The sequence below is a fragment of the Thalassophryne amazonica genome, chromosome 20 (genome assembly GCF_902500255.1).
Source record: "Thalassophryne amazonica chromosome 20, fThaAma1.1, whole genome shotgun sequence".
Lineage (NCBI taxonomy): Eukaryota > Metazoa > Chordata > Actinopteri > Batrachoidiformes > Batrachoididae > Thalassophryne > Thalassophryne amazonica.
Window position 1 is genome coordinate 45830917 of NC_047122.1, and position 72089 is coordinate 45903005.

At 41.4% G+C, this 72089-nt stretch overlaps 1 protein-coding gene across 2 annotated transcripts; it reads right to left on the reverse strand.

Annotated features, from left to right (window-relative positions):
• Positions 1–32781: 32781 nt before the first annotated feature.
• Positions 32782–47511, reverse strand: cibar1 (CBY1 interacting BAR domain containing 1). 2 transcript variants are annotated; one of them, XM_034161204.1, is made up of 9 exons: positions 47359–47510; positions 42667–42901; positions 42504–42572; positions 42216–42317; positions 41071–41076; positions 38713–38817; positions 36839–36952; positions 34343–34462; positions 32782–33769 (listed from the first exon to the last, which is right to left on the reverse strand). In XM_034161204.1, the coding sequence occupies exons 1-9, from the start codon at positions 47391–47393 to the stop codon at positions 33650–33652; spliced, it is 906 nt and encodes a 301-aa protein (XP_034017095.1). In that variant the 5' UTR covers positions 47394–47510; the 3' UTR covers positions 32782–33649. The 2 variants fall into 2 exon arrangements, with proteins under 2 accessions (XP_034017095.1, XP_034017096.1); XM_034161205.1 differs by lacking the exon at positions 41071–41076 and having other exon boundaries at positions 38713–38824; positions 42217–42317; positions 47359–47511.
• Positions 47512–72089: the final 24578 nt, after the last annotated feature.

Below are 72089 nucleotides of genomic sequence, written 5' to 3' on the forward strand. Positions count from 1 at the left end.
TAGCAGGTGCTAACATGCGCGCTAATGCCCACTAACTCTAAGCTAACTTGCGATGGGTTCAATTTATCTTATTAATACCTGCAGATGCACAGAGGGTGATCTACAAATATTCTTTGATTTACACAACTTCCGCTCTTGTCAAAAGCTCATGGAAACACGTAAATATTGTCTGACTGATAGAGAGGCTTTACTGATCATGTACAAAATGTACGTAAGACAATAAGATCTTAATAATTAATTAAACTGCAAATTATGAAGAACACAATGCTCATACGGCCGAGGGTATTTTAGCATTGTGTTATTTTATATCCTTTATTCTTGTAGCTAAAGAGGCAAACAAAATGGGAGTAAAAAAGTGAGAGACAGGCAATGAAGATGAATAAGACCCGGATTTGAACTTCAGGATGTGTCTTAACCCTCTCACCAACCACTATACCAAATAATTTCAGCAATCTATAATCTATGGGTGATTCTTTAACTATGGGCACTATTGGCCTTGTAAATGTAATTTCCACCACAACCATTGCCTTACAATATAAAGCGCCTTGGGGCAACTGTTGTGATTTGGCGCTATATACATGTGCTGTGATGTCACTGTTTATCTCCATAGAAACTATCCAAACAATCTTACAAACTGTTTAAAGGGACATTACAGTGTTGTGGTGGAAATTACGGCAATAGTGTGGGACAACTACATTTTGTTTAAAAAAAAATCACAACAGTTGTATGACATTGAATACCCCAATTATGTTTTGATTATTTTACTGATATTTTATTTAGAGATATTTTAAAACATTAGAAAAAACATTTCTTTACCATTCATTTTTATCATTGAAGATCAAAAGTCTGGGTGTGGGACAAGCACAAAACGGCAATATTTGCATATAATGATGCTGAAAAAAGGTGAAAAAGTTATCATAGACTACTAGAACAAATTTCTTAACACACTTTCATTGTAAAGATAACTATAAAAGTGTGAAATTTCCCCTCTTTTCTGTTTTTCGTACAATATGATCAAAGGACATAAGTGCCCGTAGTCTAAGAATCACCCCTATATACTGTATGCTGATTTTTAAAAATATGACGTAATCTAAGCGTAAAAGTCCACAGATTCAGTGAGTTACTAGCTCCTAGTAGTCGTAGTGTTCTAGATCTGTGTTGACATTGTAGTTGAGGCAAATGCCGTCCCTGGAGAAAAAGCCTTCTTGTCCCCACTCACCACAGGAAGACGGATCTGTCCAGATGTTACTCAGTGTATCCTGTCCAGCATGAACAAATCTTCTCTCACAGAATACAGGAGACACAGTACATCTCTGTATACTTCTCTCAGACTCATTCTTCCTCCTGCTCTCTCTCTGGTTATTATCTGTCTTCTTTTCCTTGTGCATTTAATTGTTTCTTTCTCCTTGTGTCACATCCTTCCATGACCTCTTTCTTTAAAACTTTGTGTGCTCGTGTATACATTGCTTGGTGATTGATGGGCTCTAATGAAATGTTCCAAGATGAGGTAACATCCGCGCACATCAAACACACCTCCCTCACCGGGAAAATATTAATGAGCTACAGTTTAGCTGCAGAGTGTAGGTGGTGCCGGAGGTCTGAAAGGACGAGCTGCACAGTTCCACAACAACTGAAGAACATCTATTCCAAGCCCCGCCTTGTAAAGACCGCAACATCTTTATGTGGGTGCATGATAAACATTAAAAAAGTCATTAAAAATTATTATAGCAGGGACGTGTCAAACAATTCTGGGGGGACTCCCCCCCACACACACACACAAAAAGGGGGGGCTACAAGATACAGAATCACCTGTCCACAGAGCAGATACTGCAAATCATTCTTGTCTAAAACCAAAGAAACATGCTTGCACATTTCATACTGTAAGAACGTCATGGAATCAAGATCTGTTTCAAATCCTGCACCCACAGGCATCGGCAACATCCAGCTTTTGTATACTGCAAGACTGGTGTAACCAAATTCAAAAAAGATGGCATATTTTCTAGAGTACAACTTGCTGGGTTAAAAAAAAAAAGAATCCAACTAGTTAGTTTTGTTAAAAAAAAACTTGTGGGTTAGAATAAACCTTGAGTCTTGAGTATTTAATTTTAGTAGAAATGTTTAAAAACAGCCCAAGCTCATGAAGAGTCAAAAGAACCGGTGTCGCAGGCTGAACGGTCCGTCCCTAAAAATCGGTCTGCCTTTTGCATCTGCGTATGTCGGACCAATAGCACGTCTAAGACAGTCTCTTCACCCAAAGCAATCAAATGGATTAATGGAATTATTAACCATCAGATGATAAAGGTAAAACCTCTTAAATAATTCTAAAGTCAGTTGTAAGCAGAAACGAGGCCGTTTTAAGCAGAAACTCGATGAAATTCTGTGACCTTAGTGAATGCATCAGCTAGCAGCTTGTTTAGCTGCGGCACTCCGTTTGCTTCCGCCACATTTTATGATGAAATAATGCTGAATTTATGTGGAAATGATTGTTGTACAAAACCTTCAGATATTTGTCACTGAGATAGATGATAACTGGAGTACAGTTTGAAGTAGAAACCAGGTGAACCGTATCATCAGGGGGACCGATTTTTAGGGGGACTGTTCGGTCAGCGAAAAATATTAAGTAAAATCTTGCAATATCAACATCGCCGCCTGCTGTGCAAATTTGTCTAAGTGCCCCCATGAGTGGGGTGTTGCAAAAAGCAACACATGTGGTGTGCCAGAGTGTCAGCTCCCCCACAACATATGTGCCGTGTGTGTGAATTGCGCATGTGTTGCGCTCCCCACATCCACAACACATGTGGCATGAGGGGGAGTACACTTGCATGAACTGCTGATATGGATGTACAGATGGAGCCGCCAGCCACGTCTGAACACACACAGCACAGCGAGCCACCTCCCAGCTGCTGACCAGAAACTCACTGACGGCTACAAATGGCGGCTCAGTGCACACGACGTGTCACATTAAAAACAGAGACGACAGCCAGGACAGGTATATAAATAAGTACTACACTACCTACATACACAATTACATAAGAAATAACAACAACAACAAAAAAGATTGCATAACACAAAAACAGAGTGAAACATTGGTGTGTGCACTGGATGAACGGGAAGTGGCCGCCAACAGCAGCAGCTGTGGTGATCTCTGGTTCTGGATGTCACAGCTGGGGAACACTTACCATGTTTTGACAGACATAACCTAACAACTGCCCACTGTGATACGCATTTGTCTTCTTGCTGTCCTTATGTGGACATATTTAAAAACATATCGCTGTTGTGACGGGCTGCAGCGAGTGAGTGCACGGCGCTCACATTGACAGGCTGTCCCAGGTGAAATGGACCGTCAGATCATAACACGCAGTGGACGATCTGAATGTCACGTCACCCACGTGAGCTCTGTTCCACATTACGCAGTGTCTGTCCTGCAGCGTGCCATCCACAGGACGTGTGGTGGACTAGACACGTACACGGGGCATTTAGCACTAATTACTGGAACACAAAATTGGTTTGGTTAGCTAATTGACCCTTGACCTCCTTACGCAGGTGAAAATAATCATGGGAAAGGGTATTTATGGTGACCATTTGTAAATGTTTCTCCTCTTTGCATCTCTTCTAATGAGTGGCAATGTGGGAGCCTCTAAACAACTCTCTAATGACCTGAAAACAAAAATTGTTCATCATGGTTTAGGGGAAGGATACAAAAAGCTGTCTCAGAGATTTCAGCTGTCAGTTTTCACTGTGAGGACCATAGTGAGGAAATGGAAGACCACAGGCACAGTACTAATTAAGTCCAGAAGTGGCAGGCCAAGAAAAATCTCAGGTAAGCTGAAGCGAAGGATGGTGAGAACAGTCATAGTCAACCCAAAGACCTACAACATGATCTTGCTGCAGATAGTGTCTCTGTGCATCGTTCAACTATTCAGTGCACTTTGCACAAAGAGATGCTTTATGATGCTGTAATGCAGAGGAAGCCTTTTCTGTGTACACACCACACAGAGTCACTTGAGATATGTTAAAGCACATTTGGACAAGCCAGTTTCATTTTGGAATAAGGTGCTGTGGACTGATGAAACTAAAACTGAGTTATTTGGACATAACAAGGGGCGGTATCCATGGCAGAAAAAGAACACAGCATTCCAAGAAAAACACTTGCAAAAACACTTACTACAGTAAAATTTGGAGGTGGTTCCATCATGCTGTGTGGCCAGTGCAGGTACTGGGAATCTTGTTGAAGTTGAGGGTCACATGGATTCCAGTCAATATCAGCAGATTCTTGAGACCAATGTTCATGAATCAGTGACAAAGTTGAAGTTGTGCCAGGGCTGGATCTTTCAACAAGACAACGACCCTAAACACTGCTCAAAATCTACTGAGGCATTCATGCAGAGGAACAAGTACAATGTTCTGGAATGGCCATCTCAGTCCCCAGACCTGAATATTATTGAAAATCTGTGGTGTAATTTTAAGCGGGCTGTCCATGCTCAGAAACCAACAAACCTGACATGTTTTGTAAAGAATGGTCCAAAATACCTTCAACCAGAATCCAGAGTATCATTGGAAGCAACAGGAACCGTTTAGTGGCTGTTATTTCTGTAAAAAGAGGATCTACTAAATATTGATGTATTTTTTCTGTTGGGGTGCCCAAATTTATGCACTTGCCTAATTTTGTTTAAAGAATTATTGCACACTTTCTGTAAATCCTATAAACATCATTTCACTTCTCAAATATCACTGTTTGTCTGCTATATGATGTATTTAACTGAAATTTCTGATCCAGACAACCAATGATTTATAAAGAAAAATCATGGAAATCATCAGAGGGGCCCAAAGTTTACATACAACTGTATGTGTGAAGGGGCCCTAATACAGGCTTCAGTTGTCAGAAATTTTTGTAGTGGCACATTTGTCAAGATAACGTATCTTAAAGTGGAGAGTATAATTTAAGGATGAGTGTACTTTCCCGTATTAGCTCTTCTCTGGACAGATGCTTCTTTGTCTGAGTATGTCAGTTTTGCATTTAATCTTAACAGATGTGTTCTAAAAACACCTATCTGCACACTGCATAGAGTTTTTATTGATGCGGTGGCTGTACAGTTGAATCCATTAGCATTTGGACAGTAACGTGGTTTGAATGCTACAACGAAGGAGCTTAAATCAAATGATTAAGAAGTTGGTCGTGTTAACTTTAAGCTTTCATCTGATTCAACAAATATTACAACAACAAAAAACAAAACAACAAACCTCAACAAAAAAAACCTCCTGTAACAGTGGAATGTGCCGTTCATTTCCAAAGTAAATCCTTTGTTGATCCGGGACGTCGTCTGACTACCAGAGAAATGGCAGAAGAGTTTGACATCAGCACTTTTTCGTCATGAAAAGACGTGCGGAGGAATTCGCGCGTCAGGACGGAGGCGCAGGGCACAGAACAAAAAGCAACGCCGTGATGAAGCCTCACAGGACATGTTGTGGCATGTCCAGCTCGTCCACAATTTCTCGGACAGTCACACGACTGAAAAGCCACCGAAAGCCGTCAGAATCTTTCGAATGGTGCAAGAGCTGGGCATGTTAGAACATGTCCTGTGAGACCAACACGGAGGTGCTTTCGTCCCGCACCATGAGCGGCTCCGTAGTGAATTTCTCCGCTCCTCTTTCCATGACAAAAACTCCTGTAACAGTGGAATGTGCTGAAAAAGTGCTATGTCCAGCTGTCTTGCCATTTCTCCGGTAGTCAGACGACGTTCCGGATCAACAAAGCGTTCACTTTGGAAATGATCTGGTCGTTTGAGCCTGTCGATCGCTGCTCGGTGCGCGACGTGCCATCCGCCGCTGTGGGCCGTCTTTAATCCAGTTGTAATTGTCCTTAATCTCTGTGATCCCCATAAGATCTTCACTGAAAACCATCTGAATTTTCCAAATGGTTTCCACTTGGCTGTCTCTCACACTTTCTGAAAAAATTTTGATGAAGCAAAGTGGCAGTCGATCAGCCAATTTCCTGACAATGAAAAGCTGACGAGGGGGCTGGACCACTCCTCCCACAAGGCGTGCTCACAGGCGAATGACGCAACCGACAGGCGTGAAAAAACTCACGCATGCACACGAAGGTTCAAGCTTGGCTGATGCAATCACACATGATTCAAATCCATATAGTTTTTGCAAAAAATAAAAAGGTCAGTTGCTTTTCTAACAGACCTCGTAGTTTTGAGTTTGTAGCGTCAACAGCAGATGCTACTATTATTGTGAACACCCCCTTTTCTACTTTTTTTTTTTTTTTACTAATAGCCCAATTTCATAGCCTTAAGAGTGTGCATATTATGAATGCTTGGTCTTGTTGGATTCGTGAGAATCTACTGAATCTACTGGTACCTTGTTTCCCATGTAACAATAAGAAATATACTCAAAACCTGGATTAATCTTTTTACTCACATAGCACTACTATTATTCTGAACACTACTGTACAACTCCTGGCAAAAATTATGGAATCACCGGCCTCAGAGGATGTTCATTCAGTTGTTTAATTTTGTAGAAAAAAGGCAGATCACAGACATGACACAAAACTAAAGTCATTTCAAATGGCAACTTTCTGGCTTTAAGAAACACTATAAGAAATCAGGAAAAAAAAATTGTGGCTGTCAGTAACGGTCACTTTTTTAGACCAAGCAGAGGGAAACAATATGCAATCACTCAATTCTGAGGGATAAATTATGGAATCATGAAAAACAAAAGAACACTCCAACACATCACTAGTATTTTGTTGCACCACCTCTGGCTTTTATAACAGCTTGCAGTCTCTGAGGCATGGACTTAATGAGTGACAAACAGTACTCTTCATCAATCTGGCTCCAACTTTCTCTGACTGCTGTTTCCAGATCAGCTATGCAGGTTGGAGCCTTGTCATGGACCATTTTCTTCAACTTCCACCAAAGATTTTCAATTGGATTAAGATCCAGACTATTTGCAGGCCATGACATTGACCCTATGTTGCTTTTTTGAAAGGAATGTTTTCACAGTTTTTGTTCTATGTCAAGATGCATTATCATCTTGAAAAATGATTTCATCATCCCCAAACATCCTTTCAATTGATGGGATAAGAAAAGTGTCCAAAATATCAACGTAAACTTGTGCATTTATTGATGATGTAATGACAGCCATCTCCCCTGTTGTGTGGGCCGCCAGAAGAGGAGGTACTGCTGGCCCACCACCAGAGGGCGCCCTGTCTGGAGTGCGGGCTCCAGGCACCAGAGGGCGCAGCCGCCTCACAGGAGCAGCCAGGGTGACAGCTGTCACACATCGCCGGCAACAGCTGTTACCAATCACCTGATTGGCAGGAGTATATCAGCAGGACGACGTCTCCACCTCTTTGCCGAGATATCGTTCTACTGGAAGGTAATAATCTCAGCTGACTGCTTGACAGTAACTTTTGTGATTTTTGTGAGTGATTGCAGACTTTTTCTCCAACGAGAGGTGGAGGTAGCTTCCCTGCCGTGCAGGTTGCTGGGTGCAGACGCGCCCACGTTTAATTGTGTTCTTGTTCCTCGCCAGCAGTACCAGGTCCGACACGCGGAGGCAGTGGCCACCTGGGAGTTCGGAACTTGGCGGCTCCAGTATTCCCGGGGTCCTGTGGCGGAGGAAACCATATGGTTCCGGTTCTACTTTGGAGAGGTGTCTCCTATCTTCGAGCCTGCCCACACGACACCATTGTGAATTGGATTTTGTCCATTGTTGTAATTTGTTGTGTTTGTTGTGCACGTTCGCACAGTAAAGTGTTGTTATTTGACCTATTCCATTGTCCGTTCATTTGCGCCCCCTGTTGTGGGTCCGTGTACTTACACTTTCCCAAACATCCCCAGTGCCTTTACCTGACATGCAGCCCATATCATCAATGACTGTGGAAATTTACATGTTCTCTTCAGGCAGTCATCTTTATAAATCTCATTGGAACGGCACCAAACAAAGGTTCCAGCATCATCACCTTGCCCAATGCAGATTCGAGATTCATCACTGAATATGACTTTCATCCAGTCATCCACAGTCCACGATTGCTTTTCCTTAGCCCATTATAACCTTGTTTTTTTTCTGTTTAGGTGTTAATGATGGCTTTCGTTTAGCTTTTCTGTATGTAAATCCCATTTCCTTTAGGCGGGTTTCTTACAGTTCGGTCACAGACGTTGACTCCAGTTTCCTCCCTTCGTTCCTCATTTGTTTTGTTGTGCATTTTGGATTTTTGAGACATATTGCTTTAAGTTTTCTGTCTTGACGCTTTGATGTCTTCCTTGGTCTAACCAGTATGTTTGCCTTTAACAACCTTCCCATGTTGGTTGTATTTGGTCCAGAGTTTAGACACAGCTGACTGTGAACAACCAACATCTTTTGCAACATTGCATATGATGATTTACCCCTCTTTTAAGAGTTTGATAATCCTCTCCTTTGTTTCAGTTGACATCTCTCGTGTTGGAGCCATGATTCATGTCAGTCCACTTGGTGCAACAGCTCTCCAGGTGTGATTCACTCCTCTTTAGATGCAGATTAACGAGCAGATCTGATTTGATGCAGGTGTTAGTTTTGGGGATGAAAATTTACAGGGTGATTCCATAATTTTTTCCTCAGAATTGAGCAAGTCCATATTTTTTTCCCTCTGCTTGGTCTAAAAAGTAACTGTTACTGACTGCCACAATTTTTTTTCTTGATTTCTTATAGTGGTTTCTTAAGCCAGAAGTTGCCATTGAAATGACTTTAGTTTTGTGTCATGTCTGTAATCTGCTTTTGCTACAAGATTAACAACTGAATGAACATCCTCCGAGGCCAGTGATTCCATAAATTTTTGCCAGGGTTGTATTATGTTTCATTTCAGCTCCATTCCAGTGGACTGCAGAGGAAGAATTACCAAAAATGATGCTGCTGTTAAAACACCTCTGGACCTGAATGTATTGATGCTATTTTCAGGGGAATGTGTTCCTTATGACTTGTGGTTGTTTATTTGCGTTGGTTTTGAGCTACAAATTTGTTTGACTGCTGAAGCCGACAGCATCATTTCTCACTCGGTGTAATGAAGCCTTAGGAAGCCAAACGCTTCATCCAGGTGGATAATGAGTGTAATTCTCAGAGATTTTGATGTTTGAGAATAAAGGACGTGCACTTTGAATTAATCTTCTACAATCTGCAGCCTAATGTGCTTTGATGATTCAGACATGCCTGAAACATGAATACGACATGAAAAGGAAAATAGCCCTCTTTTGACCTGAAACATGCTTATTAGGGAGAAACTTTCACCACTCCCCCACATGCCGCGTGCAATCTGGGGCATTAATCAAACAACAACAAAAGAGAGAACATTTTTCCATTTCAAATTAAGTGCATTTCAAAAGCTCTGTGTGTGGGGGATGCTTCACATCGGGCTGACGGACAAAGAATCGCACAGGCTGAGATGACTCAAGTGACATATGGGTGGCGAGGAATTTAAGAAATCTGTCATTACTGTAATACGATGTGAATCAGAAATGACGGCCATTAATACTTGACCCTGGCTTTTTGTGCTGGAGAGGGTCCACATACGTATGAGAAATATTTGCATTATGCTGAATAAGTGGACATGTGACAGAGTTGAGATGGAGTTTGTTTTCGCCGCCATATTTCATGATTTTATGTAAAAGATCTGAGATCTTGCACACTAAAGGTTATTTCTCTAGAATTTTATTCACACATTTGTCAAAATCTGTGTTGGTGAGCAGTTGACCTTTGCCAAGACAATCCATCCACCTGACAGATGCGCCATATTGAGATGCTGATTAAACAGCATGATTATTACACAGATGTGCCTTAAATCGATTACCAAAAAAGCCCACTCTAGAACCTGCAGTTGATCTTATAAAAAAGACCTTTATTGTTGTAAAAAGCAGGATTTGGCACACCTGGGTGGGTGTAGTGGCAGTTTATGGTAGCGGCATAAACATTCAGCTCTGGTGGCCATTCCAACTGCACATTTCACCAAGATGTGTGACATTTGTGGCGTTGCTTTGTGATAAAACTTCACATTTCAGAGCGAGTTTTCAGTGTGATCAATCAAAGGCACGTCTGTGCAATAATCATGCTGTTTAATCAGCATCTTGATGCGCCACACGTGTCAGGTGAAGATGAACCGCTTACTAACAGAAATTTGAATACATTTGACCAAAATTGGAGAGAATTTCGTGTATAGAAGAATCTAAGATCTCTTATGACAATGCATAAAAAAATGGGAACAAAAGCAGAAATTTAATTTTGCATTTATATTTTTATGGCGTGTGTGCAAATTTTCAACAATTCAGAAAACAAATCGTGCTTTCTACAGCAATTTATTTTATTTATTATCTCCCAAATTACCAGTCTCAAAATATGAAAGTGGAGAAAAGTCTAAACTGGTCTTAGTTCAAGCACAAATTGCATATATGAATCTGTATAGCAGGGATATGTACTGTGACTTGGGTCCTAAGATTCACCTGTACTTGATGTTGCTGTTCAAATAACTGGAATTAACCAATGACTGATGGTTTACTGCATAAAAAGGAGGTGAAGATTTCCAGTTTCTTCAGACAGGAGAACTGTTTGGGCCCTGTTTCATAAAGTAGTCTAATCTTTTAGGTGACTAAGCTTAGTTGCACAACATTAGCCATCTAATCTCATCTAATGAACTGCTAAACTTGTAGATTAGCCGTCCTAACGTTAGTCGACGATTTCACGGGTATAAGCAGCCTCGAGAGTGCCGTTGCCAAGAAACGCCTCCAATATGCAAGAGTTTTATTTACTTCCGGGTTGGACGTCTACTGCAAACATGGCCGAGTGCGCCGCACCAAAGGAGAAGCACTCCCGACCTCAGTGTCCATAAACATAATTGGACTGCATTTATTTAGCACTTTTCCATCTGTAGCAGACACTCAAAACACTTTACACTAATGCCTCACATTCACCCTGATGTCAGGGTGCTGCCATACAAGGTGCTCACTACACACCGGGAGCAACTAAGGGATTAAGGACCTTGACCCGGTCAGGCTGGGATTTGAAACAATAGACCATCACCTCCCCTCAACATCTCAACTGGATTGTTCCAGTCCTGGAACACCTGCTTCCACTGCAAGGCTCTCCTTCCTTCCTCCTCCATCAAGTGGTGGTACATGATAGTCTCCATTTTTGAGGTAAGGCACTGACGTTTGTCAACTAAAATAAGATTAGCATCATCTGCAGCAGGTGAAATCTTTAGTCTGCAAATGTGAAACTTTAGTCGACTAAGCGCTTTGTCCAGTGACTAATATCAAAACATTAGTTGACTGAGTTTATTCAACTAAAGAAGATTAGACTACTTTATTAAACCGGGCCCAGAAGTGCTAGAAGAAAAAAAAAAACAGAATTCCAAAGGCAATAAGCAACCCAGTCTCACAGATTGTCGTGATTCAGCAGCACAAAATATACATTAATCTATTAGTTCATCATATTGTCACGAAAAGTGAAAAATGTCCATCATGGCAGCATAAATTCTTTCTAATTCATTCTGTGATGGCGGGGGGGGGGGGGGGTATGATTAGGGAAGGAGTAGGGTTAGGTTATGGTTAGGTTAGGATTAGGAGAAGGGTTGGTAATAGTGACTTAAAAAAAAAAACCTGTCACGAAAATTTGAATCATTTCATGACGGGAGCACGCAAAAAAAAAAAAAAAAAAAAAGTAAGACTGGGCTGCATTTTCCCAGATCCCCCTCTACCTGTCAATCATCAAAGATAAAAAAAAAATCACATTTCAAGAAGCCTTATAGTCATAAACCTGTTCCGACACTTCCAGGACTAAGCTTTTAAGAGACTTTTTGGATAATGTTCTATGGGAATGATGAATCTAATGTCGAGGTCTTTGCGAATGCAGCACATCCGTTTGTCGATGCACACAATGAAATAAAGGTATGGAAGCCGGCACTGGAGGTGTGCATTAATGCATCAACCACACCACGGAACAGTCTCTGGTCCTGGATGCCAACCACCCAGGTAGACAACTACAATCAGGTGAAATGTGGGCATCCTCTCTTGACCTTCTCCAGCCACTGGGGTCCTCAACACTACGACACCTGTGTGCTGAATCATGTGGGTGACACAATAAAAACCCAGAGCTCATAAAAATTGCAATAAATCCCACAAGACATGTTGGGGAAGACGAGTCTTGGTCAACCAAGGAAAAGACATTTTGCCTGGAGGCCTATTTCACCAGCAAATCACAGCATCTGGAGCATAATTTTGAAAGAACATGACATATGCAAAGCGACCAAGATAACTAAAACATTTTTTTGTCCATCTGGTCAGGGAATTAAACCTGTGACCAATTTAGTGACAAGGCTGTTACTCTAACCTGTAAATACAAACCTCCAGAATAAACAGAAATTGATAAGCCTGCAAAAAGCATCGCGCCATGTGACAATCAATCAAAACAATACTGCACCAAGACAAAAAGAGGCAGTGATCTGATTCTGTACATGGCTGTTTCGCTGACGTCCATCCGCTTAGTGACAGCACTGGGTGGTGCTCGTGTGGTCAGCAAACACTGGCTTTCCCTGGCAGAGCCAACAACCTTTACAGTCACTCAGAGGGGAAATGTCAACACTCCATAGACAGGACATCGGCTTGCTGATAGTAAATTCTCACAAAAAAAGAGTAACTAAGGAAAAATAAAAAAGATCACTCTCCCATCCTGTCTGAAAAAATCTCTGTGACTGAGGTCCACGTTTGACTCCCTCTCATACGCATGAGCACACACACACATAGTTGACTGTAACGAATGACTTGTGTGCTGTCAGGGTTACCTCGTCACCGGCACGTCTGTTTCATCACCCTTCGTGTTTGTCTTTCGACAGAGATGTTCCGCTTTCCTCTTTGCCGTTTTTGTGTGAGTGAGTCAGGTTTTATTGCGGTTTAAAATTGAATTCACAAGAGTTTCAAGCACCTTTATTACTTCATTTTGTGGGTCCTCACTCTTTTTCTTATGAGTCATAAATAAAACAGGATCAACTTTGGCCAGTGCGCACACACACACACACACACACACACACACACACACGTAAACATGCCTGTGTTAGAAATGACATTTTTACCTCCACCAGTGAAGTTGGAGATTATGTTATTGTCCCCGTCTGAACAGCCTGGAGCCCACAATTTTTCATATATCCTTATGAAATATTTACTGAAGTTTCAAATCCTGATAGGCAAGATGCGATTCAATTTTCTAGGTCAAAGTGCAAAACCAGGAAAAATCCCTATCTTTAACATTGAATGAATTTTCAAAAATTCATAATTCTAGCATAAAAGATAAAATTTATTTCATATTTGAGAGCATTATGTAGGATGGTGTCCTTTTAGATTGACAAGGTTTGATCCGGTTTTGATCCAGATTACAGATTTTGGGGCCATTTAAATTTAACACTGAAAACCCCATTTAATGTATATTTTACATTGTATCTTAATCAAACATGCTCCAATCACTCACATATTTGACAGAGCGCTGCAGATTGACACTCACTATTGCCTGGCAAAGTTTAATCCGGATCTGATCCGGATTGTGGATTTTGTGGACATTTGAATTTAACACTGAACTCCATTTAATGTATATTTTACATTATATCTTAATCAAACATGCCCCAATCACTCTCATATTTGAAAGTGACGTGCAGACTGACACTCACTATTGCCTGGCAAAGTTTAATCCAGATCTGATCTGGATTGTGAATTTTGTGTTCATTTGAATTTCATATTGAATAGCCCACTTGGTGAACATTTCGCATTATATCTCAATCAAAAGTGCCTCAATCATGCTCATTTCTTACAATGAGGTGTCAACTGGCGCTCTGAATGAATGGACCAAGTCTGATCAGAATCTGATGTGTCTTGCGGATTTAGCAGACATTTGATTCTTTTTAACATTGAAAAGCCCTTTTGATCTATAGCTTATCTTATGAAAAGCCACTTCTAACAGGACTTTGACCTTGAAAATGCTTTCCAAGATAAAAATTTGTGGAATTGGAAACTAGTGTTGACAGAGGTTTGCACTCTATGAGCACGGTGCTGAAGTTCATAAATGTCAATGCCTTTCAGACGCACAGGACTTTCATCTGCAACCTCTGGCTTACACAGGTTGTGCAGGAATGCACACGCAGCCTCACAGGCCCTTACAGGCCGAGCTGACACCTATTTAGCAAACCAGATGACCTTTAAAGAAGGAGAAGAAAAAAATTCCAGCAGCCTTTCGCTGCACACTGTGATTAAAACTCTTAAATCTGCCTCGTGATTCATATCCACGCTCCGGCAGAGAGGTGCTCCTGAAAAGGAGTGCCACAACAGTTTTGTGACCTTTATCAATGTCTTGCTCAACGTGAGATGAAACAAAGTTGTGCAAGCCCTGCAGATTAAATGACATTAGTGGAAAATAAAAAACATGCGAAAACCTTCACAACCCCTCCCCTTTCCTCTTTCTTAGAATGTTGCTATTGCCTGCTATTTGCTCTGGGCAAATGGGCCACGGTTGCACAACTGTGCAGTCACCGCCGCCTGTTTAGGGGAAGAAAAAAAAAATGACATGACTGTAAACACTGCTGGGGAAATGTCAGCTGAGGTAGTTTCCATTCACTTCAATGCGACAGGTAAATTAGAAATGCCTTGTTTTGTTGCAGAGCATTCCGGGATTTTAATTGAACATTAACACGAGGAAGCTCGAGTTTCACAATCATCCTTGTGTTTACTGACTCCCTAAAGCCTGTGAAAATGTGTTATGGCATCAGAAGTGCCTGAATTACACATCTGTCACTGGATAACCTGCTTTTAGCTCCACATCAGATGCTTTTTCATGCTGAAATGTGCACTTGTAAAAGACCTGGTTCGGATTAGGTTTTGGGGCGGACCGGTAGCTTTATAGTGGGTGGTCTGCTGTTCCATATTTCATGCACTGAGCAGATCCTCAGGATAGAAACCTCTCCGGATCCACCTCGGATTAGTAAGCAGGAAATGTATATAAAAAAGCGAATATGATTATGGAAAGTCCAAACCCAAGTCACAGGGGCAGTTTTTGGGTCCGTGTAATCTTTCATCACAACAAATTAATTTAACTGTAGGAATATTGCATCATCTTAATGAGCAGGTTCACATCAAAAGCACACAAGTGGAAATCCCACTGCAATTCTTCACTCTTTGACACGTATCAGCGAAACAAACACCCACAAGGCGGAGCTGAGAGTTCACTTCTTTTTCATTCCCAACTTTAATTTAATTTACTGTTTTTATCCTCCGCCAGGAATCGCAATCTGCAAATCTGATGCTCGCCACACTGACCCTTCAGGCGGTTTCCTCATAGGCGGCTCCTTAGAGGGCTTACCCCCCCCCCCCCCCAAAAAAAGATTCCAGTAGTGCCATCATAACCCCCAAATATAAAATTCAAATTTTGCAATTCAAAGTCCTCTATTTTTAAAATTTCGATTTCCCAATTTTACTATACAAATAATGTTTGAGTTCAAAGAAAGAAAAAAAAAAAACATTCATTATTTGTTTTATATAACTGCTAAAATAGATCCTTGTCATTTAATATGTTATTAATTTAAAAACAAAAAAAAAGGGACTTACATTTTCAAGCCTCGTTGAATGGAACATTCCATCTTTTCACCTCATGAAATATTCATACCATTGAAAGAATGAAAAAAAAACAAACATTCATTTTGTTTTATATGACAGCTAAAATAAATCCTTGTCATTTGATATTTTATTAATTTATAAACAGAAAAGAAATGTACATTTTGGTGTTCCACTGGTGCTTAACAGTCGAACACAAACTTTGGTCCAAAATTGCGATGATGTACTCCGTGATGCCATCCACTGACTATGTACTCCCCCCCCCCCCCCCCCAAAAAAAAAGACTGTGTAGTTCCTCAGTCCAGGGAAAAATCACATCAGAAACTTGTCCAGCTTTTCATCCTAACAGCTCTTCATGCCTCCAGACAACTTCCAGTGTAGTGGATTTGTATTTTTGAGTTAGAAGAATTAGCAGCGTCAATTAGCTCCTTCAAATCATTGTTTGCCAGCACTATGTTTAGCTAAACGCCGCCCTGGAAGTGTGAGCATGCGCGGTGGTTGGGGCGTGCAATAGCACATTTTATATAACACCAAAATTGCATTCTAAAAAATAACTATTGCATGGTCAGTGAAACACAACGGCTAATGGTATGAATAATCCATGTCACATCACATACAACCGACCAATCAAAAGACAAGGATCCACTCAACTGTTATATAATAGCTCCTATGACATGTCAAATACACAAAGTACCAGGATTAACTGAGCAAGTTTAGCGTTTATATGCCAGCATGACTAAAATGAATAACTGTATCTTGGAAAAAAAAATCTGACTGCAATTTTTGTCATTTCTATTTGTGTTAAAAGTGCCATTATAATTAGCTAACAATTTCTATTATCAGTTCCATTTATTATGTCTGAATTAACCACTGAAATATATTTAAAATGCATATTTGCACACTTTGTTTTCCCACCACTACCACTACATAATCATGTGCCCATTGAACCCCACCAACAAAACAATCTCTGGAGCCGCCGCTGGGTTTTCACTTGCAGGCTCGGCCACATGTGCATTGACTCAGGCCCCCCTGTGAAGGTCAACCCTGACGGGACATGTGATCTGCAGATAGTCACCCCTGGCGCTGGGAAACGGGGCTAACTGACTTTAAACTAGGTTGCGTGACACGCATCAGGACACAGTGACTGTACAAAGGACACATTTACACAGCGATGTAGTCATCATCCAAATCTTTGAGTCTGAAGTCATGTTTTCATGGCCTTAAGGTGAAATCATGATTAAAACGCTGCGGCTGAAAGAAGATAAAATCTGTTGACTAATTCACTGTGCGTTTTGTCAGTGTACAAATCAGACTTGTTTTTTTTTTTTAGAAGAAACTGCCATTTTGATCTGCAGCTGCACTAAAAAGAGGCATTTTTAAAAAAAAATGGAAATTCTCTTAATTTTCCTCGGATTCTTGCCTTCCTATAGGCTGTTTGACACGTCTACTCACATGCACACATGGTGTAATCAGCAAGTATCTGTTCTCCCTGAGCTCAGATTCAAACCATAAATGTCAGCATTTTCTAAATCGCTGCTTATCATTCCTGTTAGGCCACATAGGGCAATGCATGTTGGGAAGGCATCTGCACGTATAGCTATCGCGGTGTTTGACGGCGAGAGAGCTGCCTGCTGGTGGAGACCGGCTGGTGCTGGTGCTGGTGGTGGTGCGGGGAGGACTTGTGCAATCATTGGCCTCGGATAATTACAATAGATCAAACACGAGTTCCATGGCAACCCTGCCACATTTTCCAAAACAAAGTTCTCTGAGGCATTCAGTCAATGCGGCGGCTGTGACACGACGTTATGCATGACTGACACGAGGATGATTAGCAGCGGCCCTGTGTTTATTCCTGAGGATGGGTGCTCAGCGGTTTGTGTTACTGTCATTTTAAGCCAATAGTCACCGCACAGACTGTGTGTACCGTTAGCGAACGCGAACAGAAACGACTTAAAGTTGTCAGATTGTGCAGAAGCTCTTTTTGTTCAGCTTTTAGTGACATTTAGTTGGTTAAATCTTCTCTAAAGTGGCACAATTCCATGACAATGTGCACAGTTGATCTTACAATGAGTAAAATTTCAGCAAAAAATGGGTCTTTGTAGACTTCTGCGACATATGTAACATGAATATTTGTGTTCCTGGTTGCTTTGTCAGACACACCCACTCAACCAGTTTACGGCCTGTGAGACACGCCCACATGGTCTGTACATTAGAGGTGGGCGATACCGGGAAATTTGGTATTGATCCGATACCAAGTAAATACAGGCCCAGTATCGTCGATATCGATACCGATACTTTTTTTATATTTAAGCTTCATAGATTCAAAGGATCCAAAAGACCTAGGACAGAATTTGCCAAACATTGTATGTGACAACAAAATACTTTATTATCACAATCAACATTTTTGTTTAATAAATATCACTCAACACAACTGAGTGGGCGGGCCAGGCTGAGACTACCTGCATAGCTGTTGGGTGGCGCCGCTGAGCCACATGACGGCGCAACAACAAAAGATCAGAGGGGAGAGGGTGTGCTGCTCCATGTTGTGTGACACAGCGCAGCACTGCTCTTACAGATAGAGAGTAGACTTTGATGAATCTGCGTGCGCAGCAGTCAGTGTGTGCGGGAGAGAAAAAAGCTTGAGTATCGATCTTTTTACACAAGGATTGTTCAATATCAATATCAGCGTTGGTATCGATATTATCAATATTAGGATCGATCCGCCCACCTCTACTGTACATGTCAATCGTTAGCTGCTTTTTTTTAAACCAACAGATGCAGAAACCAGCCCTTTCTTTAACCATTTTAAAGCCCCAGTGTGTTTTCCACATCACATATCTGGTCCCAGTAATGGTTAGCAGTTGATATTGATCACATTTAGCAGGACTGCATATGCTAATGCAACTGACCGTGAACAGGACTGACATATGCTAACGCTAACAGCAGTTAGCGTTTACTCTAGCAGTATGTAAGCAGTCATACGAGCCACGTCACTGTAACAGTGTTCAGTATAAAAAACGCTTGTCACATTTTATTTCCTGGTGTGGAACCAAACCAAATAAATTATAGGTATGAAACAGGCCAAGAGACTTGAAAGTATATTTTAGGCTGCGTTACCTCAGTGCCCGTTCAATATTTTTGGCTATAAACTTTAAAGCTACAGTGTGCAGGATTTACTGGCATCTAGTGGTGAGGTTGAAGATTGCATTTCACTGTGATTTTGGTTCCCTACATATTTGACGATGGGGTTTTATGCTCTTTTGCCTTCTGTTGAACTTCTGTTTCACAAAAATGAGGGTTTTGAAACTTGTCGGCATGCACTAGCAGCCAGTAAGCAGTGTACAGTGGTACCTCGGTTTTAGAACAGCTTTCTTTACAAACAAATCAATTCACAAACATATTTTTTGAACGAAAAATGCATCACTTTTCAAACGGTCTTGGTGCATGAGCATCTCCACCACAGTAGGTGGCGGTAATGTACCATGTTGCGTTGCAATCCACCAATAAACTCGAAATAAGGTATAGTCCATTTATGTTAATAAATGCCTCTAAATCCTGCACACTACAATTTTAATGATAGCGGGCTAATCGAATAGCTGTCTAATATGATCACTTTAATACATTGCTTATTGGTTTTAAACACATTTTTGCATCCAGATATCCCTTTATAGCTCGATGGTCTGAACTGAAATAGCCCAAACGTCACGCAGGATGTTATGGAAGCGTTTGGAACAAACCATAAAAGTCCACAGCGGTATTAGAGATGTGCACTGTTTTTAAATCTCTTCATGTAACCATAAAAAGTTCACTGGTGTTTATATTCACAGTTGAATGCATTTGAGTTTGTGTATTTTGGGGAGCTCTGTTGACGTCCTAAACAGCTCTGATTGGTTAAGAACCAGTACATCCATCAACTTTTCAAACACACTTTATGTAGTTAATTATTGATAAGTTGTCTGCTTTCACTGAACTGTGAGTACTTGAACAAGCACACCGCGTGCGCCCTGACAGAGTCGTGACGGACTCGGACACCCATTATGTCAGTCTGTCGGTTGGCAGCAGGCGATGGTGCTCCAGACGCCAGATTGGTTGGCGTAAACTTTCACAACCAGGCCGCTCGCCAACCCTAGAACAAATGTTAGGCACGGATAATCATCTCTCTTTCTCCCTCTTTGGCCTTCCTGTGCCCTCATTTATTTATTTCTCCTCTGAGTTTGTTCCCCCTGCTCGCGTCCTTTTGCTTTTGTCTCAAATTAGTGTCAAATTCCCCGGGGAATTCTTTGTTTGCTCCTAATGCACCACCTACTAAATTACCAGTGTCCTGTGCTTGGATGGCTTCTGCTGGTTCTCGCTGACGTGCGAGAGGGCAGCTGTGGGACGGTGCAGGAGCGCTGCAGGTTGGCCATGAGAGCAGCGAGCCAACATTCCTCTGTGCACTACTAAATCCTCACGGGATTGACCTCCGTATGGTTCCCAGACTGTCTTATGCCCACTGCTGCACATTTTGCGTGTGTGTGTGTGTGCATGTCTCTGTCCTTCTCATGGGTGTATGTAGATGTGGAAGTTATTTGCGTTATGCGCTCAGTTCGTTGTTTTCCTGCTTATTTTTGAGTTTTCTGATATCAATGACTGTATATATACAGTCTCTGCTATCACTGCATAAGTCAAAAATAGCCTATATATAGGCTTTCCAAACCCTCTGTGACGATGCCCATAGTTTTTTTTTTCTTCCACCTGGCCAACCCATAAATGAACAAAGAGGCGGAGCATGCCCAAGACTGACATGGCCAGGACGGAATGAATAACATCCAATCACACTCACCTGTCTCAGTCACCAAGCTATGCTAGGCTAACATGCTAAATAACCTAGGTTCAGACATTTGATTAATGCATATTTTTGTAGACTGGTGATTGTTGTTGATAAATAGCACTGATGCAGATACTAGATCTAGAACCGGCATATTGTCAACGTCTGCAGTCTAACCATTTGCCTGCTAGCCATACCTGCTAATTATTGCTAATAGTGCTAACATACAAAGTGAATAATCCTAAAATTTCACTCTGCTGAAATGCTGGAGCAAGGACTTGTAAGATGTTCTATTAGTACAATTTATCACAAAGCAAGCTAGATTATCTCAGATATTTGTAAAAAAAAAAAAAAAAAAATGCTCAGAATGAACAAACTCCTTTCAGTCAATGCACCAGCACACTAGCTGCCACTCAAAGTGACTAACACTAGTTATACATAATGTCATAGTTTATGCTGACTAGTTATATACCCCCCCCCCCCCCCATCCCTGTACAGTTGTCATAGGCTATAAACATGTTTATTTCTGCTAAGGTTGACATTTAACATGGGGTTCTTTGAGAACTGACTCCCTTTTGGCACTTTGGCACTGCTTCATTTTTCAGTAGTGGAGGTTACCACTTGGATGATACCCAAGACAGTAGGCTTTTTTTTTTTTTTTAAATTAAAGTGTCAAGGACACGAACATGCACACACTTTTCATCATGCTGCTGTGCACAAACGTGTCCCTGAGAAACACTTCACACATCACTCAGTATCTCTTTGCTTTGACCTCCTGCTGTTGACCTCAGCTTGGCCTGAGAGCTTCCTGTGTCACGTTCTGTCTTGGGTTTCACTTAATTTTCAGCTCGGGGGGAGACACACTGTTTAAAGGAAACACTTTGTTCTGATTTTTCAAAATGTGGAAGGAGAATGCTCGTTATTGTTGTGCAAGAGTGCAGATAAATTTGTTTTCTATTCCTTGTGACCCGCTGAGGCTTTTCAGTCATTTCACACAGTTGTATGAAGTATAACTTACCCAAGACTGTTGGAGCATCTGCTGTTTGTTTGGTTTGCTTTAAAGAGACAGACTCTACGGAGCAAAACATTTAAAATGTACGGAAAGGATGAAAAATATCTTTAATCATCATAGATCAATTAAAATATGTAACAACGTTCAAACAATAACATACATCATGTCTTTTTGAAAGTTTCTCCTACAAATTATAACATCATATAGAAGATCAGGTTGTTTTTACAGCTGCAGCTATTGATTATTTTAGTAATCGATTACTCTGGCGATTAATCGAGTAATCGGATAAAAAGTACTTTTTGCATTTTTAAACATTAGTAGTCCAGGGCTCTCCATAAGCAATGGCACAATGTCGCTGCATCATCACGGAGATTGTCAAATTTAGTGTATCCCTTTCTGTTTTTCCGGATAATCATTTATTTTTTCATATCTTTACAAGTTTTAGCTCTTTCCCGGTGTCAGGAGCTCAGCACTCCCATGACACCAGACCGTAAGAGCAAATGCTCGGTATAATCCTCAGTCAGTCAGGCTGCACGTGAACGTGAGCACAGCCTGTGAAAAACTGGGCTCTGGAGTGCAGCTTTTCCACAAAAGGCGCACTAATAAATCTGCTCTGCACCCTGTCAATGAAAACTTGACTTAAAGTGGATGTAGAGGGCCAAGTCTATTTACCCGGCGTCCGGGGACGCAAAAGCCGTGTCAAAATGTCTGTTCGCCTGATCGTCGGTTGAATAAGGCACAAATGGTCTGTTCACTTGACCACAGTCGGGCCAAAGTCTTGACACTTTGTTGAAATGGCAATGGGATGTGGCTTTCTGTCCCCCCCAACTTGTAAAATTTAACAGTTTTTAAGGGTTTTTTTTTTTTAAAGGTTGGTGTACTGAGTCCCTGCATGAATTTTTTTTTTCTATCCCTCTTTCTCTGTTATTCAACAGATGCATTTCAGCTGGAGGTTGAACATGCAAACCTCGCAATCACTATTTGTTTTTTCTTATTTTATTTAAGTTACCGTGTTTGTGAAGTGTTGTGTGCCCTAAAAAGTGAAACACTCAGTGCGAGTCTGAGCAAAACACAGAAGAAATAGTGGACTTCTGCTGAGATGATCTTCTTTTAGAGACTGTCAGTGTGGCCGGGGACGGAGCTGTGACAGAATTTGCCTTGAACTTTTTTTGTAATTGAATTATTCGAGTTACTCGACTAATCATTTCAGCTTTAGTTGTTTTCAGTATCAGTATTTTACAATCATTTTAGCATCGAGTGATCATCAGCACCTGTTATATACCAAGAAGCACACACAAGTAGAAATTTGATTGTTTAATATTTTAGTTTTTTTTTTTTTTTTTTACTTTTTCAATCATTCAGTAACTGATTAACTTCTTATTTTTGTATAATGATTAGCTTGCTCCTAATTGTTTGAAAAATTTAGTTTGATAAATTGATTAAAAAAACAGTTCATTAAATTGATTAGCTTGCCAAATTATCTGATGATCGACAAGAGTCTTAAATGTATTAAATCATTTCATAATTGGTTAGTATCTTTAGCTTCCCCCCCCCCCCCCCCTACCCAACACAATTTTGGTGTAAATTCTTTTTTTTTTTTTTTAGATTGTTTGATAAATTGATTCTCAGTTATTTGACAACTGGTTTCCTTTTTTCCATTTTTGTCAATTTTTTTTGACAACTTGTAACGATCCTAAAATTTAGAATTGACAAGTCAGTTTTTCATTTAAGAATTAAATTTTTGTATAATTCTGTGATAAAACACTGTTTTAATGATTTACTAATAATTTTATTTTTTCATTTGAGAACCCATTGCTTTCTTTTTATATTATTTGATAAACGATTCAATTCTTAAAATTAGAAAAATGTCACATTTCATTTTTGTTGATTAAAATTCTATCCATCAAAATTTCAAAGAATGGCACAACATGCTTTTACGTAGTACTTTATTTGACATGAAAATTAAACCATGAATGAAAAATACACTTATGGTTTGTTTTTTAAGCTTTTCTTTGTCTGCAGTACTATGAAGGAATTGTCACTTTAACTTTTGGCTCTTAAAGTCACAGAATTTAGAAGTGCATGAACTTCTTATCTTGTATTTATGTTAGTTATACTGCTATCTGTCGATACGTCACATGTATATTAAAATGGCTTTTTTATGGATTTCCAAATCGAGCTGAAAATGGCAGAAGAAACTGTATTGAATTCACTTGGATGTGATTTAGGTGACGTGAACCCTTGATCATATTAACCTGACTGTGACTTTGTCAATTGGACACATTATTTCAACATGACAGGTACACAGATTTAAAAAAATCTAACTCTCGTAAAATAGTCGCTATGAGCCATTTGATGAACCCCATACCAGATTAATATGCAAATCAGGTCAATGTTACCATGGTGATTACTCCCCCCGACTTAGTCAACCCATCAGCCAAGTCGGGATAGTTTGGGTGTAGTGGCCTTGGAAATCTATCAGCAAATGTTCAGACAGATGCGCGAAGCACTCAACTCTGGACGATACTTTGTAAGGGCAGGTGAGAAAATAAAGTACATATAGGAGTCGGTTTGTTATGTTTGTTTGTTTTTTTCCCTCCTGTCTGTCAAGTGTTCCAGTCAACTGTTGATTAAATCTGTGGTCAAGGTTCACAAATTGTTAAAGTTGCTGAAAATAGTTTGATACTGTAATGGAGTGTAGTAGAGATAAGGCTGAAGAGGAGCTGGATGTTATACTAGGAAGTGGTTGGTGAACTGCAAACACACTCGCTGCTCACCTGGCAGGAGCCGGACATTGGCCAACACACAAACAGGACCAAGCTGATAGCAGGCCACTGGCTGAAGAGCCACAAAAACAGACACACACCAAGCTGTGTGCCAAGTCTGATGTTACAATGAGCTCCTGTTCAGGCCCAAGGCCTCTCTCACTCATCATAACATTTCTGATAAGCTATTTGCGCAACACAGAGGCACTTACGTATGCTCTCTCTCTTGCATGCACACACAAAGTTTCTATGTCTGTCATTCCCTTTCCTTTGAAAGTCTATTTCGAAATCAACAGCAGATATAGAGCTGTAAGATTTGCAAGCATAGCGTGAGGACAGGATAGCTGCGTCCAACACTAACACACACAAACCTGTAGATCCTACAGTAAAATGACTGTTCACACAGAAAACACACTTGTGTGCGATGAACTTACATAGTCTCAACCAGTCCTTGCTTATCACCTGGGCACATAAGATCAGGTAGCTCAGTGGGATAAGGTCTTGGGCTTCTGATGTGTAGATCCGGGGTTGACTCCCTGTGTCCTTGCACTTCATTTGCATCATTCCAGTCCACCCATCTGTACATGGGTACCGACCTTGGCTGGTAAAGTAACCTGCACTGAACCGGTGTCCTGCTGAGGGACAACTGTAGACGCTATTCCATTTCATGCTATCAAATCTGGAAATAGATATGGGCACCAATGGGTTGATATAGGACTTAATTGTAATAACTGTCTTAACGTTTCCCATAATACCCCTGGTGGCCTCCTGTGCTTCCCAGAATGCACCGCGGTGCCAGCAGAGTTCTGGCATTTCAAAGCCATGTAAACAATGGCTAGCGAGAATGTGGATGCCGTCGATTCAGCGAGTTCATGAACTATTATGATGACACATTCTCCCAAGTTCAGAGGGTTATCTACAGGAGGTGTAGGACCTGTGATGGACTTCTGCTGTGCCCCAGTGTTGTCTTGTTGTCCATACTTCATGAGGTGTACTAGGGGAGCTACGACCACTACCTTTGCCCCCCCCCAGGACTAAACCAAACCAACTGTTTTAGGTTCCTTAGATGACCCCAAAACACAATCAGGATGTTCCCAAAAATAAAAACTGGCCTCAAGCCAGTTATCCAAGATGGCTGCCAAAATAGGGTTTTTTCACTAAAACACCTTTACACAACATATAAACAACTTAAATATCACAGAGATTCAATGGGAAGACCATTGCAGGTCACAGCAAACTCATTTGTGCTTAAACTAAATTCATTCATGGGTTTACAATCCAAAATGGCCACCAATAGATCCTTATCATTAAAATACATAGTAGGAACAAACAATAGACTTAATAATGACAGAAATCATTGGTGTTTAAGTGAAAAAAACAAAAACAAAACTATTTTGGCAGCCATCTTGGACACCATCTTTGATAACTGGCTTGAGGCCAGTTTTTATTTTTGGGAACATCCTGATTGTGTTTTGGGGTCATCTAAAGAACCTAAAAAAGTTGGTTTGGTTAGTGCTGGGGGGGGCAAAGGTATTGGTCATAGCTCCCCTAGTAGTGTGTTTACGTTGTGCCCTGAACTGGAACTCTACTGAAACCGACCTCTCGCATGAGTCACGGACCGCGAGATGGTGCGAGATTCACAACTGTGAAACAGCGAATGCTCTTTGTTCTTGAGATTGCCTTTTTTCCTTGAGAAATTGTTGAAAAAGACAAAACACCTGTATTATGTAACATTTAGCTCCTTACATTCCTGACTTTACACAAGCAATACTGTTAATCTTTAAACTCTAAGTTTGATCAATAATTTCTGAGATGCACCCCCCCACACACTTTACGTGAGACACTTGACCATACGTCAGTCTCACACTAATCTCTTACTTCCCTGTTGGGTTTGCAAACAGTGATTTATGTCGAGTGGGGATATCAGAGTAATCCAGCTATCAGTAATAGAAAGTAAATAAGAAGTCACTTTCCGCTTTAGCCCTATCAGATGATGGATATACTGCAGCAGAGTATAGACCACAATGTTGAATTTCCAAAAGCACAAGTGTTTATAGCACAGCAATCCTTTGATTTATGTTTGTACCTGTTTGGAATGCGACAGATCCAGCACAATAACTTACGACCTACTGCCTCCAATAACAGCTATTCTGCTTTTCATGATGGGCATAAATCAGGGAAGTGCACTGATTAGCAATTGCTAAATAAATGTTAGCAAGATATTCAGGACCTGCACACAGCCACTGCTCAATATGACCTCAGACAGACATACAACACTTCTGTTGTTGCACATAAACACCCGGCGGCAAGAGCCTAGGGTAGTAAACGAGGACAGACTCCACTGCTGACCTAAGCTACTACATCTGACCCACCAGCGGCCTAAGTTCCAAGGTCTAAGTTACCAACTTTACGAACCACAGCAGATAAACTTAAAACATCAAAGACGTGAGATTTGTTGAAGGTATTGTGTCGTCATTGCATTGAATTGTTGCAGAACATCATAAAAATCATCTGAGCATTATTGGGTAGCTCCTCTTCATATGGGCAGTCATCTGGTGTAGTTGGCTTCTTCTGTAGTCTTAGAAAATCCACTTCAATAGTGGGAAAACTGCTGGCATTTATTTTTCTCACAAGCCCCCACTGGGTGTTTCGTCACACCGCCGCCGAGGGGTGTCAGACCAGTGTGGAAGATATTAAACTAAATATATTAAACCCTTCTGCAAGGCGGAGAGTTGAGTGCCCTGAGGTGTGTTTGACAGATGGGGCCTGGGACCTTTCCATCCCATATGCGAGAGATATAGGGCTTTGTGGAGGCCACTCCTCTGCTGTGGACTGGGATAAATTGCCTCAGGAAGGTCGGCGCATGCCGCCATCTCCATAAATGGGTAATTATCCTTCTGCGGGTTCATCTCCGTAAACCTTATGACTTTGAGTTCCCCTAGAGAGTTGAATTGGATCATTTTTGAGCTCCACCAGGGCTGTGTTCGATGCTGGTGGCCAACTGGAGGACCTCACTAAACCATCCAATCAGCAATAGTGTCACACTATGTTACCTAGCAGTAACATAAGCATTTAGGCTCTATGTTAACCTGTCATTTCTGACCAATTGCTGTCAGGTGCAACACCCCCCCACAATTTATTTTTTGTTGGATTGTCATTTTTCAAGCCAGTTTCTTATGTCCACTGCATGCCCTATGTCCTCCTTTTCAATTTAATCCAATAGTCTTCTTTGGCAAGCTAGCTGACTCTAATTGTATCATCAGAGGCATAGGGTGACCATATTTTGATCACCAAAAACCAGGACACTTGGCCCAGCAATGAGATACCCAAAAGCGGGTACTAATCGGCAGAAGTGGAATGATAATACAATTGACGGAATGATTGATAGAACAGCACCTTACTATGTCCCCTATACCTCCCAAGCTCCATGTATTGATAATCAATCTCAAGATAATGTAATAAAATGGTAACATTACAAAGCAGTAAGTCCCCCCTCCCCCACCATCATGGTCAAAGCACAAACTTATCTCTTTTCAAATTGATGGAATAGCAGATCACCGTATTGGAAAATTTACCTTCACTAACACTAGATGGCACCACACAAGCTCCTGTTCTGCCATTCTGTCACTGTTCTGTCAAGAGTTTGGGGCTACTGATGCCGACCTAAAGCTTTATATAGTGGCTAAATAACTTGATTATTTTAGTGGTGAGACCTGATCATCTCATCAATACTTGTTTTGGGTTTAATATAAGCAAAACCGACTCATTCCGCCGACTGTCATCCATTCTGCCAAATTACCAGTTGCTCCGGTTCCATTCTGCCTATAGCTCCAGTGATTAGTCGCTCCCATACTCAAAGTTAACTCAAAGATGACAATGAAAATCAGGACGTTTTGATCACTCTCTAAAAAAAACACCCAGGACGGCCAGGACAGGACGAGAAAACAGGACGTGTCGTTAGAAAAACGGGATGTTTGATCACCCTACAGAGGCAGAAGAGTAACAGTCACCTTCTTGACAATAAATTGATAAAACCACACATTCTAGATAAACACCATATTTGACTGTCACATCATCCTTTCAGATTACTTATGAAATTATTTATTTATGCTAAATCCACATTCTGAGTTCATTTGAAAGAAAATTCTCTTGATGACTCGACTGACTTGTTGACATGATTTGGAAGCGTTTTTAGGGAGGCGGGGGCAATGCACTGTCTCTGGGCGGGCCGCACAGGCCAGCAGGGCCAGGCCCGAAACGCACATTGTTGGTTCACGTGCACGCAATCGCACATACATGACCTTGATGGCCGGTGTGAAATCCAGCGCATGTGGCAGGGCTCAGAGTTCTTGGAACAGCAGCAACACGGACAAGGTCCTCCAGAGGAAGCATAGAGTGTGAGACACACGCACACGCTCCGTGGCAGGCCTGACAGTGAGTCAGTGCATGAGTCACACTCCGGCTATGTTGCCTCTTGATTTTATAACAGCCGCCAGCACGGCACTGTATTTAATATTCCAAACAATTGGGTTGTGTGGCACGTATGCACACATACAGCCACGTTCTGTGTCCAAACACACAAATAAATTAGTTATACACTTTTGTTGCTCAGTGATGATGCACACTTCACACCGGGGCTGACTGACACCTTGAGTGGACACGACCTTCGCGTCCACTCAAAAAAATTAAATAAATAAAATAAAAAATACACACCTGAGCGTTGCAGTCCAGGGCTGCGTTTTGTTGGTGTCAAAATAAAAGCAGCCCCCTTTGTGTGCAGAGGTAACTGACTGCAGATGCCCACAGGGTGAAAAGAACACAATGTGCTCAGTCTGCCAGGTTTTTTTTTCTTTCGAATCAGCAAGGTAAGAACGCTTCAAAACATCGCCATCTAGTGGCACAGTAGTGAACATGAAAAACCACAGATATTATTCCAAGTTTTGACCTTGGAATCACATATGTTTGGGTAGAGTAATCTGCAGTTGTGTTGTATATGCAGGTTGATATTGTGTCACATCAGATCAGTTAGATGAGGCTCGATGGGAAGAGGTACCACGTATGACATCACTGATATGAGAGCGTGCTGTGGTTGACATGGGCGTTTGGCGTGACGCTGAAGGCCAGTGAGTCACTGTCAGTGATAAGGACCTCGGGTTCTGACTGAACCTTCTTTCCTTTTTTGTCTTTTGCTCCCCTCCCCTTTCGCTGTTTAACCACAGACTGTCTGTTGCTTTGACGCTGGGTTAACTTGAACTCCTGCACTTCCTTTCAGGTGGCGATCAGGGAGTGGAGCCTCTGGGTTTTTGGTGGAAAAGCTGTGTGACTCACAAACACACACTTTACAGGTGATGACTCAATGAAACACAGTTCATCCAGATCCACAGTAAACTTAACACGTGAGAGCACGTGAAGGTGACCATTCCTGCATGCACATTAACCTTTACGTGCATTACAGCGCTGTTACACACAGAGCTGATTACACACCGCCTACGCAGCTTTTACTTCACACTCGGGGTGTGCAGATGGGATTTTCTCGAGGTGATCGCCTAAAACAATGATTACAGCATTATATTAACATATAATCAGGGCTAGATGCTATTATTTTAAGCAGTAGCCCCATGGGTCACCAAACCTTTAAATTTGGGAGCGTTGGTACGTTTGTTGGAACATGGTTAATTAATTTTTCAAAGTGAAAAATCAATGGTGCAAATCAATGATCATGACATTACATTACATATTTTGGAAGACTGAGCAACATTTTTAACTACTGGACCCACCAAAACCTTCCATTTGGTGGCCTTGGTACACTTTTGGCAGTCCAAATGTATATTTTTGGTGACTGAATCAAAACAATGATCATTAAATTCATTATTAAATAACTGGGAATATTTCTTATTATATGGCTGTGACGCTACGCACGCTCTGATTGGCTGATTACCAGTCGGATATTTTCCCATATCCAGACGAGTTACCATGACAATCGGTCCGCAATGCGTATTTTCGTTACAGACCAGGAAGCAAAAAACATAAAAAAAAAAAAAAAAAAAAAAGTCGGCCATAAACCTACTCCATAAATATCTAAACACCACCTGAAAAAACACAGATTGAAAGCTTACCAGCTAACAACCATACCATCTGTTGGCAAGAAGGTCTGACTACCAGCCATCAGCAGCTTTCATATTCAGGTGATACTGTAAGTTTGCTCGGTCTGTACGGGGATATCAGACCTCCGTGTTGTCAGTACGGACTTTGCCAACGCTCAGTCTGTACTGACAACACGTCTATTTCCCCGTACAGACCTCACGGTTGGTTAATAATTGTGTAATATTTTTAACTACTCACCCGACAGGCCATCAAAACCTTCAATTTGGTAGAGACTACTACAACCTATTTATTAACGATACAGAAAAAGCAATTTTACACTAATTATTTCTGTCTGTAACTGTGATACTTCAAGAAATCATTGCATGATGAACCTAACGTCTACAGTCATGCATCATAACGTTCATCATAACGTTGTTCACTTTTCCCATGAAGTGTGATGTGATGTTTGCTGAAGGCATTTCCAATGAAAAATGAGCTGGACTGAAGGCACACACTGTATGTTGATCTTAAATGTGTCCTATTCCAGCCACTTAAACAGCTGCTTTCTTTCAAGCCTCAGTTTTTGAGTTTCTGGTTCAATTTCTCTAAACACATTTGCAATTTGAATAGGTTTTGGTAAACCCATACTTGACCCATACCCATACTAGTCCCAACATATCTTTAGCCACTAGCTAATCAGTGATAAGCACTCACTCAGGACTGTCTACTAACAACTGAACAGGTTGCAGTTTCTGTAGCTTTTTGAAAAAAAAGCATGAATGGGTGTTAACATACAGTGCAACCAGAAAGTATTCACAGCGCTTCACTTTTTCCACATTTTCTTATGTTACAGTCTGATTCCAAAATGGATTAAATACATTTTTCCTCATAAAACCCCATAACGATGATGTGAAAAAGGTTTTTTGAGATTTTTACAAATTTATTATATGTAAATAGGTGTGTGTCTTTCCAAATCATGTCCAACTAACGGAATTTACCCCAGGTGGACTCCAACTGAGCTGTAGAAACATCTCAAGGATGATCAGTGGAAACAGGAGGCGCGTGAGTTTAAAGGCTGTGACTGCTTATCTACATGTGATTTACGTTTAATAAATTAGCAAAAATCTCACTTAATCATCTTCAACCACTTACTCCAATTAAGGGGTCACGGGGGGAGCTAGAGCCTGTCCCATTACATTAAATGTGAAAAAAGTGAAGCAACACCTGGGCTGTCTCTCCTCTACCATATGGTAGAGGAGAGACACCCGCTTATAACACAGAGGAGGTATGTGAGCAGCAAGTGTGAAAGGGCTCAGAGGAATCCTCAGAACTAGTAATCCAGCAGTGTTTCAATCCCTCTGTATGTAGGTGTGGTTGGGTGTGGTGAGACATCTACTACCACTCTTCTGCTATCATTACAAATTGCTTAACAGTTGGTTTCGTACTAGTCATAGCCCTTCTGTTAAAGTGACAAGTGTTAAAATGAAATAGTTCAGTGGATGATTGTTCCTCAGCGCTTAATATTTAGATTCGTCTGTGTGTGTGTGAGAAGGTGAGAACTTTTGTCCATCTTTGGCTGCAGAATAAATAATATGTTGTTGTGTTGTGTATATTTGTGTATACAGGCGCATGAACAGAAAAACATTCATCATGACCCAGGCAGCTGAGGAATGATGACTCACAAGTGATGAATGATACAGCGACAGTAGCATTGGCTGTGACAGACAACACAAACTGACACGCATGCACATAATCATTTGATACGGCTCCATGTGCATAATGGACAAGTTTCCTGTCTCTCGAACACAAACACGTATAGATCCACATAGACAGACGGCGCCACTTCGCTTGTGTATTTACACGACTGTCAGAGATGAGCTAAGTGCCAACTGACATCACCTGCTGCACTGCAGCTACCGCCTGTGCAGTACTGTTAACAAAATATACAGTTTCAAAACCTCTATTTAGTAACTCTACCGGAGGCGTCAACTCTTATTAGTCACATATCTTAAGAACATCTAATCCAATTTTGATTAAACTTGGGAGGCGCTTTGGGCCTCTGGAGGAGGAGAAGAGGTTTGCTTTTAGTTAGGATCAGTCAACGATCAAGGCCAGAGGTCAAGGTCAAATTCCCCGTTTCATGCATGTATAGGAAATTGGCAGATTTTATCAAAGTGAGTTCATATATTTTATCGTTAGTGAACTCCCATTTCACATTTTGTCTCAGTGCCTCCGTACTTTGCAGCATGGGTGTGATGCACCTGAGCATGTTTGATCATTTCCCCTTTTATTCACAAGGACAAGTAGCCACAGCATAGTAAAAGGATAATTCCAGTACTACATAAGAAATGTACATTTGATATTGTGTAGCTTTTGTATAAAAAAACAAAAACAAAACTAAGACAAGAACTTCCTGGAATTATAAAGGCAAATATTAGTGAACATGTCAAACCATCAGAATGCTTCTGAGAGGCAAGCGTGGCTTTGACACTTATTTTTCTTTTAACAAACCTTTAAAACAGCCAATATATCCTCTGATGATGCTTTGCTTTTGTTCCACAAAGACGAAAAGCAGTGTACTTTCAGCTTCCTAAGTATTTGTGGCGTAATCGTCTTTGCAGTTTTGCCTCTGTACAACACCACAACAGAGCTGTAATGAAACAATACAGACGTGTTTGTAGTATTAAGATGAATTCTAGGGGGTTTAACAAAAATATCATGACCCATTTAGAAATTACAACCATTTTGATACACAGTCCTTCCATTTTCAGAGGCCATATGTGAACAAACAACACAAATATCAGAATGACTGATTCAATTTTACAGTAAGTTTTTTTTTTTTTTTTTTGACAAGTCAGGAGGTGGATATGTGAAAATTTCCAAGTCATTGAATAAGTCTTGGAGTTAATTTACCTCACTCAATAAATACAAATTACTGTATGGTAAATCTGTCTGGAGTGGGCAGTTCTAAAAAAAAAAGCATGAATGTGAGGGAAGCCACCAAGACACTCATGACAACTCTGGAGTTAAAGGCTTTTGTGGCTTTGAGAAACTGTACACAGTGAAGCTTTTGCCTGCTGCATCTTCATTTGACACACCTCTACACATACATGGAAAAGGGGTTCTGTTTTGGAGGCAAGGACACCAGCCTCTTGTACCACTGTGTTGCCCATTGTTATTAACAATAATCCTTAGTTTGCCCAATTACTTATGTTCTATAAAATGTGGGGGACTACATGTAAAAATGTCTATCATTCCTAAATGGTCTGCAATCATATTTGTTTCATTTCAACACCACTGTAGTGGAAAATATCACCAAAATAACATCAACGTTCAAATACTTATGGTCTGACAGTAAAATAATTTATTTTTCGTCATCTGTGTCTTCACCGACTTCCTCGTCATCTTCCTCCTCTTCAGATTCATCTTCATCCTCCTCTTCCTCCTCCTGTCCTCTCGTCTGCCAACTGTAAGCTTTTTGTTGCTGTGACAACAAGTAAACAGTCACTGTGGCGTGAAAACGTTCTGGCATGACCGGTGCATTTACAAAAATCTTTTCTGTTTCTCTTTTGACATTCAACTTCACCACAGAATTTTTTCCCCCCACCTTACGTTTGTCAACAAACCAAGTGCTTCTGGTGTCCTGCAGGATGCTGCTGTACTTATCAGTGTGAATTATACTGTAAATCTGTGGATTACCATTTTTAAGACGCTGTTATAACTGACTATATGGAACACGTGTGAAATAACCGAGCTGCCTGAAAAATCAGACAGGCGATGGATGTGATGTTGCATTACTGCACTAGGTCACATGACAGCGGTCAGTAAACATCACCGAGAACCAGCGTCTGGTATGAGGAAAGTTACGGAGTTCTGAAAACTAAGGAGGGAATTTTCAGTCTCATTACAATGAAACGCGTGCAGCTTTCAAAGAGGAAGATGAAAAGCGATTTCATAACAGAAACTGCTTCACGAGGGACCTCAGAAGCTTTGGGAAATTCTACTTTTTTATGAGTTAATGATGGCTTATCAGGAAATTTAACTCGACGCGACTTACCTGTGAAGTCCCCAGCGTTCCCAGGAAGGACCCGGTGTGAACAAGGGAGGCTTTGGAATCAGCTTGCACAGTATCTAACCGTGACACATATTCAGGGGGGCGCAGGAGGCTCCTGAACATCTGCCAAAGAGAGAAAGTGTTACATTTTTAATTATTTTATAGTCGGTATAAAATAATGGAAGCTTAACTGTTTTAAGTGTACCAAATACAGAGTAAGGTGATTAGACTATGACACCAATTTTATATTCTTTCCTCGATGTGTCACCATAATGATTATTATTTTTTGTTGAATTTCTGTGTACTGTTTTTTACTTACTTTACTTTTAACACTTGGTGGAAACATTGTACTTGAAATAAAATTATTTAAGGAACAGATTATTTTAAGTGGAGATTTTCAACTTTAATTTGAGCATATTTATAGAAAAATCAATTAAACTGCAGTAGAAGATAGAAAAAAATCTTCCTGTGGTGAGACAGCTCTTCCCCCACAACAGCTGGCCAGAACAAGAACACACTGCAGAAAGTTGACATCCATCAAAATCCCCTCTATCTGTTCCAATAAAAGATGTATATGATATAAGAACCTTTTCTGGGATTATGTAGGAATAGAAGACAGCGCTGCTGATACAGAAACACACTCTGGCATGTTCTTCCACACTTCTAACCCAGCACCAAATGCAAAAGCCATGTAACACTGATTAGTTTGGGGAAAAGATGGAAGATGTCCATTACGCTTGACATATCCAGTTCAGTGAGGAAAATGAAGCAAAAAGCAACAAACAAACATGGGAAGTCTTCACAAAAATAAACAGAGGGTTTATTACAGGATGTAAAACACTTCTAAGCCTCAAAAACGGACCAGATTAAAGTTTGCAAAAGGTCATGGAACAAGATGTCTCCTGAAGGACCAGTAGCTCTCACAAAGACAAGTACTCAACCTCGTACTGACACCTAAATCCTCCTTGATTTGACCCAGACAAAGTGGGGCAAGTGTGACACCCTCTGAACTTTAGCTAGGGGGTTGAGAGATCAACTTATATTACAAATATTTGGCTCTGTGGCACTCTGGTGTTGAATAACCACAAGACAAAGGCCAAAAGCAGATATGCAAGCAGATGGAGCTCATTCCCACACTGCAGTAGTGGGAGCTAAAAAAGCATTCATCATTCTGGAAAAACCAACAGAGTGATGAGACAATATTAACTTGAGACATGGGCCATGACCTAAACATCCCACCTAATGCGTGAAACCCAGCGGTAGTGTTGTGATGTATACAGCTGCCAGTGAAAAAGCTTCCTTTGTATTCACTGACGTCATGTCTGAGAAAAGCAGCAGGGAATGTTTCAACAGCCATTGGAAGTCATTCTATTGCGCAGATGGACATCAAACCAAACTGCAAAAGCAACCCAAGAATTTTTGAAGGAAAAGTGAAATGTTCTGCTGCAGTGACAGTCATTCGCCTGATCTGAAGTTAATGTGCCCCAGTAACAAGCTGCAGTCAGACCTGATGACTGGGATTCTACAATTCAGGCAGTCGGCAACAGTTTAAAGACGAAAGTCACCGCTTGACTGTTTTGTTGTCGCACTGTCGTAGTGCAGAGACAAAAAAGAAATTAAGAGAGAGAGAGAGAAAAAAAAAAAAAAAAAACCCCGAGCACCAAGCAAAAAAAAAATGTTCTGCATTATTTCTAGCAACTCAACAGCTCAGCAGGTAATCACTTTTAATTACTTTAAGACAACAGATTGGAAAGTATGCCTCTGATCGTATTGCAAACTGCCATTTAAAACACAGTAATGCATTTCACTGTTGAAAATAAATTCTGCAGGGACTCTCGATCAGGATTAACTTCATGCCTGTCATTGTGGCTTTTCTGGATGATTCAATCTCCCATGCTTTGTACTGTGAGTCATTGAAAAACAGCCTCGTCTGGATGGGGAGTTTCACTTCAATATGAATGGAAGGGAGATGATTCAGTGCCAAAACACAGATGAGGCGACAAGGAGGGGAAGAAAAATAGCACAAGGACATCTGCAGAGGAGAAGTGTTCACTTAATAACATTAAGCCTTTGTTTTCTTACTGCAGGCATTGTTGCTTAAAATAGTTGGGAGAATCACTGAATTCTATAAGGAGAAACTAGCACTAGCTTGCACGTCCGGACACCATGCAGGATTCAGTGCAGGTTACTTCAAAGTTACCACATGAGATGAAGGGCGCTGATAATACAGTGTGTGAGTAATTAGTAAAGGGTACACCGGGCTGTGACAGGTTGGACCGGTTACACAAAACCTCAAAGTCAACGAAATGCTCAGCAGATGGTGAACATAATGCGTCAGGCTAATATAATAGCACAAACATTAGTACACCAACCTCTTTAGTCAGATGGTTTGTCAGTATAGTGAACATTTCAGATTAATAATGACCTTTCTAGATTTTCAACGCACTAATGTGCATGTAATCACTGCACCCTGGTTGATCAGAGTTGGCATTAACCTACCTCAAGGTCCTTCTCCTCATCCACACTCTGGATGCTCTGGTAGGCCAACGTGTACAACTCTAAGGCTTTGGTATGGAAGCACATCTCCACCTTCACAAAATCACCAAAGATCTTCTACATGTGCACACACAAGAGCAATTCATCAATACTCAATCTAATTTTAAAATCCTGTATTTAAGTGATACAGAAGAGTCCAGTGGTCATTAAAGGTATAGTGTGTGAGATTTAATGGCCTCTAGTGGTGAGGTTAGAGACTGCATTGTACCATCACCAGTCACAATATTGTTCCCTTCACATTTATATTTCTTTGGTGATAATGATTCATATTCCCTTGTCTTGCAGAAAGCAGAATATCTGAGTCTCCATTTCACAAGAGGGTTGTCAAACGTGCAAGAGCAACCAGTAGCATCATACCAATGATTTCTTTTTTTTAATCCCCTTTGGTCTTCCAACCATGCTGTAAGATCCAAAATGCAGAGTAGGTACATCCTTTTTGGGCTACCATAGTGGCATCCAAAGACATTCCAGAAACGGCCACAAAGTGATTTCATTGACAAACTCATCCAATCTGCTGGAGCTGATGTTAATCAGTAAAATTACCTGCTGGAGTCAGTGGTTTCAAAGAAAACCTGCACCCGCTTGGCCCTTTTTGGAATGTATTTGGACACTAATGACAGTATCAACATGACAATGCAACATGGCAACGTCGAAGAGTGAACCTTCTCCCACGTAGAAACAAAGATCTCATGAAAACACATTGATTCATTCGGTATTTTAACGTTTCTCATAATCCCCCTGCGCTTCCCAGAATGCGCTGCAGTGCCCGCAGAGTTCCGGTGTCTCACAGCGCATACAAACAATGGCAAAGCGAAGATGTGAATGGCGCAGATCCAGTGAGTTCACAAGCAATTATGATGATGACACGTTCTCTCAAGTTGAGAGGAGGTGTAGGACCTGTGAGAAACTTCTGCTGTGCCCCGATGTTGTCTTGTTGTCCATGCTTCATATGGTGTGTTTACACTGTGCCCTAAACCGGAACTCTGCTGAAACCGACCACGCAAGATTCACAACTGCAAAACACCAAACTGTTTCAGGTAACTACCCACTAATTAATAGATGGTTATGAATGCTATATTACTTTTCTGTTAATAAATGTCCCAAAATCCTACACGCTGTAGTGTCATAGTGTTCCATGATGCATACTACAAAATGCACACCCAAAATAGCCGACGCACATCCAAAACGTCCTTGTATTTGGTAATACAACCTGATCTTAACCTAACTGCTTTTTATAGCTGTCTAATTGATAAAACCAAAATATTTGCATCTATTTGGACGGCATGATGGAACACTCTGGAACACTGATTTATTGCTTACCACGCCGACATACAAATACACCATAAAATATTTACATACCGCTTTGAACACAACGTGAGCACGACATCCGCTTATACCAACCTACTTAACTTTACAGCCAATCACATAGCCACTGATTCACGACAGGGTAAGGACCGCCCACATGAGGGTCAGCCTTGACTCAGGAACAAAAGTTAATGCAGGGAGAATGCGGGGTTCTTTATTCAAACGATGCATGTGACGTTTGTTCGATGACCCCAGCACTGCTAGATGACTGTTATCGGTGTAGGCAACTTTAAAAAAAACATCTAAACTCTGAAGTCCGTTTCCTGTCCTTTTGAGCTCACTCACCACATAAAAGAACCTTAACAGTAGCTTTAAAAAGTCAAACTCATTTGAAACAAAAATATTTCATGATACAGGTTAAGAGGAGTGGATACACCACTGCATGGTTTTCTGCTGATCCCATTCCCGACAATACAACTCTGAGCATTAACAGAATGTTTACAACTGCAGACCTTGATGTCCTGAATCTTCTGCTTCTCAAAATCATCTATGGTCTCTTTTAGTTGCCTGCTGGTGCGTGCAGCATCCGTGGTGGCTCTGTGGAGCTCACTTTCAGCCTGATGGCAAACAGAAACACATTGGAATGAAATAACAGGCTGGTTAGTTTTTTTTTTTTACTAAAGCAAGTTGCACTATAAACAGAATGGCATTCATTTGTGAATGTTGATTGAATTAACCAGAAAGTTGAAGTCTTAAAAGTTTAAATCAGCATTGCATGCACACACGCACACACACTGCAAACTCTGCATTCTACCCACTAATCAGGAAAATGAATAAATCCTTAGCTCTTACACAATACGGTGCATCTGGAAAGTATTCACAGCACTTCGCTTTTTCCACATTTTGTTATATTACAGCCTTATTCCCAGAGTAAATTAATTTTCCCACTCAATATTCTACCCCCAACACCCCATAATGACATGAAAAGTTTTAGTTTTTTATTTTTGCAAATTTATTAAAAAATAAAAGATATCACATATTCACATTCTTTGCTCAATACTTTGTTGATGTACCTTTGGCAGCAATTACAGCCTCAAGTGTTCTTGAATATGATGCCACAAGTTTGGTGCATTTATCTTTAGCCAGTCTTGTTCATTCCTCTTTGCAGCACCTCTCAAGCTCCATCAGGTTGGATGGGAAGCGTCGGTGCACAGCCATTTTCAGATCTCTCCAGAGATATTCAAACAGATTCAGGTCTGGGCTCTGGCTGGGCCACTCAAGAACATTCACAGAGTTGTCCTGAAGCCACTCCTTTGATATCTTGGCTGTGTGCTTTGGGTCATTGTCCTGCTGAAAGATGAACCATCATCCCACTCTGAGGTCAAGAGCGCTCTGGAGCAGGTTTTCATCCAGGATGTCTCTGTACATTGTTGCATTCATCTTTCCCTCAATCCTGACTAGTCTCCCAGTTCCTGCCGCTGAAAAACATCCCCACAGCATGATGCTGCCACCACCATGCTTCACTGTAGGGATGGTGCCTGGTTTACTCCAAATATGACAACTGGCATTCACGCCAAAGAGCTCAATCTTTGTCTCATCAGACCAGAGAATTTTGTTTCTCATGGTCTCAGAGTCCTTCAGTTGCCTTTTGGCAAACTCCAGGTGGGCTGCCATGTGCCTTTTACTAAGGAGTGGCTTCCGTTTGGCCTGATTAGTGGATTGCTGTAGAGATGGTTGTCCTTCAGGCCATAAGGTTAGGGTTAGGGTTCTTCTCTCTCAACAGAGGAATGCTGGAGCTCTGACAGAGTGACCATTGGGTTCTCAGACACCTCCCTGACTAAGGCCCTTGTTACCTGATCACTCAGTTTAGACAGGTATCCAGCTCTAGGAAGAGTCCTGGTGGATCTGAACTTCCATTTATGGATGATGGAGGCCACAGTGCTCATTGGGACCTTCAAATCAGCAGAAATGTTTCTGTACCCTTCCCCAGATTTGTGCCTTGAGGCAATCCTGTCTCAGAGGTGTACAGACAGTTCCTTTGACTTCATGCTTGGCTTGTGCTCTGACATGCACTGTCAACTATGGGACCTTATATGTAGACGCATGTGTGTCTTTTCAAATCATGTCCAATCAACTGAATTTGCCCCAGGTGGACTCCAATGAAGCTGTAGAAATGACTAAAAGATGATCAATAGAAACAGGATGCACCTGAGCTCAATTTTGAGCTTCATGGCAAAGGCTGTGAATACTTATCTACATGTGATTTCTTTCTTTTTTATTTTTAATAAATTTGCAAATATATATAAAAATCTTTTTTCACATTATCATTATGGGGGATTGTGTGCAGAATTTTGAGGGGAAAAATTTATTTCATCCATTTTGGGATAAGACTATAACATAAAATGTGGAAAAAAAGTAAACCATATCACAAGAGTAAAAATGGCATACAGTGGTTTCTCAATGTTTCCGTTAGGGTCACAGCCCCCCTCACCCTCTTTCTCTTTTGTTTTTTAAACAGGAGTTGTTACTTTGTAGAATGTAAAATAATTGTGTACATCTGGTGCAGTTTCTTTTCAAGAACACAGATAAAATGATTACACACTGCCATCTTGTGGACAATGCGCAATCAACTTGAATGAATGCTTTTAAAAATGTCACTTCATGAAGACATTCACATCTTAAAAACATCCAGTTGTCACTGCATCTCACATCCAAACTGTGGTCAAATCAGGTCTTTCAAAGCAGTAACCCTTCTTATAAAACTGGAAAAAAATTGAATTTCTATTGTCACTGTTTTATCTCCGTTTGGAAGTAATCCAGAGTCTTTCTTCTGTTTTCAAACATCAGAGGTGTTGATATGCACAGATTACCTGAGACTGAAGACCTAGTCAAGGAAGAAACACAAATATCTGTTATAGCCCACCCATTCTTAGATACAAGCTCAACTACAATTCAATATGACTACTAGCATGTTGATGCACATCACTGTATGACTAACAACTGCACCTTGGTTTAAATCATGGTATGCTGTAATGAAGGAGAGAGAAAACAGCATTGGGTTTGAGTCTACTCCTAGTTTTGTATGCGATACTGTAGCTACGCATAGTATACAAATAATGAATGTTTGAGTGCAATGGTACAAATACTTCATGAGGTGAAAGAATGTTCCATCTTTCACCTCATGAAATATTTGCACCATTGCACGATTGAAAAAACATTATTTGTTTTATATAATGCCTAAAATACATCCTTGTCATTTGACATTTTATTAATTTATAAAGAGAAAAGGGACTTGCACCCTTCCCGGTCCTACGGTGTTCGCCAAAGCTCGGTAATGATACAGAGATGCCCTGTCTCACTAAGGTGTCATCTGATGGAACCTGCTGTGCCTCAGTGGCCCCCCGCAAGCCCTGAGCTGCGGTGGGGCCAACTCGGCCTGTGGCAGGGTCAAACCGGCCTACACGGCTCTGCCTCCGGCAAACACTGCTTTCTCAGGACAAACCCAACTCACTTTCAAGCTCCCGTGGCGCATCCAGCCTTCCTGTCCATTACCCAGCGAGTCTGGGCACTGTGTTGGGCTGCTGAAAGCTAAGTGCTGTACCCGCTAGTGTGAGCGTGCGGTGACTTGCAATAGCACAAAACACACACAACCAAAATTGCATGGTAAAAGGAACATGACAAATGGTACGAATAAATCCATATCACGACATACAAACCAACAATCAAATGATACAAATCTATTCAGGTGTTATGCAACCCCACTGGTTCCCTGTGTGAGACACCCACAAAAACAAATATGGTTGCTATTGGTGATGAATCTTCTGTGGCGAGAAGACTGAAAATGTCCTTTTTATGACACAGAAACACAATGTAGCATGGTACTATCTCGACAAAATATAAACTAAACTCTTAAAACTTTAAATCAGCCGTACAGTTTCAGGCCAGCTGTGGATCATGGAAACCTCTGTACTTCATCTATCTGACATAACGTGATTTGAACACAGTACAAGGATACAATGATTTGCCTGTCTGAGGGGTTTCTCCGTTTGGTCCTTTCCAGCTGAGCCATCTGTTTGGCCTCTCTGTCTCTGGCAATCTGAGTTGTCTTCAGATCCTCCTGTAAGAACACAGCAGTCATTATTCGTGCTAACATGGACTTTACACTTTGTATCATTTGGCAGATGATATTTTAATGTATTTGAGCAAGGACAGCCACTTGCTCTTCTGTGACTTGGCTCACTTGGAGCCGTGGATCATTTAGAGTTAATGATCACTGATACAGTGTATATTGTGCTCTGCTTACCCTTTTAGATTTCACTATAGATCCGTAGACTTTTAATGGCTCTACGACCTTAGATTCAAGTCGTTCCACCTGTGAACGAGATAATTTCAAGATGTCCTCTGACTGTGTCCATTTAATAAGACTTTTCTGTGAAAACGTACTGTGGAAACCAGTGGAGATTTACCTGGGCATGGCGATAGTCTTGAATCTTGGCTATGTGGTCGGCAAACTGTTTCATTCCGCTCTTCAGGTTTGTTGTTTCCGTGTCTGCATAGAGGTTGATTTCTTTAACCAGCAGATCTGCCCCGTCTCGTAGCTTGGCAGTTTTACGGACATATGTAGCAAACAGTTGACACATCTGTCCGAAATGTTTTTCCACATTAGTTATATTTTCTTGGATCCTTCCTGTCTGGCTGTCTCTGGACACGGTGAAGAGTGACATGTCAGTGAGTATCTGACTGCAAACATTTGTTCCAGGAACACAAAAAGTTTACTTTAAAAGGACTATTAAAAAAGGCTTGTAAAGGCTATGATTGTTTTGTATCTATAACCAAACATCCAACACAACACTGACTTCTTTTTTAATAAACATGATATTCATACATATTAAGTATAAATTAGCACGCTTAATTTAAAAATCGTCTGAAGAGAAACATTACTGTTGCAGCAGATTTCATATTCATAAGTTAAAGTGACCTTCTTGATGTGCAAAACTGACCAATTTCATAAACCAGCCTCCTACAGAATGCTTCAGCTGATATTCTATCTTGTTGTTAGTGCAACAGTCACGTGTGGCAGGATGGAAATGATGTCGTATGTAAAAGAGGCAGATATCTATGGAGGACCAAACATGAATTAACATATCCTCCTGGTCCCCACAATTCAGTAATACAAAGTGTTGAAGGATCACCCAAATATTGCATACATACATATGCTAAATATGAATTAAATTGGTCAAGTAGTTCTTGAGGTATCGCGCTAACAAGGATGACAATATCTCACTGTGACCTTGAAACTGACACCAAGGTCACCGTAATCGACTGGTGATGACCCAAGTACACCCTTATGTTAAATATGACTGAAATTAGTCAGGTGGTTCTTGAGATATCGCGCTAACAAGCGAAAACGGATGGATGGACATGCTGATCACTATATGCCCCATATTTCATACCGGGGGGATAAAAATTAATACATTTATCCATTTACTTAATTTATTTATACATTATTTGTTTATTCAGTATGAATTCATATTTGATCCTCTATACAGGTGCATCTAAAAAATAAATGAAATAAGAATTTCATGAAAAAGTTCAATATTTTTTGTCTGGTATTTCAGAAAGCAAACATTTTTACATATTCTAGTTTCAGTACATAGAAAAGTTTTTAGAATTACAGACTCCTGCTCCAAAAATAGAAAATGCATATCTCCAAATATTAGAATATTCTGTTTCAAGTCACTATGCAATATGAATACCATAAATGCCTCACATCTAGTTCAGTACACACAACCACAATCATGGGGAAGACTGCTGAATTGACAGTTGTCCAGAAGACACTCAGACACTTTCCACAAGGACGAAAGTCACTGCTAAAACCTTTGGCTGTTCAGAGTTCTGGATTCAAAAAATATTAATGGAAAGTTGATTGGAGGGGAAAAGTGTGGTCAGAAAAGATGCACAAGTAACAGGGACAACCGCAGCCTTGAGAACACTGTAAGGCAAAGCTGATTCAAGAACTTTGGGGACCTTCACACAAGGAGTCCACTGAGGCTGGAGTCAGTGCATCAAGAGCCAACACGCACAGGTGTGTCCAGGAAATGGAGTACAAGTGTCGTATTCCTGGTGCCAAACCACTTCGGAACCACAGAATGCCAGAAGTAGCTTACCTGGACTGTTGCTCAGTAGACCAAAGTCCTCCTTTCAGATAAAAGTAAATTTTACATTTCAATTGAAACTCAAGCTCTCAAAGTCTGGAGGAAGAGTGGAGAGACACAAAATCCAAGCTGCTTGAAGTCCAGTGTGACGTTTCCATAGTCAGTGATGGTTTGGGGTTCTGTCATCTGCTGGTGTTGGTCCACAGTGTTTTATCAAGTCCAAAGTCAATCCAGTCAACTACTAGGAGATTGTAGAACACTTCATGCTTCCATCTGCTGAAAAGCTTTATGGTGCTTTATGATGCTGAATTCCTATTCCAGCAGGACTTGGCATGTCTTCACAGTGCCAAAACTACTAGTACCTGGTTTGCTGACCATGGTATTACTCTACTTGATTGGTCTCATATACAATCCCTCATAGATTTTTTAACGGGTATTGTCAAGAGGATCATACGAGACACCAGAACCAACAATCCAGATGAGCTGAAGGCTGCTGTCAAAGCAATCTGGACTTCCAGAACACCTCAGCAGTGCAAAAGGCTGATCATGTCCATGCCACACTGCACTCATGCAGGAAATCCTTCAAAAAGAGCCACAACCAAATACTGAGCGCATAAATGAGCACACTTTTCAGCAGTTAGATATTTCTGTAGTATAAATCCTTTTTTTAAACTGAACTTCTGAAACATTCAAATATTGTAGGATATGCATTTTCTATTTTTTCTAGCTGTAGGCCATAATTATCCATCCATTTTCTATTCCTGCTTACTTCAATTAAGGGTCATGTGGGGTCCTGGAGCCTATCCCTGCAGTCATAGGGTGTGAGGCAGGATACTCCCTCGACAGGACACTAGCCTATTGCAGAGCCACATACAGAGAGACAAACACATTCACACCCGCACGCACACCTATGGAGAATTTAACGTTTCCAGCTCACCTAACCTCCAGAGGGAACCCACATAAACATGGGGAGAACATGCAAATGCCACACAGAAAAGCCACATGAGGAAATTGATCCCATGACATTCTTGCTGTGAGGCAATAGTGTTGACCACTAATCCACCATGCTGCCATAGGCTGTAAAATTAAATGGAAAAATGATTGAAACATTTTAGTTTCTATGTATTGAAACTAGAATATGTAAAATTTCACTCTCTGAAATACCTGGCATAAAACAATGAACTTATTCACGATATTTTAATTTTTTGAGATGGACCTGTAAATATGACAGAGTTGTTAAAGTGTACCTGCCTGGTCTGTGGGAAGTAGATTTGTACTACTGTCAAGTCATTCATCAAATATCAAAAAGTATTTGTCAATGAGGAATACACAAAGGTAGAACAGTTAATTGTACACACTACCAAATCTCCCATTAACAGAATTTTGCTGGCACAGAAAAAAAAAACTTGTATCCAAAAATTGTTAACATTTTTACTGTTGCATTTAACATTTGCTCAGCTACTGCAACAATTAACAATCATTTTGACTGAATGTTGCAGAATTTTGCAATAAACTCATGAATCACTCGATCCATCTGTACACATAAAAAAAAAGAAATTTCACAGATCATCCACACTGTAAATGCTAACATACAAATGAATTAAGTATGATAAGTGAACCAAACTCAGTTTTCATCAACCTGTTATGAACACTCTTTTTAAATAAGTAAGTAATACTTTGAGACTGGAAGACCTGCTTTACTTGATGTTTCCCATTTAAGACAAATTAGAAAAAATAATTTTTCATATCCAGTGTCCTTTGGGGCATTCTTTCTGACATGTGCAGATCTGCCTCACTTTGCGCATTCCCGCCCACACACGTCCATGGTGAGCCCGTGTTTGGACCACCAGTGCTCTCTCCAACCTGTTTTTCACTCATTGATGATAAACTGTCTGGAATTAGTTTGGTTTATAAATCAAAACCATAAGTCAAAACGGCTTTGCTTTTAATGTCCTATGTGACACGCCAGTACTGTTCCATGTTGAAAGTAAAGGACTTGTCCTTACAGCAGTGGGCAGAGCGCTCAAAGACAGAAGCTCTGACTCGTTGTTTGTGTTGGATTTGTGATCGCCTTTGTTTTAACTCAGAAGTGTCAGCAGTGCTTAAACGCAAAAATGGCTTGTGTAGCTGACAGTGTACCGGAGTCAATACTAAAAGTTAGCAGTTAGCTGTAGCTTCAAGAAAATTAAATTGACCTGAATATGAAGGATGAACAAAACTAAAGAGAATTACGCTGTCATTTGTGTACTGGATGCTCACAGTAAATAAGTTACTGTAATCTAATTTATTTGACTACTGTAAACTCAAAATAAACAAGTTACTATAATCTAGGTTTTTAAGTTTATTTGAGTACTGCAAACTCAAAATGAATAAGTTACTATAATTTATTTAAGTTCATTTGAGTACAGAGAACTAACAAAAAATTAGTTAATCAAATCTAATGTATCTAAGTTAACATAAATTACTTTTTTTAAGGCAACAACTTTGTATATTTTTTTTTAAGTAAAGTCAACTTATTATATTTTACAGTGCAATAGCACCAAAATCGAACTGTTCAAATGAATTGTAACAAATGTAAAACGCTTGTTCTGAAAAGTTAAAACCTGTCAAAAAGTGTCAGTTATTTAGAAAAAGTAATTACGGTTGTTATAATATTGATACATTTGTTGTACCTTTAAAATACACAAATCAGTGAGTAGTTTCATCACTAAATTACTAAGTCACCTTTGCAGAGTGTTGTTAACGACACTCTGCAAAGGTGACTTTTTTACAACTTATCTTTGTATCACTAAAATATCTTTTTTATTTATTTCGTACTTTGCAACGGTTTGTGTCTCATAATAATAAATCGATGTTTGTACAAAAACAACACTAAGGCTTCAGTGATTCTGGTCAAGCTAACGCTAGCTACACGATGACGCCCTCTTCTGTGAACCAAACTTACACAAACGTCGACAGCATTCTGCTTTCAGATTTTGCTTTGCAGCATTACACCAGTCTTACCTCGCTCTGGTGTCGGGCGTGCGATTGAACATCATAACACCACTAAAATGTGTTAAATATGACGGTAAAATTAAGGATGCTACATCTGACACCGACGCTTCAAATCCTGCGTCGCACTCCCTCGAACGAAGCACGAAGCACCGTGTCGAGGATTTGCCACGTGACCGACGACGTTCAGGTATGTTTTGCTTTTCCATAAAATACATGCACATTATGAAATTTAATGATAAAATGACAAAATAACGACAATCCCATTTTAAGTTTTGTCTTTTAAATTTCTGTTAGAAATTAAACTTGTGATCTAATTCTTCTGTTTGCTATTATATGAGGTCGTAACATTACATACAAATTAGTTAAAAGATAATTACATCATTGTAATGTGCTGTTTATAGTTGAACGCATGTATGAAACACAACGTCTGCAGTTGATGTTCTCCACGAACGTCACGAATGAATCTTCGAGCAGTAAACCAATTTTCGATACAATGGTTCAAAGTTTCAGAATGCTTTATTTTAGCTGCAGCGGCGATAGCAACGCCATTCTTCTGTTACCATGGTGCTCTCCAGTGGTTCCGGTGAAGAGAATTGTGTCCTGGGAAATTGAGTCTTTCTTTCTTTCTTATGCAGATAAGAGAATATTGATGAGGAATCCTTCAAATTGACCTTTCTCACCATTCTTGCTGGTTTTACCCCATAACATTCAGCCACAGATAGTCCAAACTATACCTTTTTGGAATCTCTGTGATCAGACAAATATGTGGTGTAATTATCAGTATGATTGGAGCATCTTTTAATTTTGTCCCCTGTGTAATTCCTCAATTGACCTCTACCTGGCTGCCTATTGAAAATTAAAGTGGACACCCTGCTTTTTCAAAACGGCAATGTCTAAGGTATATTTTGTGACAAATTTGGTGCTTGCATGACCATTTGAAGGATTTTTTATTTTTTTTTTTAGTTATCTGCTGCACTAAGATAGATAGATACTTTATTCATCTCCAACAGGAAATTCAGATATCCAATAGTTCATAAATAAAAACACAACCATCTCTGAACTGGACTCACTACTGTCTCGTAGACTTTCTCCTTCACTCTTGCAGATATTTTTCAGTCACAAATCACTTCTGCTACCTTTCTCCACCCTTCCTGCACTCTCTTCTTCTTCACCTCTCTACCACACTCTCCATTACTTTGGACAGTTGACCCCAAGTATTTAAACTCATCTACTTGTACCATTTCTACTCCTCGAAGCCACACTATTCCAGCGGGTTCTCTCACACCCTGGACACACACCCTTCTGGTTGACGTTACAGAACTCTGTATGTCAAAACAATGAGACACAGGAACAGTTTCTTTCCACTGGCCATCACAGTGATGAACAATTTCACCTGCCATGAAACTCAGCCGTACTATCTCCCACGGGAGCTTGGAAGTGTGATTACGCTCTGCGCGTATATTCCTCCCTCTCCAGACGCCACTGCTGCCTGTGAGCGGATTCACAGTACAGTCACGCGGCTGCAGTTGCAACACCCCCACGCGCTCCTCCTTATTACCGGGGACTTTAACCACGCCTCCCTCTCCACCACGCTCCCCATGTTCACCCAGTACGTCACGTGTAAAACCAGGGACAATAGAATACTGGACCTCTTTTACGCCAATGTGGAGGACGCTTACACCTCCACCCCCTCCCCCCGCTGTGACACTCGGATCACAGTCTTGTCCATCTGCTCCCCCAATACACACCCAGGGTGAGAAGAGAACCAATACACCAAAGGTCAGTGAAACTCTGGACTGAAGAGGCCACTGAGAGGCTGAGAGACTGTTTCAGAACCACAGACTGGAGCATGTTTCAAAACTCTTATGGTGAAGACATCAACGGCCTGACCCATTGTGTCACTGACTTCATGAACTTCTGTGTGGAGAGCACTGTGCCTATCCAGAGGGTACGGTGCTTTCCCAACAACCACCCCTGGGTGAACCAGAAGAAGAGGGCTTTCAACTCGGGAGACAGAGAGGAGCAGCGTAGAGTCCAACAGGAACTCCAGTGGAAGATCCAGGCAGCCAAGAAGGAGTATGGAAGGAAGATGGAGGAGCAGCTGGCCCGGAACAACGTCAGAGATGTGTGGAGATGCCTCAAGTCCGCCTCCAGATTCGGGCAGGGTGCCAGCAGGACTGCAGATGGAGATTCTCGGGTTTGCAGAGGAGGTAAACAGCTACTTTAACTGTTTTTGCTCCTCCACGCCTGCCCCACTGCCTGCTCCCGGCTCTCCACATGTCTCCAGCAGCCAGCCCCCCAGTCCCTCTGACCCCCCACCTTCTACCCCCCGGTCACCTCCACTGCACCACGGACCCCTTCCCTCCTCCCCCCGGGACTGTATTCAGCACCAGCCCACCTCAGCTCCCCCCCCTCACTGTAACTCCAACCGAGGTGAGAGGCCAGCTCCTGCGGCTGAAGCAGAGGAAAGCAGCAGGACCTGATGGGATCCCCCCGAGGCTGCTGAGTACCTGTGCAGATGAGCTCTGTGAGGTCCTCAGCCACATCTTCAACATGGGCCTCAGCCTGGGGGTGGTCCCCACCCTGTGGAAGACCTCCTGTGTGGTCCCGGTTCCCAAAACACTGCACGCCAAGGAACCGGCCCACGACAGACCATTTGCCTTGACCTCCCACCTCATGAAAACCATGGAATGGCTCATCCTGTCTCACCTCTGCACCGTGGTGAGCGACACCCTGGACCCACTGCAGTTCACCTACAGGCCCAACATCAGGGTAGATGATGCTGTGCATCTACCTACTGCAGTGAGTGCTCACCCACCTGGAGACTGGCGGGAGTGCTGTGAGAGTCATATTCTTTGATTTCTCCAGCACTTTCAACACCATCAGACCGACGCTGCTGTGGGGGAAGCTGGAGGACGCAGGTGTGGATGGACACCTTGCCGCCTGGACCATCGACTACCTCACTGACCGCCCGCGGTACATGCGGCTGCACGGCTGTCAGTCTGAGGTGGTAAGGTGCAGCACCGGGGCCCCCAAGGCACCGTCCTCTCACCTTTCCTCTTCACCCTCTACACCTCAGATTTCTCCTACAACACGGACAGCTGCCACCTCCAGAAGTTCTCTGACGACTCCGCCATTGGGTCATGTGTCTGAGAGGAATGAGCTGGAGTACCGGTCGGTCATCACAGACTTCGTGGACTGGTGTGAGCGCAACCACTTGTGTCTCAACACCAGTAAGACGAAGGAGATGGTGATCGACTTCAAGAGGAAACCACCACCTCACCCACCGGTGAACATCCAGGGGGAAGACATAAAGACTGTGGACAGTTTCAAATACCTGGGTGTTCACCTCAACAGCAAACTGGACTGGACTCACAACACCAACGCCCTGTACAAAAAGGCCAGAGTCGCCTCCACCTCCTGAGGAGACTGAGATCCTTTGGAGTGAGCAGGCCTCTGCTTAAGACCTTCTACGACTCTGTTGTAGCCTCTGCTCTCCTCTATGCTGTCGTCTGTTGGGCCTCGGGCAGCACAGAGCAGGAGAGAAAGAGACTGAACAAGCTGGTCAGGAAGTCCAGCTCTGTCCTGGGCTGTCCTCTGGACTCTCTGGAGGAGGTGGCTGAGAGGAGTGTTTTAGCCAAGTTCAAATCCATCATGAACAACTCCTCTCACCCCCTGCACCGGACTGTAGTGGAGCTGACCAGCTCGTTCAGTGACAGGCTGAGGCACCCTCAGTGCAAGAAGGAACGAAACCGCAGGTTGTTCCTCCCTGCTGCTGTCAGGCTGTACAATAACACTGTGAATTACCCACATGCAATAATATGTCCACAAATCACGTGCAATAACAACCTGTTTACAAATTCCTGCACTAATGTCACCTTACCACATCTAAACTCCATTTCACATATTGTAAAGAAGATGCTCCCATCTCCTTTTCAATCCCAATCATGTTTATATATGCATATTATATATATACTATTTCTACCTCATTTCTTATGTCTTGTACTGTTACAAGTATTATTATTATTGCTTATCTTTGCACACACTGTTTGATGAACATTTTCCTCTACTTGCACCCATCTTGTGTGTTTTTTAAGAGCTGATGTAACGTGAATTTCTCCTCTGTGAGATCAATAAAGTTTATCTTTATGTACACCTTCAATCTGTTTGTTTTTCCTTTGCACACAATTTTTTTTACTGCACATTTATTTGCACATTTTTACTGTGAATTATTTAGTGTTCAGTGTATATATATATGCATGCTTGTACAAAGAGTACAGTTTAAAGCGGAGTCAAATTCTTTTAATTCTTGTAGACACTTGGTAAATAAAGGCTATTCTGATTCTCATTCACACTCAGTCTTGCTCATACTGACTTTCATTCTCCTTCTCTCCAGAGCATATCTCCACGTCTCCAGGCTTGACTCAACCTGCTCTCTACTCTCACTGCAGATCACAATGTCATCTGCAAACTATATAGTCCCTGGAGACTCCTGTCTAATCTCCTCTGTCAAACCTGTCCATCTCCATTGCTTTATTTATTTTATCGTTGCCTGTGTACTCAATTTTACACTGGACAAACCTAAATCCTCTGCATTTATTGAATTGCTGTAATCTTTCACAATTTTAATAATGAATCCTATAATAGTAAATTATTATTACTATTAACATGAATGCTAATAATAATAATAATGCATTATTATTAGCATAAGTAAGTATCTCAAGGATAAAATTTTCTAGAATAAAAAGATTAAAGTGGCTCAGGGGTTTTCAAGTCTTGGTTTAATTTGTTTCTGTTTAGTCTTTCAAAACCCATTAAAGATTATTGGTTGAGCTTAATATTACATTTTAGTCAACTCACCAAGATAAAAGATGAGGAATTAAGCTCTTGTGTAAATATGTATTGCCTATTTATTGGTTCTACCTCTTTTTATTGCCCTTTCTTGAATTCATCAGCAAATTGAGTTTGGTTGTAGTTTATGACATGCTGAGGTTGCTACTCTATCATTTTGGTTCAGACCCTGTTCATTTCATAGCTGCTCATGCATTACTAAGATTAAGCCCTATGATTAAATGTGCAATAACATTTTCAGACGACTCTGCAAGTTTCATTCACCACCCAGATTATTATTTAAAATGCAAAATAAACCCATTTAAAGTGTAGTTATTTATTTTAAATACCCATCTACTGTTTGTCATTGGATGATCTCTACGGTCCCACTGTCAAATTCAAATATTTGAGTCCCTGATATTGTTCTTCATAACTCCTCAGACAGATGTAGGAATGCCGCCTACATTTTAACAACGGAGGCCACGAACAGTTCGGTCGACAAAAAGCTTGAACGTCTGCCAGCAGCAGACTTTGTGATCACTGGAATGAATGGTGGCCTCATTGTAATTCCCTCCTCTATGTTTGGGAATGCATGAATGTCACCAGCTGCCACGTCTACTCCGCTGTGGAAAATGTCCAAAAACCTTAATTATCACGCTTAATCATCCATGGGATTGAAACAGGGGAGATCCCACTGTAACAGATTGGAGATGTAAAACATGGCCACTGCACTGAGCTGTGTGACTGGAATCCCAAGAGGATTCACAACCTCTGGCACACATTATTTTGTTTATTTATTTGTTTGTGCATTAAGGGCTTGTGATATAACCTTCATCTGTTGCAGCTGTTATTCCGCTTGGGCTTTTGTAACAGTTACTGAAATACCAGCTTTCTCTCTTTCTTTTTCTTTATTTTTTTAAGAATTTTTCCACTGAAAGCGGAATGCTCTTGGGCAACAAAAAAAGAAATCCCCCAAAATCTTAAGCTGTTAATTCAAATAATTATTATGATTTACATTTGTAGCCACATCACTTCTCAGAGCATCTGTTCATAATGTTTTTGTAATTTTTTTTTTGAATCTCAGGCCTCTGTGTGATTGCATGAGTCAGCCGCATGGTGGCGATCTACTTCCACCTGTCACATTGCACAACACGTTACATTTGGTTCTGACAGTGTTTCACAACCTGAGCTTTTCAGTGGGTTTCAGGGTCTGTTTGATGGGCATTGTTTATAGTGTTTATGTACATGGAATTTAATGGACATTCAATGTAATATTTTTACCTGCACACTCTAAAACAGGGAGTGAGGTTCTGGCCTTTATTTTTAGTTTCAGATTACTTAAAATGCATATCTTTAAGTTAATTTTTTTTTCTTTCTGATAATGTAATTAAGTCAAGAGGAACTTACTATTTTTACCCAAGGTCATCAAATATGGCCATCGGGTATTGCGAAGACATTGCATCCATCCATCCGTCTGTCTGTCTGTGCTCAGCGTAAATCCAGAATCTTCACATTCATGGGGAACATGCTTGGGACACAGACCATGGACAAGTTCAAAGATGGCTAACCTTGACCTATTTTAAGAGGTTGGGGAGGCGATAGTCTAACACATTGGGTGACCAGAAGATCCTAGGTTCAAATCCGAGCCTGACTGTATATCACTAAGATCCTTAATCCCCTAGATGCTCCTGGTGTGTAGTGAGTACCTTGTATGGTAAGTGTAAGGCATTATTTCTGCTTTGTGTAACTGACGCAGATGGAAAAGCACTATATAAATGCAGTTCATTTAAAGTCACATTCTGTTTAAATCTGTTCCATTTTTTGTTTTGAGTGGCGGAGGTGAGAGCCAATCAGACAAGAGTGGCACTGTGACGTCAGTGGCAGGTCTCTCTAAAACTGCTTTATTTCTTTGTTTATATAACATGTTTCTCATATATTCTGTAAAACCTAGCAAGAAATAAACACTTCTAAAACTGAAAATGCTGTTTTTGGAACCTATTAACACCTCTGAAGTGATTTACAAGACATTTAGGCCTAGTGGACATTAGCGTGGTGGCATCACGGGCTGGTAGCTACCTGCAAACTGTTTTGTTTGTGTGTAAATATAACGTCTTTGTCACATATTATATAAACGCTAGCGAGAAATAAACACTTCTAAAACTGAAAATGCTGTTTTTGTAACCTGATAACACCTCTAGACTGATTTACACTTTGCGGACATCAGTGTGCATGCTAACATCCACTAACTCGAAGCTAACTTCTGCTCTTGTCAAAAGCTCATAAATGTTAATATTGTTTATGACTGACTGATGATTTATAGAGGGGCTTTATTGAAGATGTAAAAATTGTAAGTAAGACAATAGGATATTAATAATTAATGTACATTACAATAAATGTATAATTTTACACACACACACACACACATATATATAAGATGAATAAAAGCTCAAGGGTGTGAATACTCTTTGTAGGCATTTAGAAAAAGAAATTAATACAATCACAATTTATTCTGCATATGACAGGTCTACGATAACTCTGTGACTATTTATGATTTAAAATGTAACACAATGCTAAAACACCCTTGGCCGTATGAGCATAAAAATAGGAAACAGAATGTGACCTTTTGACCTCTTGAAATTGGTTAAGGTTACACTCCTGTCACATTAGAGGCCGAATGGCATCCGAATGAAAGTTTGGCCCACATTCCAGAAGTGTTGAGGGTGCATTCGAGGACGCCGGACAGCATTCTGAGAGCAGTCTAAACAGTCGGGCAGATTCCTGTGGCTGCCCCAAATGTTTTGCACATGTGCAAAACAGTCAAGATGGAAAAATATCAAATGGCGGTCGGAGTGCAGTCTGACTGCAATGTGACTGCATTCTAAATATTCATACGGCATGAAAATGGCATTCGAAGCATTTCAGGGGCAGTTCGCAATGATCCACCATTTCGTGTCCTGGCCGATTGTCCCGACTGCGCCTGAAACCACCACGAGTGCACCTCGAGTGCTGCTGGAATATATTTCCTCCACCCACAATCGGACCTCAGTTGTACGGAAATGTAAGTGCATTCGTCATATTTTCGCTGCATTCTAACAGCTGTCTGGGTAATCCTAATGTGTTCCACCTATATTTGTAGCGCGTTTGGCAGCTTGTGCGCATGGCATGTGCATGAATTAGTCGTGGCGGGTTGGAGCTCAGTCTTGGTCTTCGGACGGCTGTCCTCAGCAATTCTTATTCCCTCCCACACAGAGAGGGGAGGAAGTCACCATCAAGTCAGTCTGAAGTCGTGGATCGGCAAGTCTCAAGGTGGTCATTCTGACTTGAGACTTGCCGATTCATGACTTGAGATGGACTTGATGGTGACTTCGTCCCACCTCTGATCCCAGATTAGGCATAAATTGTTTTTTTTTTTTGTTTTTTTTTTGGCATTCCACCTGATTTAGCTCGGCTCATCCTCCTTTGTACTAAGTGTGATGGGACCCTTAGCCATCTTTGAACTTGTCCAAGGTGTGTGTCCCGAGAATGTTCCATGTAAATTTGAAGAACCCGGCAGGAATAGGACTGACATGCTGAGCACAGACAGACGGATGGACCCAAAGATTTTGTGATGCCTGATGGCCGTATTTTGTCCTTGGGTAAAAATGTATGTGCAATGATCTGGATCATCTCAAGTCAGGCCTCAGATTGTTCACTTTTCAGGGTGGAACACCTGCAACCTGCAGTATGTTGATCACACGAAAGGTGAAAATGTGATTACTTCAACATGACATACTGTGACGGAGGTGAAAGCAGATTGGATCAATTTAATGACACAACATACAAAATTCCAAGTTGGTCATATCCATCGGATTGAAGTTCTCCTTGCATTGACCCCATTTCTGGTCTAGTCAATGTCCTACTGAATCTTTGTGCTTAAAGAAGAGGGGAGCTGTTGAATTATTCGCATTGTGTTGTGATTAATGCATGCGGGAGCGGTGTCACCTGTTTCCGCTGTGCGACTGATTTTCTTAAAGAACAGATGGTGTTGTTTCCAAACTACCAATTAGCAAAGAGACAGTGTAGGAAGCACCATCTCTCTCTCTCTCAGTCCCCCTGTGCCCTTAGTCTCTCTGTCCTCAGCTCTACGTGTTTCTGTCCTCAGTGATGCCACTGGAGAGACACGTGTCCAGATGAACAGATTGGGAGTGACATATGTCAAACGTGAGAGGGGGATCTAGTGATGCAACCAAGTGTGTGTGTGTGTGTGTGTGTGCGAGCGTGCACTGACTCGCCTTTCCATTTGCCCACCCTGGTGTGAACACTCCTCCCTGCACACAAACCATTTAAATTCCCCATCGATAATCAAACTGAGTAAATTTGTGAGAGAGACACTGAGGACTTTGTCATATTGTTGGTGCATAAAATGAAATGATAAAATCAAGAGTCAGTATCTCATCAGGGTGATTTTGCCTTTGATTTAGGAGAGTGCTGCTCTATTTCAGGGAAAAAAAAAAAATCCCCTCTGAATTATCAGGTGGGAAATATAACAATCCTCTTGCTGTAGTAACTCAAGTATAACTTCCAAGTCATCCTTAAATTAAGAATTGATTTGTTCTAAATGCAGTCAAATGCTCCCAGTATAGAGCTTCTGCGTAATGGTGCCAAACTCCCAAATCTCTAATACAGACACTCAAGATGTCAGTCCTCCTGCATTCATATAAAGCTCATCACAGAAACACAATCAGCTATGAATAATGATCTCTTTTGAATAAAAAATTATTTATTTTGATTCTTTTAAGAACCCCACCCCCCATGCATCAAAAGATGATTCATTTTTTTCCTTTTTATGTTGTACACACAACATGGTCATCGTTTGAGAACAAGTTATCTTCTACACAGAAATAAAGGTCTTTTTGGAAGAAGATTTTAATCAAATAATTTGTGTCGAAGATTGTTTCCACAAATATAGCCAGTGTACAAGATATTATCTTGTAAACAAAATCCTTTTTATGGGAACAAAATATCTTGAAGGAAAAGTGATTATGTTGTGGAAACAAGGCATTATCTTTTACGCACAAGATATCTGTGGAAATGAGATATCTTGCAGAAACACATTGTGTGCAACAATAATTATTATTATTATATGGCTATGACGGTGCGCACAGTCTGATTGGCTGATTTCCAGTCTGATATTTTCCCATATCAGACCGTCAACCATGACAATCAGTCTGGATCGTGTATTGGATTTCTGGCTTTGTTTGCAATTTTCATGGCACAAAATAAAACAAAACAAAAACGAACAAACACATTACGAGTGATGAAGACAACCATTCTCTGAGCGAATTTGATTACACTGATGAGTTTGAATTGGAGGAATGAACAGAAAACGAGCTTGAAGTGGACAACAAGATGAAAACACAACTCTGATTAGCCAAATAATAAACAAATTATTAACCTCGCTTGCTGGGTTAATAATCCTTTTTTATCTTGCAAAAATAATTATTCCTTTATGTGCATACAGTAATTATGTTTTAGATTTAAAAAGACCATGTTGTGGGACTTTTGGGCCTCCGTACCTTTCTGGCTGCCATTATGAATTGTTTGTGAAATATGTTTCCAGTATGAAATTCTGCAATATTCCTCTTTAACTCCGGTAACCTTGAACAAAAGTCGTGCCTCTGCAGTTAAACGGGTGCTTGAAGGGTGAACCAGTGCAGACACGGTCCAGTGCTTTTATTGACTCTATGAAAAAGCTCCTCATGTCTCCAGGGGCTGAGAGCTCAGGTTAGGGTCTTTGTTGTCTGCGTTCATTAGTGTCTCCTTCACATCTCTCCCTCCAACACGCCCTTTTCTTACTCCCTCACTCCCTCCGCTGCTCTTTCCCTCCCCCTAGGACTCGGAGAAGAAAATGTCACTACATCAAATTAGTACAGAGCCAGAAACACCGCCTGTCCATCCATGTCTGTCTCTCCAACCGAGTGACACAGTCACTCAGAAGTTTGGACAAGTTCCTGTGCATCCAAACTTTATTTTCTACAGGTGTAATATTTGATGGCTCTGCTTGGCATAAAAACCAGCCATTTCCATACTATTGCTACAAATAATTAGACTTTTCTGTCTTATCTTTTAAATATATGTACATATTTTATGAGACTGTTCAGTCATTAAACCTGTTTCATGCCAGGTGAAGGACATATCAGTCATGTCATGGCTTGTTAACTGTTTAAACATTATAAAATAATTAATGTGTCCCTTCAGGAGTTTTATCTCTTCAGGTGATTAAAGAGAAAGCCTGGTTCTCACACCCGGACAAAGCATGCGCTTCTTGACATTAGCACATTATTTGTTGTGTGTTTCATATCAAAAGTGCATTTATCCTCTTGTTGAACAAAATGCATCAGTAGATCACAACAAAATTCCATGACTGCTAAGGAAACAAACACACAAACAAAAGAAAATGCATATTCAGTCATTTGCATGACATCGTCCATGGCAGAAGTTTCCTTGATACAATATTAGTAATTAGTCAGTCATGTGTGTGTGTGTGTGTGTGTGTGTACAGTAGTGAATATTTTATAGCATCCTTACTGAATACACCCAACACGATCCAAAGTACATGGCCTGTTTTTAGAATTTAAAAATAACATTGCATAAGTAAAACAAATGAAATATACTTTATGTCTACGTGCATTCAACTACTTGTTTATAAGGCTTTTCAAATAAATGAATGTGTATAAATATGCAGTGTACTGTGCAAATGTTTTAGGCACATTTAATGCATCATAAAAACATTAAAATGATGCAAACCTGATAAATATTCACAAACTGAATTTTAACTTTAATGATAAGTGATATGTAAACTGGGTTCTAATCACTGATCTGTATATAACACTGGATAGCTCATTGGCCACTATTTCTGAAGCAAATTGGCCGCCATATTACCACTCACATGTATCGCTCCTGAACAGTCTTTTCTACTGATCTTTAACCAGGTGCATGCAACTTTATTCTTTGTGATTTTGCAAAAAAAAAAAAAAAAAAAAAAAAAAAAAAAAATGCCTTCATGTGCAGCTATAAATAGGGAGAGGTGTTATTTCAGAAAGTTTTGAAATCTATACATTTTTGCATGGAATATGGAAATATACACGGAATAAACCATAACAGTATAATTTTTGGGTCATTTGGTTCCAAAAATCCATATGGACGGAGCGTTTGAAAATTTCAAGTAACGCGTGTGTTGTATATGTGCTGTTGACGTAGAAAACCACTCTATTGCTTATAGTTAGTTCATTGTGGCCATGTCATTCTTTACATGTGATGATTATATGCAACTGATGTTCCTGAAATAAAAACTACATAGGTTTTGTTTGTTACAATTGATCGTAACATATGTACTGAAATTAGGTTTTTTGTCAGTTACTCTTAAAAAACACCAGACAGGCTTATTGTTACTATAGAAGTTGAATGTAAACTTGGGGTCAAGTAACATTTGGAGCCAAATTTCAAGTCTCTAGGTGCAGCGGTTCTCAAGATATGACATTTTCGTCAATATTTTTGGCGATTTTTGAACCCGATGTCTTCACTTGCTCCGTCCATATGGGTTTTTGAAACCAAATGACCCAAAATTTATCCTCCCATGGTTTATTCCGTGTGTATTTCCATATTCCATAAAAACATTTATAGATTTCCAAATTTTTTGAAATAACACCCCTCCCTACTATACGAGGTCTGTCAATAAAGTATAGGTCCTTTTTATTTTTTTCAAAAACTATATGGATTTCATTCATATGTTTTTACGTCAGACATGCTTGAACCCTCGTGCACATGCGTGAGTTTTTCCACGCCTGTCGGTGACATCATTCGCCTGTGAGCACTCCTTGTGGGAGGAGTCATCCAGCCCCTCGTCGGAATTCCTTTGTCTGAGAAGTTGCTGAGAGACTGGCGCTTTGTTTGATCAAAATTTTTTCAAAACCTGTGAGGCACATCGACGTGGACACGGTTCGAAAAATTCAGCTGGTTTTCGGTGAAAATTTTAACGGCTGATGAGAGATTTTGAGGTGATACTGTCGCTTTAAGGACTTCCCACGGAGTGGGACGTCGCGCAGCGCTCCCAGGCACCGTCGTCAGCCTGTTTCAAGCTGAAAACCTCCACATTTCAGGCTCTATTGATCCAGGACGTCGTGAGAGAACAGAGAAGTTTCAGAAGAAGTCGGTTTCAGCATTTTATCCGGATATTCCACTGTTAAAGGAGATTTTTTTTTAATGAAAGACTTGCGGACGGATTGCAGAGTTGGCTCGCAGCCGCCGCGACGCACCGCCACAGGAAAAACACCTCTGTTGGAAGCCTTAAGGACAAGTTGGAACATGTCCAACTGTTAAACAATTTCTCAGATACTCACTCCACTGAAAGCCATCAAAAGCCGCCTGGATTTTACAAATGGTTATCAACACGGAGGTGTTTTTCCTGTGGCGGAGCGTCGCAGCGGCTGTGAGCTGATGCTGCAATCCGTCCGCACGTCTTTCATTAAAAAAAAAATCTCCTTTAATAATAATAATAATAATAATAATCATAAGTGCCTTGTGTGTAGCCACATGTTGAGTTTTGTGTTGGACCAACTATTTTGAGACATTTATCAGGTCTACTTGTGCATAGTTTTGGAGCTTTAGGCGTTTGTTGCTGCAAGATTTATTGCTAATATTCAGCTGAAGCTCATAAAGCTGTACATAATAAATATTGTCATTGCAAGAGAAAACCACCTCTCCTGTAGCTAGTTAAGTGGTGTTTTAATCTGTCAGTGCAGCTATTAAAAAAAATCCACTATTGCTATATTATCCATTTTGCTTTTATCCATCCACTTTTGTTCTTGTTCACTTTTATTCATGATATGGTACCTATATATAGTTAAGCTTGCTGATGATTACAGAAAACTTTTATAAACTTTGATTAAAGAACCATAATTTTTAGAATTGAGTATTTGACTCAGTGAGTAATTGAGACTCAAAGTCAAAGTACTAAAAGAACGAAAGGAAGGAAAAAAAATCAAATAGCTAATCATGGCAGGCATTGATTGGGAGGGATGAAGGTTACATTCAGTAAAGAACAAAAAGAAGGAAATGAGAATCAGCTCAGTTATTATTTGAAATTGTTGACGTTCTAATAAGCCGTCTGTGTGCAGTCTGCAGAACTTGTGAGTGGTAAGATGGCCGCCACTTTCCTTCAGCGGTTTGTACGAAGTGTGTTGACCAATGAGCTATCAGTGTTATATATCTACATATCAGTGGTTCTAATTATGTGTGATTTTTCGGTATATAAGTCACATCAGAGTATAAGTCGTAGGATTTCAAAAACTATTTTAAGAAAAATGTGACTTCAAGTATGAGTAATTTTGTTTTACAATCATTTTAATATTGCATGATCATTTGCAACTGTATTTGTGTGGTATTCTACTCGCCACTACACTTACAAAAAAATTATTATTGTTGTTGCTGTTGTGGAATTATAGCTCACATATTCACTTTTGTTGGAACTGATTTTGTGCTGACATGCCAATTAAAAAAGGGGGTTGGGGTGGGGAGCAAGGGCCATCAAACACTATTATTATTATTATTATTACTACTCCGGGATGCCTGAAACTTTTGCACAGTACTGTATATAAAATAAAGACTGAATTGATTGAAGAAATTATACCCATTAGCACCTCGATAGTTGTTTGCACTGATGCAATATTTTCTTTCACTTATATACATTAAAACCTAACATTCCCACACATTTCTTGCTCAAAAGAAAGACTGTTTGTCCATGAACTAACTCATGAATGGTGGCTTCTGCATTACTTAAATATATATGACGGCATTGGTGTTGTACATTATTACAAAGATATTAAGAAGTTATTTCATTATAAATTTTTGCAGAGGGACCAAGGGACATTGTCGAGTGGTTGCCATGGTTACCAAGGAACAGTTTGAAACTTTGTGTCAACTCAGAGAAAATCCGACAGATTAAGACAAATGATGGGTTGCTTGATAAGCCACGAAGAGTGGAAACAAGAGACTGTCTTAATATTATGGTTTTGGTTTTGCAAGATTTGTTTTTAGGTTTTAGATCTTTTAGATTTTTTGTTTTTGGAAGAAGGGTTTTCAGAAACTGTGACTGGTCAGTTTGAGGGGACATGTCTTTCTACATCTCGCCAACATTCTGTGGTTGAGGGACAACATAAAATGACCTTTGAGGCTCATTTTCAATCACTTTTACTAAAATTATACATACCTGATTGATTGACATACTTGTAACATTTTGATACCAAGGAGGTAGTTTAACACTTTTAAGGAGGCTTTCTCTGCGCACCTGTCGCGGCCCGGTCCAGTCCAAACTGTGATTTATAAGATAACAGCAAATACACACCAATGTAAATGGGAAACACAATCTTAAGGAAATGTCCCAATGGCAATGCTTGCTTACTCTCACACATGTAGCTAGGATCGATACTTAAGTTGGAGTAATCCATTGATCTTACCTGTAGCTTTGTGACACCAACAATAGAACAAATCAGCTGCACTGCCGCTGTGAGGACAGTGAATGTTTCACAATAGAGCAGATGGCAAACTTTTTCTAGGGACTTTGATGGTTGCGATTAGTGGTCTACCTTGGTGGCTGCCAGTTGGGACCCTGGGGGGTTTCGTGGTTTGGTAGATACTGTCAGGATTTGGATTTTTGCTTTGTGTTTTGCCTGTCTTGCTTTGTTTAGTTATTTGGTTTGATTGGTTTTGTTCAGTGGTGGGCACAGTTCCGCTAATCCGCTAACTATCGAAGCTAACTTCTTTGTTAGCAGATTAGCTTTTCAGCTAACTTCAGAAACCATCAGCGGACCAATTAGCTTCCAATAAATTTAACTCTGATAACTTATAGACCACTAATGTTTTTTTACATAGTTAGTAACGGTGAAAAACTGTTGTGTATTGGGGGGTGTGGCTGGACATTTTGGTGTTCTTTTCTTTTCTTTGCTCTCCAGGTGGTATGAAAACTGATTTGTCTGTGGAGAAGGTGCTGGCAGAAGAGTCCTTCACCCTCATCAACAGTATGTGCAGCACCTGTGAATGGTGCTCACATGCAACCTTAAAGACTTTCAGCTGAAGCAGATAATTAGATGGCGTTCTGCATTTAAGCCATGTGTGATTCAAGCAGAATTGCCGGGAACTCGACCTTGTGATGTTCGTTTGTGAGACGCTGAGGACCGCGCCTGGGTTTGACACATCGTGCCTGTGAAGCAGGAAGGGTGAGGGACACATGCTGTCAGCACACATCAGAGGTGATTAATTGTTTGACTACTTGTTGATAGTAACTTGGTATTTTGTTACGCAGTATATTTGAATTGTGATGAGAATTGTGCAGCTCGCTTCTCACTGCTGTGGTGTGCGGACAACTGATCCTCCACCTGTTGTGAGAAGCTGCTCATTTACATAAAGCTTAATTACAGACCTGAATGTGTTGCTGATAGTGTGTGCCTTTTGAAGGATATTGCTTGTAACTGCTGACTTACCTCTTCTATCCTTCGCAGAGAGTCGGTTTGTCGTGTCCACCTGGGGGGTGTTTGGCGGTAAAGTGAGTCCAGAAGCACCGGGCTTCGATCCTTTTGGGCGCTGGAGAGCGTGCCAGCCTTCACTCCACCAGAATGACGCTGTTTTAGTTTCTACACTTTATTATGCACCAGAGGGTGAACAAATAAATTGTTTTTGTTATTGGAACCACTTTCTGGGTTTTTTTAACGCTGGGTTCCGTCGGACGCAGGTCCGCTCCTCAACCCGCATCGACACATAACAGTAGTTCCCGGCCATTAAATAATGGACCCAGCGGCAGGGGCGGTTCCTTTCGCCGAAAAAGTTCAAGAACACTTGGAGAAGTATGGGAGCAATTACAGCATCTCGCAAACCAAATTAAACAAACAGATGCCCGTGTTACGGAGCTTGCAGCGCAAGCCATTCCGCTTCCTGCTGCTCCAGCTGCGGCACCATCGATACCGGTGCAGATAACTCCGTCACCCAGAGATTCGGCGTCCGAACCGATTATTTGTTATCCGGTGAAAACGAATACCGTTGCCCAACGGTTGCTGAATCTCAGACAGAGGAGGCGGAGTGCGGCGGAGTATTCCGTGGACGTCCGGATTTTTTCTGCTCAGTCAGGTTGGAACGCCGCAGCTTACGAGGAGTGTTTGTAGATGGGTTTAAATGAGTCATTAAAAGACGAGCTGGCAGTCCGTGACGAGCCAAACGATTTAGATGAGCTAATATCGTTGGTGGTTCGTCTAGATGATCGGATGAAGGAGTGTGGACGCGAGAGAGGGCGGCCATCAGAGCGGGTTTTTTCGTCTCGGGGCTTTCCCCGACACAGACCTGGGCCGCCTCTTCTTCGCCCCACTGAGGCTCCTCCGACGGGACCTCTGGCTCCTCTTGCAGACGAGCCCATGCAGCTCGGACGAGCAGAGACCACTGTATTGCCCCGACATATAAGCGTCAAGAAAAATAATGGTGACGTATCTCCAGGTGTTCTGGGACAGGCAAAAAAAACACACACACACAAAAAAAACCCAAAAAAACTAAAAAAAAAAACTTGTAGGGGTTAATGTTTTTTTTGTTTTTTTAATAGGGGTTATAATTTGTTTAGGGAGTCAGAGGCGTGTCTGGTGGAGTGAACGTTAGGCGGTTAGAGGCCCGTCTGGGCTCACTTGATCGTTATTTTTTATGAGTATTTAGGTATTTTCTGTTTGGGTTTGGGGTCATTTTGTTTTGTTGTTTTTTATTTCCCTACGTCCCTAACCCCAACCTCACTTGCCCCAAGACCGTTCGTCTTGTGGGTTGTGGGGTGGTGCAGGGTGGTCACGCTGAGCGTTCTCAGAAGACCTCTGCACCTAGGGGGGGGTTGTTAGGGGCGTTTTTCTTGGTTTGGTTAGGGCCCGGTTCCACTCCAGCCTCGGTGAGCCTTTGTACCGTTCGTCATTGGTGTTGCCGGGGTGTGGTGCAGCGGGAACATACCTCAGTCGGAGGGGTGGGCCGATCTGTTGCTGTTCGCCATTTCGGTAGTTCCACCCCTCCCGAGAGGCTGGGGTATGGTCGAGTTGGGGCACCAGACGTATTTCCGGTTTTCCGCTGCGCCTTGGGGTTGGGGCTGGGTTAGTTTTTCCTGTTCCCTTCCCCGGCTTAAGGTTTTGAGCCGTTCGCCAAAATTGAGCCGCCGAGGGGCTCTGGGAGGGACCTGGGGTCTTTCGTGGTGCCGGGGAAGGTAACAGGGTTTAACGGTTGTTTTATTTGCCCCCGGGGTTGTTTACGGTAGTCCTCCGGGGGTTGGACTTTGATTTTGTTTTGTTTCCTTCCGGGTTCCACCTCCAGGGTTGATGGGACGGTCCTCTGGGGGGGAATTGGCTTGTGGGGCCGACTAGCCAGGTGTGGCCGGGTCTGGGGTTCCGGGATTGTGGGGAGGGTGCCTCCTGGGGTTTGATGGTACGGTCCTCTGGGGGGCGCCGTTTGCTCCATGTATACCTGGGGACCTTTGTGGGATTCCGGTTCTGGCTATTCCTCCTGGAACCGGCGGTAAAGGCCTTCTGGGGTGGGGGTTGGGCTCTGAAGGTCGTTCTGGGGGTGTTGTTTGTTATTTTTCTTTTATGCATTTATGTTTGTATTGTGTTTGTGGGGCTGTGTTGGGTTTTTGCGTTTGGGAGTTTTTCTTTTCTTCCCGGGGTTGGATGGGACGGTCCCCTGGGGAGGTTTTGGGTGGGTTTTATGTTTTTTCTTGTTTGTTGGATTGTACTGGGACTGTTTTGGGGGTTTTTGTTGATGCCAGCCGGCCTTCCAGCTGCGGTGCCCTGTCCTGCTGTCTGTGGTGGACCTTGGGAGCATTGTGCTGCTGCTACCTGACGAGGACCCCGGAGGGAGGTGCTGTTCTCCGGGCCTGGTCTGTTCGGATCGCCAGGAGGCTTCCCGTTAAAGGGGGGGTACTGTTGTGTGTTGGGGGGGTGTGGCTGGACATTTTGGTGGTCTTTTCTTTTCTTTGCTCTCCAGGTGGTATGAAAACTGATTTGTCTGTGGAGAAGGTGCTGGCAGAAGAGTCCTTCACCCTCATCAACAGTATGTGCAGCACCTGTGAATGGTGCTCACATGCAACCTTAAAGACTTTCAGCTGAAGCAGATAATTAGATGGCGTTCTGCATTTAAGCCATGTGTGATTCAAGCAGAATTGCCGGAACTCTCGACCTTGTGATGTTCGTTTGTGAGACGCTGAGGACCGCGCCTGGTTTGACACATCGTGCCTGTGAAGCAGGAAGGGTGAGGGACACATGCTGTCAGCACACATCAGAGGTGATTAATTGTTTGACTACTTGTTGATAGTAACTTGGTATTTTGTTACGCAGTATATTTGAATTGTGATGAGAATTGTGCAGCTCGCTTCTCACTGCTGTGGTGTGCAACTGATCCTCCACCTGTTGTGAGAAGCTGCTCATTTACATAAAGCTTAATTACAGACCTGAATGTGTTGCTGATAGTGTGTGCCTTTTGAAGGATATTGCTTGTAACTGCTGACTTACCTCACCTCTTCTATCCTTCGCAGAGAGTCGGTTTGTCGTGTCCCACCTGGGGGGTGTTGGCGGTAAAGTGAGTCCAGAAGCGCCGGGCTTCGATCCTTTTGGGCGCTGGAGAGCGTGCCAGCCTTCACTCCACCAGAATGACGCTGTTTTAGTTTCTACACTTTATTATGCACCAGAGGGTGAACAAATAAATTGTTTTTTGTTATTGGAACCGCTTTCTGGTTTTTAGTGCTGGGTTCCGTCGGACGCAGGTCCGCTCCTCAACCCGCGTCGACACATAACAAAAAAAACATTTATAAACCCTGTTGGCTCCAGTCTGCTATGTATTTTGCAGCAGTGAGGCACCTGAGCTCAACTCTACCCCAGCAGAAGGGCCTGGCTGCCAAGCTGCCACAAAAAACAAACAAAAGTCATTACCCTTGACAGCATAGAGTGGTCCAGCATGAGGCAGATCTCTTGACAGGGAAAGCAGGTTTAACTTATGGTTTTGATTTATAAATCAAATTATTCTGGATAGAATAACTACATTAATGTCAACTCTTAAAATGTACAAAGTGAAAATAAACCACATATCAGTTAATTTTAAAATAATGCACTAATTCTGAAGACTTGAACATTAAGACAAACAGATGCCCAATCTCAGGATTTGGATTTTTGCTTTGTGTTTTGCATGTCTTGCTTTGTTTAGTTATTTGGTTTGATTAGTTTTGTTATATATGTTCTCTTTCTGGTCTCTTTCCTGCTTGGGTTCTCTCTGTCCCTATCTCTCTTGTCTTTCTCTTAGTGCTTGGTGGTGGGCATTTCCCTCTGTCTGGCCACACCCTTGTTCTGGTGCTTTCCACGCACACCTGTTCTGATACACCCATACACCCAAGTGATGAGCTGCACATCTGCAGCTCATCACTTGGGTGTATTTAAGGTTCACTGTTAGCACAAGTCCCTTGCCAGAACGATGCGCCCTGTGTCTTCGCTTCCAGCTCTGTTCCTGTGTTTCCTCGTCCTGCTAGCATCCTTGTGTGTATGACCACCTGCCTGTTAACTCAGCCACGCCTAAGCCTGATAGTTAGTTAGTTGGTGTGCTTTTGCTCTTGTTGGACTGCCTGTTTGTGTACCGGACCCAGCATACTGTTTCAGTAAACCGTTTTTACATACAGAGCTACTTGTCTGAGTCCTGCATTTGTGTCCAGCCACTTCTGACCACAAAACCTGATAGATGCAGTATCTGGTATTATTTATTTTAATGCATTTCAGTGGAGTGAAGAGGTTTTTGCATCCATGCACTTTGCCAACAGATGACGTTAATTTACCGCTAACCTTGGTAACGATAAAAGCCTCATTCTTATTCATCTTAAACCACAATAATTCATCCAGAGATATAGATTTAATATAGATTAAAATAGGTGTGTTAGGTTACAAAAACACCGTTTTCAGTTTATATGAGCATGAGCTGTTGACGATCAGAAGTTAGGTTTGAGTTAGTGGACATTAGCATGCATGCTAACATCCGCCTAAATGTATTTAAATCACTTCAGAGGTGTTATTAGGTTCCAAATACCGCTTTTTCAGTTTTAGAAGTGCTTACTCTCACTAGCTTTTATATAATATATAACAAAGAGGTTATCTTTACACACAAACAAAACATAGTTTGCAGCTAGCAACCAGACTGTGACGTCACGGTAGCGACAGCTCTACTCTGACTGGCTGCCAGCCCTGCCACTCAAAAACTAAACTGAACAGATTGAAATAGAATATGACTTTTTAACCTATAGAATACCTCTTAAAATAGGTCAAGGTTAGCCATCTCTGAAATTGTCTAAGGTCTGTGTCCAAAGAAATTTCCCTGCTAATTTGAACACTGTGGCAGTAATGGGACTGGATTTACGTTGAGCACAGACGGACGCACTTCGCAATACGTGTTGGCCATGTCTGATGGCCTCAGGTAATAACAGGAAATAAGTTAATCCTTCCACTTAACAGTGCTTCTTTTAACATGTTGCTTCAAAGATGACTGATTATTAAAATGTTATTATTTTTATGTTGATGAATTAATTGATTAATCAGCTCTACAACACTGTCTTTTAAAGCTGTTCAGGTTGTCACATTGCATGTTTGCTGGATTGCCACAGTTTCAAAAGAGAGCAACGAAGAGGTCGCCAAAGAGCGAAAGGAACACACAGAAGTCTGTCTCCGTGGTTCTCCATCACAGCCGGATGAAAGCAGTGACTGCCCTTTTCCATTAATATGCAAATAAAAAATAAATAAGGGCCCTCAGTGCAGGAGCAGTTCCCTCAAGTGCATTCATTAGCCACCGTTAGCATAATTGATTCCCAGTTCCTCCATAAAACTAGGCCCTCCTTGTGCCGCTCCCTCTGGTAGAATCCTCTGGGGACTCCACAGGCTAACTTCAATCATAAATCATTAAAGGACACCACAAGCCAATGGACTGTGCACGGGCCCCAGAGACGCGTGCGCAACAGTAATACTGTCACTGACGTCTAAATCATCGATGTGACATATAAAGGTGCCTACAGGCTGACATATCCTACACTCAACCTCTCCATCCTCATTTCTTAACTTGGTGTCATAAAAAAGCGTATGCAGCCTGTATGTCGGTTGCAGGAAAAAAATAGCCGCATGTCAGGGGGCATCATCTGGATTTGTTTTTTTTTAATACCACAATTTGCTCTTGTGAATTTGAAACATAGTGTTGTGATTTTTGGCAAAACATGTAAAAGCATTGGTTATTTTGTGATTTGTGCCCCATTTTGGCAGTTAAAGCAGTCATAATGGGCGAAATCTGTTTTTACAGTTTAATGCAACTGGAGTTTCATGTTAAACATTCTTAATGGCCCCTTCACATGACTAAGTAGGAATCAGGGTCAATCATGATGAAACCCAGCTGGAATGTGTGGAACCACCTTGTGTGCTGCTGTGGAGAAACCAAAAATAAAAACTACACACCATTTAAAAAAACAAAACAAAACACTGCAATGTCCAATATTTAATCCCTCTTCTTGAGTGGACAATACATGTATGATCCCTCTGTGCTTCTGTATATGACTCATGGTCACAGACATACAGTCATGAAATGACATGAATGAAGCAGTGCGCTCTCCTTATGTCTTATGTCCAGCCGGGTATATAAATAATTACTACAATCGCCGGACACTGATAGATTAGATATTGGTGTATAATTAGTGAAAATCACTGGATTGATATAAATAAAATGGGACCAAATACAGAACCCTGCGGTTAAATAAAAAATACATTCAAACCTGCAATTTACAAACACTCTGATTAACAGACGGAGACTTTACCACTGTGCTACAATCACTGTCTTATAACAGGAGCATAAAATGCCTAAAATCAACAAGGAGATGGACAGATTTTTTAAAAATAGAGAAATCAGACAACGCAGATGAAAAGGAAGTTTTTGTTGTCTTTAATAATGGCGAAAAAAGCACCATAATAACTGACAAAATGGCGTTTATGGCGTATTTTTGGTGATGTGTGACTGAAAGTTACGTATTTGTTGCACTGTTGGCTTGTCATAGTTCTGCGGCATGTTGCTCACAGGACATGCATGTCCTGTCAGACAGACATGACATTCAGATCTCCTGCTGTGTGACCACATGATCTGACCTTCCATTTCACCTGGGACAGCCTGTCAATGTGCACGCCATGTGCTCACTCACTCAGCCCGTCGCAAAAGCAATATATGAGGTGTGTTAGAAAAGTATCAGACCTTTTTATTTTTTGCAGTAACCTTATGGATTTGAATCACGTGTGATTGCATCAGCCAAGCTTGAACCTTCATGCGCATGCGTGACTTTTTTCACTCCTGTTGGTTGTGTCATTCCTTGTGAGCAGGCTTTGAGTGAGCACTGGTCCTCCCCCCTCGTCAGATTTTCATTGTGAGGAAAATGTCTGAACAGCTGGAGCAGCGCTGCATCAAATTTTTCCAGAAACTGTGAAAGACAGCCAGGTGGACACCATTCAGAAAATTCAGATGGCTTTCAGGGACGATTTTATGGGCATCACACAGATTAAGGAGTGGTACAGCCGGTTTAAAGAGGGCACACAATGGCGGAGGGCACGCCGCGCTCTGAGTGGCGATCAACAGGCTGAAACGACCAGATCATTTCCAAACTGAATGCTGTGTTGATCCGGGACGTCGTCTGACTACCAGAGAAATGGCAGAAATGGTGGACATAGCTCTTCCCGGCACATTCCACTGATACAGGAGATTTTGTCCTGAAAACAGAAGCGGAGGAATTCGCCACGGAGCCGCTAATGGCGCGGAACGAAAGCACCTCCGTGTTGGTCTCACAGGACATGTGACATGCACAGCTCTTTGACAGTGTCTCGGATACTCACTCGACTAAAAAGCCACCCAAAGCCGTCTGAATCTTCCGAATGGTGGAAGAGCTGGGCATGTCCCGTGAGACTTCCAACACGGAAGTGCTTTTTGTTCTGCGCCATTAGCGGCTCCGTCCTGACGTGCGAATTCCGGCGCACGTTTTTCATTACAAAATCTCCTGTAACAGTGTAATGTGCCGAAAAAGTGCTATGTCCACCTCTCTTGCCATTTCTCTGGCAGTCAGACGATGTCCCAGATCAACACAGCCTTCACTTTGGAAATTATCTGGTTGTTTCAGCCTGTCGATGGCCGCTCGAAGCACGTCGCGCCCTTAGCTGTTGTGGGCCGTCTTTAATCCGGTTGTAATGCTCCTTAATCTGTGTGATCTTCACCGAAAGCCATCTGAAGTTTCCGAATGTTTCCACCTGGCTGTCTCTCATAGTTCTGAAAAAATTTTGATGCAGCAAAGCGGCAGTCGCTCCGGCCATTTTCCTGACAATGAAAATCCGCCGAGGGGGCTGGACCACTCCTCCCACAAAACGTGCTCACAGGCAAATGATGCAACGGACAGGCGTAAAAAAACTCACGCATGCACACAAAGGTTCAAGCTTGGCTGATGCAATCACACGTGATTCAAATCCATAAGGTTATTGCAAAAAATAAAAAGGTCCGATACTTTTCTAACAGACCTCGTATGTTTTATGTATGCCCACATGAGGACAGCAAGCAGACACGCGCGTCACAGTGGACAGTTGTAAGTCCATGTTTATCAAAACACAGTATGTGTTCCCCAGCCATGACGTCCAGAGCCAGAGATCTCAACAGCTGCTGCTGTCGGCAGCCACGCCCCCTGTCCGTTCAGCACACACACCGTGTCACTCTCTTTCTGTGTTATGTGATCATTTTTTTTTGTTATTTCGTTACGTAATTGTGTATGTAGTTATTGTAGTACTTATTTATATACCTGTCCTGGCGGTAGTCTCTGTGTTTTTAATGTG

Bases quoted from the DNA above. Each gene is read 5' to 3' on its own strand.
- cibar1 (XM_034161205.1), bottom strand. From the start codon at position 47,393: ATGATGTTCAATCGCACGCCCGACACCAGAGCGAG. The intron at 38,825-42,216 runs TGTATCCTTGTA...TGTTTCTGTTTG, and splicing joins CCCTCAGACAGGCAAATCAT to CCATCAGGCTGAAAGTGAGC. The intron at 34,463-36,838 runs GTAGGTTAATGC...TCTCTTTGGCAG, and splicing joins ATGAGGAGAAGGACCTTGAG to ATGTTCAGGAGCCTCCTGCG.